The following is a 72,089-nucleotide window of genomic DNA, read 5'->3' as shown; positions in this document are numbered from 1 at the left end:
TTGCAACAAACTTCTTGAAAGCTAGAGTCATTGTCCAATTGCCACGATTGACAAATTACAAGGGACTTTAATGATTCCTTGGCACCACACACCAATGGTTTGTGCTAAAGTACGCATTCATTGTTCGACCTCTATATACGTGATTGATTATTTTTGAATGGACTGAAGAATGTTAACACACCAATGAAATAGTAAAAAGGCTCTAACTGCATTTGGAAGGTAATGTTTGCCATGGGAGCAGTGTTGTACTAACCTAGAGAACATAAGCTTGACTACCTTGTAAGCTTTGCCAGTCGCTAGCTCATGGGACACTAAAATGAACTATTGCACAATTGAAATAGAAGAATTGGAAATGGTGTTTTCCATAAAAAAATTCAATGTTATTTACTAGTGAAACCCTTCCCTTTCTTTGTGGACCACTAAGCTCTACTATATCTTGTTAATAAGCCTTGTGTTATCGATCGCATAGCCCAACAATTGCTACTTCTTCTTGAACTCAACTTCTTAGTCATAGTAGGAAAGGGGAAGAAACATTACATGGCTGACCATTTATACCGAATACCCAATGGAGAGCCAGTAGAAAAATACATTGCACAAGTGACTTGCTAGATGTACATTTGTTCAAAATGTTTGAAGTAGAAGATCTCTTTGAAGCCAACCTCATGCCACATTGGACTAATGACATTGTTGAGTATTGGAAAATGGAATAGTTGACTAGCCAATTGAAAAAGATTGACTTTTTAGACTCATAATCAAAATGCAACTCTATCATCTCATCATTGCCAGATAGTCATATCCATTAGGACAAGATGGCTTCTTGAGGCATTGTATATGTGAGCATGAGATGCATTAAGTTTTGGTGGCTGAAGTGCATGTAGGAATTATAGGGTATCATTTTGATGGAGACTCCACAACTCAAAAAATGATACAGTCTCAATTGTGGTGGCTGACTCTATTCCCATGATAATGCAAGGTTTTTGAAGCACTATGGCAAATGCCAATGCATGAAAGTTCCAATTAGAAAGGACAAGATGGAGCTAACACTAGTTATCACATGACAACCATTTGAAAAGTGGAGGATAGGCTTTGTAAGGCCTATAAGTCCCATAGCTCAGTTTTCTTAGGCTAGATATATTATCTTGATATTGATCACATGACCAAGTGGGATGTGGCTAGGGCCATGAGGAAAAATGATACATTATCATTGCTACTGCTTACATGACCAAGTGGACTAAGGCTAGGGCCATGTGAAAAAATGATGTGAGAACAATATCAAAGTTCTTACGGGAGTAGGTGATCGCGTGATTTGGCTATCCCATTGAGATTGTGAGCAATCAAAGCATTGAATCCATTAACCAAAACCATCTCCCCATCTCAAAGTAATTGGGACAAGTTGATGGTAGTGCTTTAGGCTTATCACAAAACCCACAAGACCACAACTGGCTAAATACCCTTTAAATTGACTTATGATGTCAATGTAGTTATACTAGTCAAATTCTTTATCCTTAGCTTGAGAGTGGCTATGTAAGAGCGATGGGAAGGTAGGAAAGCTTGGACCAATTGCTTAATAGAATTAGAACAATTGTTAGAAACCTGATTATTGGTGATATACATCTTATCTACGAAAAAGCATGATGGAAGGCCTCATTTAACAAACACATCAAGCAATAGGATTTTGAGAAAGGCGACCTTGTGTTGCTCTACTCCATCAGAGGGCATAGGTAGAAAATCAAATTCCAAGGTCTAGGCCCTTTTTGAGTGTGTGTGATTAGTAGAACTAGTAATGTCAAGCTTGAAACATTGAACAGTGATGAAGACATAGACTTTTTTTATGAAAGTTAAACAAAACAATATTATCATCCAATGTATGAATCCATAATGGAATTACCAACTATTGCCATATGGGTGGTTAGAATCACCTAACTCAACCCTAAAGGTGAAAGCTCCATACTTGCAGCTTACCCACATATCACACTAATTGTAAGGAAATCTCACAAAGTCACTACCTTGATCAATGTAGGCATTGATTGCAATGTTCTAACATAAAATGAAAGGACAGGAATTAGGCAACTATCACTTATGCCAACGACTCCAAAATTAAATCCATAGAAAGGATATGCTTATGCATTATTAGGAAAATGTCAAGTCATCTTGATTATTGAGACTAAAAGTCTACACACTATCTTATACATGTTTCCTAACACTCATTATTACGAGTAATGAGGTGTTGTTGGGATGCCCATTTAAATGACTAACCAAGTGTATAGTCAACCTTGAACTACAACGTATTCATCTAGAGTTACCCAACATCAAGATCATCACAACTTTTAGCAAGATTACTAACATCTCGTGGAGAAGGCAGTACCACTAACACTCCCCACACGTCTCAATTTACCCCTAAAAAATATCAATGATACTCTCCTCAAAGAATTTCTCAAAGCTTACATAGACCATAGTAAACCAATTAGTCATATATATCAGTCCAATATGAACCATCAAGAGTGGGTGCCCACACTAAATGAAAAAAGAAAACATGCTCACTCATATGCGCATCTCCAACAAAAACAAACCCTTAACCAAGTATGGTGGTGGTGGTGCAACCATTATGTCCCAAATCCAACTCGATGAGTTCCTGATTTTCTAGTTAGAGCACAAGGCTACTATGCTTGCAATAAACAGATCTGATTTGCTTAAGCTCACACACAAGGCTATCCCAAAATCCCCCCAACCAAAATCCTAGGATGCCAAGCTTCCACAACCAAGGAGACAAGCACGATAACCACCATCACCACCTAGTGTGATGTACCTCAATAAGCCTACAAAACAAAAGAGCCACAAGCACCACTAGTCAATCCTACAAAAAGTCTAGGCTTCTGAATGATGTCAAATGATCCACAAAGAATTGTAGTTCATTGAGCTGACAAACCCATATAGGCTATCCATCCCTAATTGCGAGGAAATGCTAAGGGTTTCCAAAATCACGTCCCATTCTCACTCTTAAGCCCAAGTCACCAATGGGTGTAAGACCCCCATATGACCCTAAGAGCATTCTCAATTCAATGCCTACAATAAGCTAGGGTCAAACAATCACATTGCTTGATCAAATCAGCCCCAAATTCCCCTATGGGCCTCTAACCTTCTTATGAGAGGTAGTCTCTCTTAGAACTAGTGGCCAGCATGGTTGTGGATACTAATGATGACATAATCACATGTATTCAATCTCTAGATAACACCTTAAATCTACTCATGCATAGATATGAATGATTTGACCTAGGTCTCTTCGATGAAAATACTGCAAATGATGTGGAGTATCTACCATGCTCAAGGGAGGAATATGAATTCATATTCATTAAGGTTTCCTCAATCACTAGGGAGCTCATTGCAACTCAGGTTTCACAAGAGTAGGCATTGAAGGGGGGAAGATTAATCATCTCATTCAAATGTAGTAGTGTTGTGAGACAACACTTGATGAACTTGTCAATATCGATCATCTTACATAAACTGAAACCTTGTTCTTGTAGCATTGGTTTACTTTATGAGCACAATGTGAAAGAATGGGATGGCAAATCATGACCAATGTAGAGCAATGACATGCCATTATGATGCTAGAGGATGATCCTTCTTGCATTGCCCCCACTTCATTTCATGTACTTGCTTTAAATTGTAAATTTCCATTAGAAGATAATGTGATGTTGCATTCATATAAGGATTGAGTCCTTAGCAAAGCAATGCTTCATATTGCTAGTTGTATAGGTTTAGGGAATCTTCTCACTGATGTTTTGACCTATATTATCCATATTGACATGTAAGTGATAGAGGTACTCATTTCCTTAACAAAATCATGGAGAAGCTGATGGAACCATATAAGATTCGACATCGCAAGTCCACTCCCTACTACCCCAGAGCCAATGGCCAAGTTGAAGTTACCAATCGCATCCTCTACTCGATCCTGACAAGAACGATTGTCGCACATCGTTGCAACTGGGATGATCGACTTACAGAGGCCCTCTGGGCATATAGAACCTCCCATAAGGCAGCTACAGGACAAACCCCTTTCCAGCTAGTGTATGGTACAGAAGCCGTCTTCCCTGTTGAACTGGAATTTCCCTCTTTGCTAGTGTTAGTTAAAGAATGCTTGGGAGATGCTGAGTCACTGCAACGCTATCTCCTGCACTTGGAATGCTTGGATGAGATATAGCGGATGGCCCTACAGTGCATGGAAACCAGTCAAGCGCGACGTAAAGTCTATCATGACAATTTCATCAAGCACAAGGAGTTCAAAGAAGGTGATCTTGTCCTGGCCTATGATTCAAGGTTTGGCAAGTTTCCTGGCAAGCTTCAACAGCAGTGGATAGGCCATACAAGGTACTTGCTGTCAATCCTAACGGCTATGTGCAGGTGCAGACCGTTGATGCCTCTGATGATCCCTTCCTGATAAATGGCTATCGCTGAAGAAGTACTTCCCTCCCTGAGGATCTTGACAATCACAGTCGACTCACCCTCCCCCTTCTGGGCATCGCACTATCCTTCTCATTGTGCTTCTGATAGCCCTTATGATTCTCCTCATGAGGCGGTCTCGTTCTGCTAGCCCCTCACAGATACATCTTAACCCGACCTTGTTCTCTTCTCGTCTGATCCAACAACGGTGGCGAGGTTGGTCCTAAGACATGGTATTTCTACCATTCTCATTCTTAACGAAAAAAAAAACAGAAAAAATAGAAAAAAAACTATTATGGGAGAAAAGGAAGAAAATCCCTGTCATAACAGGCCTCATTCCAAGAAAAGGTGGAAACACCCTTGGGCGGGAAGCTGACTGTGGAAAAGGTGGTAACGCCCCACAATTCAGGATAGCTGATTCACCAATAGAACCTTCAAAGTAGGTCATTTGAAGCCATCTCCCTGGGTGTGCTGTCTCTGCAATATCGGTCCGTCTGTCCTTCTTAACAAATGACCTTTTTTTACAAATCATTGAAGTACGAGACTTGTTGGCTGCCTCCCCGGGTACGCCTCATCTTCAATATCCTGATGACAACAACAGCTGACATGATCTTCTTCACCAACCCCTTGAGTGATATGAGCTTTCATCCTAACAGGATGGGGATGTGAGTATGGATTGCCCTCTGTATCTATCAGAGCATGAGACAGAGGGTGGGGTGAGTGACCAGTTTTTCCCTTTAAATCAAATGAGAGGTGAGATGTGTGAACGGAGTGTTGCATGCACAGGATGGGCCTCTCAATGCACAACACACGATTTGTTCATGTGCACTTTACCATAAGGCTCCTTGGCCTTCCTTCTTGCATTGTATGCCGGCACAAGGTGGAATGCACAATTGCACCATCAAGGCATACAACCTCTGCACAAGTGATGGTGAGGATTACATCAATGGGTTTCAGGAATGGGCTGCCCTCTGTATCTTTCAACAGAGTGTGAGACAGAGGGTGGGCTGAGTGTGACTGGTGTTTCTTCAATCAATTATCGAGAGGTGAGGATTGAGGGACGTTATGACCCTTGGAGTTAGGTACATTCTCATTTCCCCATGTACCCACGGTATGGGTCTCTACCATCAACACAGGACATGTCACTTTGTTCTGTATATTGCACTACAAGGCTCCCTGGCCTTTCTCCTTGCACCTATGCCAGACGGGTTGGACGAACTAATGCACCATTAATTGTACACTCTGGCATACTCCCTCTACACCACCCCCTTGTCGATTCCTAAACGGGGTGTGAGCTCTGGGTTTCATCATTATTTCCTCGAGTGATGTTAGTAATGGGGCGAGTGACTGTTCTTTCATTCCATTTGAGTGATTGTGAGTTGAGTGCAATATCCCTCGTCATCGACGAATTTCCTGCAATTCCTTCCACCAGCTACCTCCCTGGGCGCTGCCGCGTGGTCCCTGCCACGAAGGACGTTGGACATGTGCTGTGAAGACACCTTGGTACCTCCTGTAGCCGACAACGACACAAGACACAACCTCAATAGTCGACATTACTCCTCAGCAATATGGGCCAAGTTTTTCTAACCCTACACCTTCTGTTTCTCAGTGACGATCATGTCTTAAGTGTGGGGACGTTCGTGGTTGGTTTGATGTGTGGTCTTAGATCCTTGATGTTCTGTTTATCCTTCCTGTTAAGGTTTTAAGTGTGGGGACGCGTCCTTGTGCGTCTATGTTGCATATCCCCATGCATATACCCTGCTATGATCATGCATCTATGCCATGACTTCATTTACCTTGATGGGGTCCCTTCCCCACTCTTCCGTTCTATTTCACCCTGTCCTCGGATGTGTTCTTTGACCGCTTTTCTTTATCCTTTTTTTGTGATTTTTCCATGCAAACGCACCCTATGTTCACTGAGACTCACATCCAACCTTACATCCCTGTTTGTCCCTTCGAACTACCCATTTTTCATTTTTTCCAACTCCTATTCCGATAGACAGTTCTTGAGTTATTAATTTTTGAAGCAATTCCCGTAAATTGAACGGTTTTCTATGTGAATGTGTCTTTATTGCTTCGGAACCCTGATCTGATGTGCCAACCCTGTCCAACACATTTCCCCTGACATTTTTCCTCTCTGTCATTCCGATGCACGGTTGGTCCGTTATTAATTTTTACAAGTTTTCGGGTCTTTTCCGTACCTATTTTTCATATTTTTCCATGTGAACCTGCCCTATTTTCATCGGACTTCCAGTTTAACTTGACAGTTATATCCTACCAGCCTTCCCTCCACTTTTTCCTTTTTTCTCCCCCCTCTTTCAACTGCTAGATTTTTAGTTATTAATTTTTCTGAGAGTTTTTTGGTATGTTTTTCGTGTTTTTCCCATATGAACCCCTCCCAATTCCCCCCAAACTGATTTTGATGCACCAGCCCTGTGTATCCCTTTCTTTTGAAAATTTTTCATGTTTATCGCACTTCGTTCCGGAAATTGGTTCTTCTCGTATTAATTTTCGAGTCCCTTTTCGGGTACGATTTTTGGGTTTTTCCCATGTGAACGCGTCATATCTTGGTCAAAACTGTGTGTTGACATGATACATTTGTTCCTTCTTTTTGCACTTCATTCCGATGCACGGATTTTCTGATATTAATACACGTATTTTTTTTAGGTCTGCTTTTTGTGTTTTTCCCATGAGAACACCCTGATTTTGCTCTGGAACTAGTGTCACATTTTTCTATCATCTTTCCCTTGTCTCCCGACATATTTTTTCTTTTTACAGTTTTTCAATCCGACGTGCGGTTTGGGTTTTATTAAGTTTTCTTCCTTTTCGTCGTGTGGTCGCGTTTCTTGTGTCGCGCATGAACACTCTTGTTTTTGGTTTTACGTGCCTCAAGACGCCCCGTGACCTCGGTGCCTCACCTGTCGCCATCCCCGCCCTGTCTGATCCCGCCGCTACAAATTTTTTTACCCCCACCCCGCGCATGTACGCGGGATGGGGGTGCGCTCAACTTGTCTAACCATAATAACCATCAATCCAACAAATACCCACAAAACCAAAAAAAACCCAAAAAGAGAAGAAAAAAATCATAATAATTAACAAATTAAAAAAACAAAAAACAAAAAAAACACAAAACAAAACCCCATACACATCACAATATAAATAAAACAAAAACAAAAAAACACAACACACACATACGAACCACTAATAAATACTTAAACACCCAAAAAAAACACACACACACACACAAAACAACAAAAAAACAAACACAAATTCACAAACAAACAAAATTAAAGAAAATAAAATAAAATGAAAAATGAAAAAACTAACGGCAAAAAAAAAACGAACGGCCTTACCTGCACGCCCGCGGTTGATCCATCTTCTTCGCCTGCGCTCCCTTCGTCTCCATCTTCTTCGCTCTGTGGCTGCCCTCCTCCTCGCCCTCCTTCATCGACCTCCATCTCCCTCCGCCTCGGATGCCCCTCCCCTTCCTCTCCTCCTCGCCCTCCTTCGCCGCCCCGCTACCATTTCTGCCGCCTCCAGCTCCTCTGCCACCACCTCTTCCCCCTCTCCTCCGCCAGCTCCTCCTTCCCCCCCTCCTGCCCACCTGCTCGCCCGGTTGCCCAAAATTGTCCCCCCCTCCAATTTTAGCCCCCCTTCCAATTTTAGCCCCCTCCAATTTTAGCTCCCCTTCCAATTTTAGTCCCCCCTCCAATTATAGCCCCCCCACTACTTTTACCCCCCCTCCAGATTTACCCTTCACCCAACCATAGTTAGCCTAACCCCTAACCCAACCATAGTTAGCCTAACCCCTAACCCAACTACAGTTAGCCTAACGTTTTGCCTTCCTTAGGAGATTGATGGGCGTGGGATGAGATGGTGTCTTTCCTCATTCTATTGTCCATGTGTACATGTTGTACTATCTTTTCTTTTTCTTTTTCACTCCTCACTGGGGAAAATTCTCCTTTAAGTGGGAGGTTGTTGGGGGTAAAGGCGCCTCCGCCTAGCCGCCCGCGTATTACTACACTAACAGTACCCGTGCTTGCATACTCTATGCGGCAAGCGTATCCTATAGTTGAAAAAAGATGAGTGCACCGAGCTTGGTTGGAAAGAGCTCGTAGGGTGCTACACTGGTTATCTTTATGTATCTCAGATGCTATGGAAATGCAGATCATGAACTGCAAGTCGCCAATAGATGCATGGAACATATTGATCAGGTATGTTGGCACAACTACCAGTGCTAGGAAGATACAGTTAAAGCAGAAATTCAACAATATGGAAAGAAAAGGCAGATCTATACAAGATTATGTCATAGAGATTAAGACTATTGTGGATCATCTGGCATCCGTTAGTACACAGGTTGAGGATGAAGACATGCAGTTACATTAAATGGTTTGGGATCTGAATATAAGTCATTTGATACTTCCATCTATGTGTGGGCTAAAATGCTAGATTTCAATGAGTTGGTTGCATTGCTTATTCATGAGGCAATTAAACTTCGCTTGGCTACAAGCTTCAGTAGCTCCAAGGGCAAGGATGCTGTCTTTTATTCGCATCAACGCAAATGTGGAAGCCATGGTAGAGGTTATGGTTCTAGCAGAGAAGACCACCAAGGTTCAAATGCAAGAGGAGGAGGAAATTTCAGAGATAGGGGGAGACCTAGCCCTAAAGGGAGAGGCTTCTGGCAACAGCAGCATCCATCTGACAATCCTAATAAGGATAAGGATTGTCACTACTGTGGAAAATTTGGTCATATTGCCAAGGACTATTGGAAGAAGTAGGGCAATCAAAAGGGCAAGTAGCATGGACATTATGCATCATTCAGTCAGACAAATGATGCTTCTAGGGGATAGAATGTTTGCCATGATATATGTGAAAGATAGGGCTGCTGAGAAGTCTACTGAGGATGTAGTTTGGTATATTGATTCAAGGGCATCGAATCATATGACACCTCATGGTGATTGGTTTATTGACATGGTTCCTGAGAGTAATGGCTATGTATGCACAGGGGATGACACGTAGCATAGATTGAACATAAACACAAAGTGCCTTTGGTAATCCATGATGGCAAGAAGAAAAACTTACATGATGTATTGCATGTTCCTGTCAATTACTAAAAATCTATTGTCTGTGGGCCAGATGACTGAGCAGAATTTGCGAGTTAGGTTTAATAAGCATGGTTGCTTCATTGAGGAGTTTGCTAATGGCTACAAATTGATTGCTCGTGGAATGAAAGGATGTTTACACTTGATGACACTTTGCCACAACTGAAATCACCATGTTTGCCCATGGCTCTGGCACAATTAGAGATTTAGAAATATGTCATAAGAGAGTGGGGCATGTTAATCTTCATCGATTGCAAATGATGTAGAAAAAATATCTTGTTACATGTCTACCCAAGTTTGCTTACACGGATATTGGTCATGTCTGCGATGCTTGTCAGTTTGCTAAACAGTCAAGGTTGCCGTTTGTCAAACATGTAAGAAATAGTAAGTGAACGTTGCAGTTGGTTCACTCTGATGTGTGGGGGCCAACCCATAATGCATCTATGGGAGGCTCTAGGTATTATGTGACATTCATTTATGACTTCAATCGCTATACTTGGGTTTATATACTGAAAACAAAGGATGAGGTGTTTGTTGTTTTTCAACAATTTAAGCAAGAGGTTGAAAAGGAATTTGATTGCTATATCTCTTGTTTGAGATCTGACAGTAGTGGAGAGTATGTCTCAAATGAATTTGATAGTTTTTTGGCTAAAAATGGTATACATAGGCAGCTTACATGCAGCTACACTCCACAGCCAAATGGGGTAGTTGAACGCAAGAACAAGGTATTAATGGAAGATGATCGTGCCATGATGAATGAGAAGAAGATGCTACTCTGTTATTGGGCTGAGGCTATTATGACAATTATGTATATCTTGAACAAGACTCCCACTATAAGTATTCATGATATAACACCATTTGAGAAGTTGTATGGCTACAAGCCTGATATCAGTCACATGAAAGTATTTGGTTGTCTTGCTCATGTGCACATCCCTGATGAGAAGAGAAAGAAGCTAGATCCGAAAGCACATAAGCGTCTTTATTGGTTAGTCGCAGGAGAAGAAGGTATATAAATGCTATGATCCCTCTACTCTAGAGACACTAGTCACAGCAGAGATGTTATCTTTGATGAGATGGCATCTTGGTATGCATCGCCGACTGCAATGCCATCAGATATGCCTTCTACACATGTTCTTATAGTTGATTCGCATCAAAGTATTGCATTGACAAGCCCTAGTGGTACAACGATATCTCCATGGACAGGGAGATTACAGAGCTCTGACTCACTGTCCACTGACACCATTATGTCAGTGGGGGGAGATATGATGTGGTGAAAATCTAATCGTGAGGATGAGATTATCTTAGTTAAGACACTAACAAGGATTTTGTTAGTTACCTCTACTTGGTTATTCACTCGAGGGTAGTAAGGGCTAGACTTTTGATGTAGGATGAGAAATGTGGATAGGATATGTTTAATAACCTCATTTTAGAAATGAGTTCCTTTATTGCTAGCAATCATGATAGAGAAATCAAAGTGTGAGATGGCCTAATCCCATAAGACCTTTGTCATGGTTTTGGCATTATTCTTCCTAGTGGCCCTAGCATGTGCCTACTTAGTCATCTATTTTTTAGCTATAATAATGTAGCAGGCATGAGAATACTGGGCAACAAGGCTAATTGGTCCCATAAAGTGTATCTCCCACTTCTCAAAGGATTGGGGGGTGATTCTAGGTGAGAGTTCCATTTTTTCCTTCCTAATGGGGAGTTTAGTAGTTGGTACTCATCATAGTGTTTGATGAAAGGAGCCATGTCTTTGAAGAGAGTTAGCTGTAATCGGGAATAAATATACTTAAGAAATACTAGAGTCCATCATATCCAACCCTATCACATAGAATTACACACTTTACTTTCATCACTTCATTTCATAAAGAAATGAAATAATATAGAGTACACAAGAAGATCTAAGAATAGTTTGCTCAAGATATTTCATTACATTTGGCATCATGCATATTACATTGTATTGATTACATCATTTAGTTATATTCTCTCAATTGATAGATTGTTATGAGCATGATTCAAAATACATGACTCTTGAATCTTTGTCATTTGGTCCACCCATTGTCCGAGCACCCAACACATGGCACTCATCGGTGGACTCAAACCCACTACAATAGTCAGTCTTTGATGTCACCGTGCTTGTCTAGAGCTAGCTCATCTTGGGCAGTGATGAAGGGAGACTTAGGAGGAGCATTTGGAACTAGACTTGTAGCACAAAATAGACCTTGCATTTGAACTAGAGGTGGAATAGGAATAGGAACCAAGCAACATTGTCCAAGGAGAGGCATTAGAACTAAAGGAAGTGGTAGACCATGTTGACCAACTAATCACAAATGAGGTAATGGCAGAAATGGATGATAATTTAAATGATATTGCCGATCCACTAGTCCATTCAATTCTAGGACAAAGGTTGCAAAACATTGTAGAAGAGGAGCTTTGAAGCTAGTACCTCAATGTACTAGGCCACTTGTCATAGCTCTTGCTACAAGCAATCCCACTTAACACAAGCCAGTCCTAAGTGATACCCTAGATGATCCATATGCTACATCTAGTGGGTGTGATTATCCTTGAGAGTATAAATTTGCATTAGGTGCTTAGACACCAATGCCTCCAGTGTTGTGAGTTGCTCCTACAACTAGACTAGTTAAGAACACTTCCTAATGTTTAGAGTTGATTTTGAGTCTGCACCCTGTGTCTAAACCTCCTATTTTCTCTTAGAGGAGCACCATTACTATTCACTAGACTAGTCCTTTTGGTTGGACTAGCCAAATACTTTTTGTTGTAAGTCTAAATTGATCGCACCATCATCATTGCCAATAGCATGAGGGGTTCTCAAACCCCACCATTTTCATTAGTCTAGTTTCAAGTCTAAAGCACCCACCACATTTGGCTACAACATGGTTGGCCACCATGGTTGTAGAGAAGAGCTCACAAAGAAGAGGTATACCTACCACATAGGCCGTACAATCCACCCATTGGAGCCATCTTGACTTGGATACCCATGACCATTGAGACTGTGATGTCAAATGATCCATTTGTGGCCTAAAGAGTAGAAGAAACCTAAGACATTTCAAAATCATTCGAATAAGGGAAATGGGCACTCAAAATCCATTAATTATTTTTGAAATAAAATTTCCTTGAGGCTTTGTGAGATAAAAGGCATTCAATCTAGTATCGTGGAAACCCAAAATGGGCCACTCCATTTGAATTTGAATTTCTTTGGAAGCTTGCCTAATTGGGTGTTGAATACCTAAACTACTTGGCCATGTTTGAATATACACTTTCTTAAAAAGACAATCATCTTGATACTTCTATTGCAGTTTGACCTCAAATAGAAGTTAAGAAATCTTGATCTAGTCCTCGTCATATTGGGCCACAAAATCTTGTGAGAAAGGTAGGGACTCCTCTAGAAGGATCCAATTCAAGTTCACAGTTTGCATGCAAGGTACCAAAAATTCAAGGGGAGTGACAACTTCTAGCCTGAAGGCCGATTTGTATGGGGAAAGACTAGTAACCACTTTATAAGAAGTCTGAGAGGCCCACAATGCGACCCAAAGTTTGTTATCCCAATCTTTTTGATAATGTTTCACCAACTTGGTCAAGATTTTGCACAAAATTTTATTATTAGATTTATCCAATCCATTTTCTTGAGGGTGGTCCTACAGGGGGGGATTTCTTATGGATCACCATGAAAAAGATGATTAGATCACCTTATCAATGAAGTGACCTCCGTGATCACTCACCGACTCAATTCGATAGCAATACTAGGTTAGAATATCCTGAAAAAGATAACAGGCTCCAAAGTTCACAGAATTATCCTTTAAGATCCATGCCTCTACCCACTTCATACAATAATTGGTGGCTATCAGAATGTACCTATTCTTAGTGCTAGATGCCATTTGCTTGATTGGGCAGACAAAATCAAGGCCCCACTTTTGAAATGGCTCCAACAAAATAATGGAGTGGAGTGGTACCCTATTTTCGTCCAAAGGCTACTCCAACTAATTGACAAGAATAACATTTATGGACCCATTTTTGCACATCACCATGCATTATAGGCCACCACAATCTAGGTTGTTGGATCTTTTAAATGGTTACCTCCTTTGCCAAAAAATTGACCACCAGTGACAACTTGCTAAGTTTCATCCATGTGAACTTTATGTTCCATTAGCAACACCACCCTTTATAGAACATTGGACAAAGTTTGGTGATAAAGTTGACCCAACATGTATTCAAACCACTAGGTTTGGAGTGCCAACTACTTCCATTGATCCATTGAAAGGTGATGTTGGACTTTGGCCATAGTTAGAAATGTAAGCATTTCCTCATACCAAGTCCACGGAGGATTTACAGGCCCACTTGTCAAAGTCTCAATCATTGATATCACAATGAGCTAAGAGTTGGGAAAATAATCATCTACACCTATTGGGACCTCACCCATATCTAGTCGAGAAAGTAAATTTGTCACCACATATTAGACATGGGACAATGCACAACCTGAAACTTAAACTCCCAAAGCAAAAGGATCTAGTGAACCAAGTGACTAGTAACATTCTACTGCTTCACCACATAAGCAAGGGCCGAATGATCCTCATGAAAGACAAAGGGATGGCCCAATAGATAATTCTAGAATTTCTTACTAGAATAAATCATCCCTAAGAATTCACATTCTATGACATAGTAATTCTTTTCTATCATTTGCAATCACAAACAAGCATAGTAAATAGGTTGGAACCATCCTTTGGAATCCTCCTCCATTAGCACACTAACAATGGTAGTATTTGAAGCATCCACTTTTTTGACCTTTCATGCATTCACTTTTTGAGAGAGTACTAGTTTCTATTGTGTACACTAGAAATATGATATTGCTGGTTTGGGAGATGGAGCAATCTGTAAGCAAGCATGAATTGTTGTCTCACACTTGAGAACCGAAAACCACATATAGGTTATTGTGCAAATACTAAGTGAGTTCACATGCTTGTATAGGCTAATACTTAGTTTAAAGAAGTGCTCCATGGGTTCTTCTATTTTAATGATGGGTAATGAAGCAAAGTAGCTTGAATTGTTGAAGATGGACAGAATTATCATTGTTGGGGTAAAGGAGAAGAGCATGCAAAAAACGTAAAAGATAGGATGGAAATTAGTTGGAGTCCAATCCCGAGTTAAAGAGAGCATAGTTCCCCATTAGATCATTGACATGTGGTAGTTGAGGTAATTGCTATTTTTTATTGAAGTACCTTTTCAGTTGAGTCTCAAACTTTATTTACTAGCATTGGGATGAATGAAGTAAAAAAGGAAAAAGTGCAAATGACTTAGGGAGACATGTAATCAAGGCAAGTCAAGACTCCCTAGGTATATCTTACCTTTGATATACCCTAAGTAAATGTGAAAATTTTTGAGAAAAGGGCTAGCAGTTAGAGGTAGAGAGGGCTAACAAAGGTCATTAAATGCATCTAACTTAAGGGCTGCTAGGTGCAAGGTGTAGTGCTTGTGAGTGCATATGTAGTTTTTCTCTTTTTCTCTTCTTCTTTTTGGAATAATAATAGTGCCATGCAACATGGCTCATAGCCTATCATAGTTGAAGTTCAAAGAATGAGATATCAAAAGGATGATTGAAAATAAGAAATTGGACTCATTGAATGCTTGGTATACTCAAATATTTTATCCTAGACATTTGAAGCACAATGCCTCATTGGTACTAATGAAGTTGTTGAAGAAGAAGAACTATATTGCTGCTAAAAACTATGTGCATGTTGACGAAGCAATTTGCAAGTTCATCTAAGGAATTAGATTACTAGGATCTTATTGTGAATGGTTTTTTCTTATCTTTGAATCTTTTATGAGGCTCTATGGTGAACTTGATGGCTTGATGTTACCATAGCTATGAATCTTCACATGCGGACAACAAATTATTATCAATATTACCTTCAACTCTTGAGTTTGGCATTGCTCTTGTTTGTCATTTTTTGTCACCTTTGTTATCTTACATTCACTTGGTAAAACTTTGAGAGTACATGAAGTAAATTATAATTTAAAGGATTGAATAATTGATGAGAGCGTTAACCTTTTACCACTATATATGTAACATTTGATTGAGCTTATATCTCTTACCTTTCTCTCGCACAAGATGTAGCATTCTTCCAAAAGTTGGAGGAGTTTCAACTCTTGTGGTTGTTACACTTTGAGTAAAAGAATAAAATATGAACACTAGGATTAGTTATATACAAGATTTAGTGTTTTACATATCTAAGAATCAGACAATTGTTGAAATGAGGGTTGAATTTATTCTAGCAAAAGTATCTAAAATTAGTCAATTTTCTAGTCATCCCACAAAGGTAAGTAGTCAGATTATAAAGGAAGGAAGGTTCTGCAAAGCAACTAGCTATACGTAATTTCCTTCAATAAAATCTTATCAATCAATTGGTGATGTTACAAATCTGGTGGTGAATTCAAATTATGAGCAAGAATAATGAAGCGAAGAGAGGTGGAGGCATGATAAGTAGGATCTACATGTAAGGTACTAACTACATTGCTATTTAGCGGTCATCATGAGGCGATTGCCAATGAAAGCAAGCTCAAGTTGATGGTCATACCACCATCATAAAAAGAGACTAAAAGTGTTGCATTTCACCTAAAGATCCTCAAATTTTGACCATTCATTGCTCTTAGTTATTATAGAAGCATAAGAGGGAATAAGTCGAGATGACTGCAATTCTTTTGAAAAAAGATTTTTGAGAACTTTGACTACATAAAAATGCTTTTGAGAACTCTTCTTGGATAAGAAGAATGTGTTGTGTTACCTAAAAAGCAAGAGTTAGATCTATATCATTTGCCCTTTTATTTCAAAAATGCAAAGATTGAATTCTATCTCTATCTTATCAAATAGGAAGTAACATCCCTTTTTTCCCATGCTTCCTTTATTGCTTGAAGAAGATTTGTAATTGGACGTTTGTACACTTTTGGATACTTGAATAATATCTTTCACTTTTAGAAACATTTTACAGTGTCTCTAAAACTCCATTTGTAGAAGTGCAACTCACAGTGTGCTAGCCACATTTGTCATGAGCTCACACATCTTTCTCCACTACTTCCCACATATGTTTACTTGTTTTCCATCATGATTTTGTTGAGACTTCAAGCTCTTGTGTGCAACCGACAGTGTCTTAGCTATGTCTAGCTATATCAGCATGTGTGGATATTTAATAAGTCGGGTTAGTCGGTGTGACCTAATTAGAGTTAGTCATGGCTCTCTGCCAGCTGAACAAATTGAAGAAGACCTTAATATTGAAGAGATAGGATCTCTATGAAGAGGAGTAGGCTGTCATTGCTCATGTTGAGTAAGTATTAGGTCATTTGTGTTTCTCTTTGCTATTGGAGTGTGCATGGGTCCTATCTAGAGCATTTGGAGGCTTCATTGACCACATTAGAGAGAGCACTAATCATCAGTGTGCTGAAGACTTGCTGGAATACACCCCAAGTTACATCGCGTTATTGCGCTTGCTACTGCAAGAGATCTCCATGGCTACCAGTCAATAAAATAATCACTACTCGAGTGATCTATAGCTTGGATACACACTCTAGAAGGTACTTGAAGTCCTGACATGGCAATGCATTGATGGAAGCTCAATTTGAAGGTTATGCATAGGTACACAGACCTGGAACATAGAATGACCTGTTGTAAATAGTGAATATACAGCATACATTGGATCTTGGTTGAAGTATTGAAGCTATCTGACATGCATTCTTGGCTCCATTGCAATGTAGATACATCCTAGAAGACATATGTATTATGGCTTATGCATTTGAGTTGCAATTTCCTGAAGAAAATACTCAGATATGGAAGTATATGATAGGCTGAAAACTATCATAAAACTGTGGATAGCAAGTACTCATTGGTCTTGAAGCATTACATAACATCGGTTAGCTTTTGACAAATGTATGACATGGCATATGCGTGTTGAATGTCTGGAGGACTAAGATGAGCATTGAATGCTCATGAAAGCTAAAGTTTGAAGCTTGAAAAAAATGCATTGACATTGTTTTGGCTAGTTACAAACATGGAATGCATTCTATGATATTGTCTATTGAAGACAAAGTATCTATGGTTGTTTGTATGGTCATGTATTGAACCCTACATTGGATAGCGCATGTATGAAGTAATTCGAGGATCCTTTGAGGTGGAATAAACCTTGGTTAATCTATGTATTGACTGACTGCAATTTGTAAGCATGACATTTGAACACTTGTACTTGATGTACATGAATTGAACTATGCCCGCATGATCATGTATGGACTCCTACATGTACTAGCAGATGTCTGAGAGTTTTTGGAGCATGTATGACATGTATACAGCTCAATTTTGGCCTTGAAAGAGCTACTGGTCATTGACAGTCTACAGATTTTAGACTGCATGTTTGGTTGATTGCAGTAAGGTTGCATGATACAGAGTTTCAGAAACTACATGGTCTATGTGTTTTTTACTTCAGCCCTCCCTTAGCACTGATTGGCAGCTTGAAAACACTTCATTTGGCACTTGGGAACACCCCCTTGATGCTCATCATTGGTGGTTTATCATTGGCATTGATTTGTGGACTTATTTATCTCAGTCTAGGACTATTTTCCATAGTCCATAGGCAGCCATAAACAATGTTACATCAACACTTTATGTTTATGCTTGGACAGCATTGACATTTGATGCTTGATTGGTCCCGAATGGTCCCCGAATGTTAGGGGAATGTATGCCTATTATTTGGCCATCATTTGGAGATGATTTAGTGGCCTGAAGTAATCAGTTTTATACAGTAAATTATTGTTGTACACTCCAGGGCTGAAGCTTATTTAGTCACTTTATGTTTTGCCTATTGGTCACACGGGTGCTTCTCGGGTGTTTCATATGACTATTGGGATGCAAATGAATGTTGGAAAATGCTTTGGATGGTTCGAGAATGTATTTTGAGCCTTGTTTGAGCTCCACATTGGTTGGAATTTACTTGACATTGGTCTACACTGGCATGCTTTATGACAGAGGTTATACCTATGGTCTATGTATGACCCGTTGGTACATGCTTGATGCTTATGTTATCTACACATGCTAGTTACATTATTTGGACTTGAATGCTACTAGAGATTCATTTGGGCTGACTTTTGATATTCTGGAGCTTATTTTAATTTTACTCTGGCTCGTCAGAGATTGACTGGGATTGTCTTCATGACATTGGATGCTATCATTAGATACTTAACCGTTCATATGGTCTGGATGTCTTACTAATGTATGATCTTGGATACTCCATCATTGGTGCTCTTACATGCTTTTTTTGAGGTTATTTTATTGACACTTACAAATTTTGTGCTAGTGAGAGCATCTTTGTATGCTTATCAGACATTGAGCAGTGCGCGGTTTTGTGCCATTGAGAGCGTCTTTGTACGCTTATTAGACATTGAGCAGTGCAGGTTATGCATATTGAGATTTTGGATCTTTGAGATCGGGATCTCCTTGTGAATTATGTATGATTGATATATCTAGGTCCGTATAGATGTACTTGGGCTGATTTGGCTTTGTATTCATTGAGCAAACACTGACTTGTGCCAGGTCTTGGCAGTGGTATGCACATTTTTTCTTGTTGATTGGGGGATGTACCGACTTTTTTGATAGACATTTCTCACATGTTTGGATGTTGGCTCATATTAGTTTGATTGTTACATGCTTATTTATGCCTGCTTGATGCTGGTTTTGCATTTATAATCAGTGATTGACTTTGAATATTGGGTTTTGCCTACTGTTAGCTCTCATTATACACTACTGTCATAAATTACAACAAGCATATATCTTCGAACTGTCATGTATTTTTCATCTTGAATTATCCTCTTTTGATGGTACTTGGTGGGAAGTATCATTAAATACTAGTTTCTCACCATTTTGCCTTGGTTTTGGTGGTTTTTTTGTCATTTTTTCCAATTTACAGCGAGCAGTTTTGAGCTGTCTGCACTATTTTAGCTTGCAATATGGCATCTTCTTCCACTAATAGTGTTATCTTCAACATCACTAAGCTTGATGGTATGAATTATACCTATTAGAGAACCAAGTTTGGCAGGTATTGGTGTAGAAATCACAGATAAAGTCACTAAGGTTGAGTGAAGAGCAGCCTGAAACTATGGCTATGACAAATGGATGGAGCTCAATGAGTTATGCAAGTCCACCCTCATCTTGTCTCTCACTGAACATGTGCATTACAATGTGTTTGAGGAAGCACAAAGTGCTTGGAAAATTTGGGACAAGATCAAGAACCTCTATGACAAGAAAAATCTTGCAAGTCAAATATATTGGCTGAAACAGCTTATGGATCTCTGCATGAAAGAGGATGTGACTATGTCATCTCATCTGAGCCAATTTCATGCTATTCTTAAGAACTTGGTTTCTTAGGGTATTGATTTCAAAGAGGATGTCACTTTGTTGTTCTTTCTTGGAACTCTGAATGAGTCTTGGGATGTATGCTCCACTGCCTTATGTGCTTCTGCCACTACTCTAAAGCTATCTGATGTTGAGAAATCTCTTCTGCAAAAAGAGATAAACTGTAAGAATTTGGATGCCTCTCGTACGTCTCATGCTTTGATAGTTAGAGGTTGGCATGATGGAAATGCAAAGAATGACCGTGGTAATGGCCATGTAGATAGGATTAGCAAAAATTTGGGTCCAAGTCGTGTGGCAAGTTGCATAATAAGTCTCATGGGAGAAATGCAAATCTGACTTGTCATCATTGTGGGAAGAAAGGCCACATAAGGCCACAATGTCATGAATTGTGCAATGAAAGGCGCAAAGACAAGGGGAAAGAGAAAGTTCAAGAAAAATCTTCTGAACGTGGCATAGTACCTACTAAGTCAAGTGTTAGAATTGAAGGGATCAATGTCATGTAGCTCAAGGATAGTGATGGGGATTATATCCTTGCAGTAGCTTCATCTAGTGCTTCGCGGATGACAAAGATACACTTTATGTATGCACAGTGTTGGCTGTTGGACTCAAGTACGTCCTTTCATGTGACACCTTGCCGAGAGTGGTTCCATTTTCTATTTTGAGTTCTATACTCTTGGGTGATGATAAGTCTCTTGATATTGTTAGCATTGGTGATGTTAGGCTACAATTTCCTTTTGGCATTTGTTTTATTATGCACGATGTATGTCATATACCTGCATTGACATGTAGTCTCATGCCCATTGAACAACTTGATGACGTAGGATATCATGTATCTTTTGGAGACTTTGCATGGAAGTTTAATTGTGGTAGGCTTGTGCTTGCAAGAGGTGCCAAGGCTAGCAGCCTCTACCCCCCTTAGTTGTTTTTGGATCTATAGTTGATCATGTTTTGTTTGTGGGGTTCTTACCTCATGTATCTCTTTGGCATGCTCATTTGGGGCACATGTCCATTAAGGGAATGAAAATTCTTTCTAGTTTGCAATACTTACCGCCCCTTGACTATTCACATTTTGATTCTTATGATCATTGTCTTTATGGCAGGCAGACTAGATCTATACATATAAGAAGTCTAGTATGTCACACATGAGTGAGCCCTTGGCTTTGGTACATTCTGATGTTTGTGGGCCCATGTCATTCTTTGGGTGGTGCAAAGTATTTTGTTACCTTCATAGATGATTTTTCACCTAAGGTATGGGCTTATCCCATGAAGCAGAAGTCCAATGTCTTTGCAATTTTTTAGAGATGGCTTGCTTTGGTAGAAAACCAGTTTGGGCATAGGCTAAAATGCCTAAGGACAGATAATGGAGGTGAGTATGTCTCACGTACTTTTGAGCACTTATGTGATGGGAGGGGTATTAAGCATTAGTTGACCACCCCCTACACCCCTCCCCAAAATGGTAGGGCTAAGCGGATGAATATGACCATCTAGGAGAGAGTTCGCAGTATGCTTAACCATGCAGGCCTACCCAAGCACTTTTGGGCTGATGCAGTTACAACTGTCATGCATATCATTAATAGATCCCCCTGTAGTGCCATTGATTTTGTTGAGAGTGGAAAAAGAGTGATTTTTTTTGTTGTTTTTGAGGACTGCATGATTGATTTTTGATGGATTTAGAGTGATGTATGGTTGTTAATGGAAGTGTTTGAGAGTGTTTTGTATAATATTGATTATGTTTTGGAAGTTCATGATGATTCTTAGTAGAGATATGAATCTCTGTGATGTTTTGATAGGCTCTGATTGATTCTGTATAGCTTCTGTTTTATTCTGATTTTCTTCTGTATGAAGCATGGATTGATGATTGATGAAGGTTGAAATCTTTTGAGAGCTTATTGAATAGTTTTTGATAGTTTGGAATGGTTTTAGTATGAATTATGAGGATCTACTATTCTCTGATGACCTTCTGTAAGCCTCTATAAACCTTCTGTAGAGCCTCTGTCTCTGCTCTATATCTGTTTTATATCTGCTCTAGTCCTATACTGTATTGTTCCGTAGATTTTCTGTAAGTGTTATGTAGAATGTATGTGTGACTTTGGGAAAGTTTTCTAGCTTTTGGAAAGAATGAATCTAAGTTCAAAAGAGCTAAAAAAAATGGAAGAAGCAACTACTGAAGACTGGAGTGACAGTGACAGTAGTGAGTTGTGAAGAGACACTGTAGTGGCTCTGGTGCCTCTTCACATTAGATATACCTCTTGGGAGGTATCCACGATCTAAGAAGGATTATTGAGAGTCATTATTAGAGTATTGTAGTGAGGAGATGATGTACTATTTATATATATATATATATATATATATATATATATATATATATATATATATATATATATATATATATATAGAGAGAGAGAGAGAGAGAGAGCCAGAGATAGCCAAATTCTATCAAAACAATGTAACTGTATATGAGAGATTGAGAGAAAACTATGAAGACATTGAAGATGAATAATATGTGATTGATTTCCATTCAAAATGGTGTATTCCTTTGTGTTCATTGTTCTATTGAAGGATTTTATGAAGAGGTTGAAGATTATGGTTGATTCTATCAAATCTGTGGGAGATATCTACTATGATGCTGTGTGAAGATTTGTTATTTTCTTTGTTGTGGTTATCAAAAGAATGAAATAAAATATTGTTGATGTTACAAGATAGATTTTCTTGTAGTAGAATCCCCTTTTCCTTGGTGTTCCTCTTGGGGCTCCATGTTTTTGGTGCACAACCAGGGAAACTTGCCATCAACAAGCATCAGAAGAGGCTGAAAATGAAGGAAATGGCATTGCCAAGAAGAGGAGAATTCAATGGATGTTTGCAAAGTTCCTTCTTCCACTAAATAGTTGGAGCTTCTCATCATCAAAGCCACTTTCCACAAGAAGTTCATCCCACAATGGCGGAAACATATTACCCTCTTGATGCTAGCTCTATGCGGTGAACTGTTTCCTCTTCCTGTTGAAGCAGCAGAAACTTGCATCTTGGAGGCAAATTGTTTGGGAACAAAACTAAAGAGCAGAAACAGAGAGAATGACCATCCATGGAAGATTTGGCATTCATTGAGAAGTTTTCAGACATCATTAAGTGGGAGATAGTGAAGAAGCTTCAGGAGTCGTGGTCTGTGGAGGTTCACGAAAACAAGAAGGAAAAGAGTTGGAATTTGTTCGTGGATGCTCAACAGCAAGATACATGGGATGCTTGGTGCACTAACAATCTTCTGTTTGTCCAATTAGCAACCCACTGAAAGTTGGTAGACAGAGTGTTTTTCACAACATACACTGTTGAAACCCTCAGAAGCTGACATTATTATAATGACACAACAACGATCCTAAGAAGAATGAGTTTTGATACTTTCAGAACGGAATATCTTCCCCTCTATAGTGGCTTGAAAGCTGAATTCAGAGATGTTGAAAAGAAGGAAGTAGAGGAGATGTTGGCTAGAGAATCCCCTAGAGACTGAAGCCCTCTCTGATTCTATTCTGTTGAGTATAGACCAAATAGTTGGAGCCAACCCCCTGATGAATGACGCAATCAAGAGGCAAGCGTTAGAACGAGTCTAGAGGTACGTGAGAAGAGAGAAGGCAAAAATCAAAGCTGAGAACGAGCTCGGAGCAGAAGCCTCCTTTGACACCCTAAAAGCACTCTTTACAGAAGTCCCCATGGAAACTCAAGGTCCCCTTCCTAGTCAAATTCGTCCTAGAAATATTGATGACAGGCCAGCAAATGTAGTCCCATTGCCAGTTTTTAAGGGAGAGTACAATGAAGACCTTGATCTTCATGTAGCAGAATTCATGGAAGCATGTGTGGCTAACAATGCCTGAACCCCTGAGCATTGGTTAGCAATATTCCCCGCCACTTTCAAGGGCGCAGTGTTTCAGTCGTATGAGAGACAAGCAGCAGGAACTTTTGGCACATGGGACGACCTGAAGTTGGCCTTCCTCACTAAATTCAGACGTGAAAGTTTTGAAGAGCGGATGTGAGAGGAGTTCATGAACCTAAGTCAGTCCTCTGGAGAAAGAGTAGAAGCTTATGTCTCGCGAATGGAATCCATCCTGAAGAAATGGACTAACCATCATTTGGACGAAGGCATTCAGAAACGAGTGTTTCTCAGAGGCCTACAACCAAAAGTTTGCAAGTTCGTGGAATTGAGAAGACCATTCAATCTGCAAGCTGCAATGGAAGGTGCAAGATTGTATGATGAAGTTGAAGCAAGGCTGTCAATGACTCCAGGAAGAGGAGTCTTACCTTCTCCCATGCCAATAATTGTATACCCACCAAATGCAATCCCAGGGACAGTTCCCTACCCCTATCCCTAGATGCAAACAGTGCCGTAGTATAATGCACCTAATCCACTGTGGTCACCACAGACGACATTGCCTCAAATGATGGTTCAACCACAACAACAATGGCCTCAAACAGTTCCTCCAATGGCGACTCAACAACAGTGGAATCCTACCAAGTGGCATCAACAATCCCAAGTCTCAACAATAGTGGAATCCTACCAACTAGCATCAACAATCCTACCAGCAATGGAGTCCTACCAGAACAAAGGACCTTCTGGATCGACCCAACTAGTGTATGCAGTAATTATAGAAGCTTCCCAAAATCCCACTACAAGTACTTCAGGAGGTGAAAATCTGAAGGACTACTTATCCAACTCAGTTGCAAGTATCAAGAAAGAGCTTATGGATGTGATTACAGAGTAGCTACATACGCTGAAGGTGAATACTGCCAATATGTCCACTCCTACAGGAGCTGGAAGAGATGTGATGCGCTCTAATACATGGTGCAAAAAGTGCCATCAAGTGGGACATTTAGCCATTGAATGTACCCAAAAACCAACCATTCCTAGAGCCTTTTGTTCCTACTGTTTGCGAAAGAATCATACAGAGGATATCTGCTCTCTGAAAGAGATGCATGAATGAAGACAGAAGGATGAAAATGCAAGATTCAACTTGCTGGAATCCAAAATGACATAGGACGACAGTCTGGTGGTGGTCAGAGATCAAAGGTGAAATGTTACAGGTGCGGAGAAAAGATATCTCCCTGAATTATCCAAACCCTAGACAATATGTGGATTACAAGCCCTTATGTAGCCGATGCAAAGGAGAAGGCCACACTGCAAAGAACTGTCTAAGTCCAGCCCCTATAAAGGTACAATGCCACTGATAGCCAACAGAAGGCACAAGAGCCTGCCTCCAATTTGGTAGATTTGGAAGTTGCCATTGTTACGCACACCAAGAAGAAGGGACCAATTGTGCAAGAAGAGAATAATTCTCCTGCCAAGACTGTGAAGTTCCACCTACCAACAAAGGGACAGAGTAGTACAGGATAGAACAGTACAGTACAGAGCACTGCAGTGCTACAGAGAGTTACAGAGACAGTCCCAGAAACAAGACCAGAGGTCCAGGAGATAGATGATACAGAAGCACTTCCAGAAATGGAGGAAGTGCCGATGCTGCCATTGCTAGAAGAAAAAGAAAATATGAAAATGGGTATAGCCCCATTCCCCAACAGGCTGGAGAAGCCTGTGGATCCTATCAAAGATTATGACTTGGTCAAAGACCTAGACACTTTTAAACCAAACTTAACATTCCAACAGTTATTGATGCTATCTCCCAGTTGCCAAAAGAAATTCAAAAGCATCTTGACAAGAAGACATGGACTAAGGATCGCTCCTTCAATAGCGACCAAGACCAATAAGGCCCTGGAGCCTGTAAAGGAAGCAGATGTGGCTAACACCTTCCTAGATCTTGGAACCCCAAAGATTAGTGTATGGATAGAAGGATGCTTCGTCTCATATACATTGATTGTTGATGAAGGCTCATTAGTAAACATAATGATAGATGTGACAATGAAAGAATTAGGGTTGCAAGGAATTCAACCTACATAGTGGCTTACGTATAAGCAATGGATTAAAAGCATAAAAATTAAGTTCACCAGTGGCTCCTATCGCTCTGACTGTTCAGTCCAGAGAAAAGATGATGATGATGCCCCCTGCCAACAAAAGCCAGAGCTATCAAAGCCTCGGCTTCTAGAAGGTCCAGAGAAAATTAAGTTCACCAGTGGCTCCTATCGCCCTGATTGTTCAGTCCAGAGAAAAGATGATGATGATGCCCCCTGCCAACAAAAGCCAGAGCTATAAAAGCCTCGGCTTCTAGAAGGTCCGTGCTATGTGACATTCCTAGACACACTCTCTGAAGATGAATCCCTAAGTCCAGAAGAAATAACCCCTCACACAAAAGTAAACAAAGTTCTGATACCCTTCCAGCAACCTCAATAGACAAATGAGTCATCTATTCAGAAGGAGGACATTGGTTCTAGTGGAACATCAAACGAGGACACTACTCTCTTGAAAGAGTCAGACCATTATCCAGAAGCCATCCGTGGGACATTTATCCGCGAAGTGGAAGGTGAAAAATAAGTGACGTTCCTGAATACTGACGGTACTGAACGTCACTTAAAAGTAGGTCTCAATCTTCCAGAAGGAGAACTAGTGGTCCTGCGAGACCTACTCAAAGAGAACTTGGACGTGTTTGCATGGTCATATAAAGATCTAAAGGGGATTGATCCCACAGTATGTCAACATCACATTGACCTAGATCCTGATGCCAAACCTGTAAGGCAAAGACAAAGACATATGAATCCTAATTATTCTACACTGGTGAAGGCTGAATTATTGAAACTTCTTGAAGCTGAGTTCATTTATCCTGTGGCTAACAGTGAATGGGTTTCGCCCATTGTGGTAGTACCCAAGAAGAATGGGAAACTTTGAATATGTGTAGATTTTCAAAAGCTGAACTCAAAGACGAAGAAGGATAATTTCTCTATCCCTTTTACAAACCAACTGTTGGACATAGTGGCATGCCATGAGCTGTATTCCCTCTTAGATGGATTCAACGGATATAACCAAGTCCAAATCGCAGAAGAGGACCAATCCAAAACAATCTTCACCACAGAATGGGGGACCTATGCCTATAGAGTGATGCCATTTGGGCTTTGTAATGCTCATGCCACCTTCCAACGAGTAATGATGGCTGCCTTCCAGAATCATCTTCATGATTTCATTGAGGTGTATCTTGATGACTTTTGTGTCTATAGCTTAATCCATGAGCACTAGGGACACCTGGAGCAATGTTTTGACAAATGCAGAGAGTATGGGATTTCTCTCAACCCCGAAAAATGTGTCTTTCGTGTCTCCTCAAGAGTTCTTTTGGGCCATATTGTCTCTTCACAAGGGATTGCAATAGACCCGGCGAAGATTGTCGCCTTAATAGCACCAACAAACCTCAAGCAATTGAGAGGATTTCTTGGCCATGTGGATTACTACAGAAGATTTATTGCACATTTTGCAACCAAGCCAGCCCCTCTGCACAAGCTCCTAAGGGGAGATGTGGATTTTCTTTGGACTGATGAGACTATGAAGAAGCCTTTAATACCCTTAAACAGTGTCTTATCCAAGCACCTATTTTACAACCTCTTGATTGGATGAAGGAGTTCCATGTGCACACAGATGCATCAATTGAAGGGCTAGGTGCTGTCCTATGTCAAAGGGCCCCTCTAAATTAGATCAACCCATTTATTATGCAAGTCGAAAGTTCACTGATAGGGAACAGAACTATACAGTGACAGAGCTTGAATGCTTAGCAATGGTGTTTGCACTGGAGAAGTTTCGATACTATCTACTATCAACACATTTTAAGTTCTACGTGGATCATGAAGCCCTGTCCTTCCTGATGAACAAAGTAGATGCTAAAGGACGACTGATGAGATGGTTACTCCTATTAGAGGAGTTTGATTTTGAAGTGGTCACTAAGCCTGGCCGTTCCCATGTCCTAGCTGATCATCTATCACGGATCCCTCAAATAGAAGAAGAAGAAGAATAGGATGATCCTGACCTTCCTGATGCTTCTTTGTTTCTAGTTGAAACAGTTACTCCCTAGTATGCAGACATAGTCAACCTCCTAGCAACTCAACAGTATCCTCGTGGCATCTCAAGCAGTGAGAAGAAGAAGCTTCTGTTAGAATCAGCCCCCTACACCTTGCTAGGCGGTGCATTGTACAAGAGAGGCAAAGATGAAGTATTGTGAAGATGTATTGCAGGGGATGAAATCGGCATAGTATTAAAAGCATGCCATGACAAACCATGTGGTGGACACTTCGCAAGGGAAGCAACAGCTAGGAAGGCTCTATTAGCAGGATACTGGTGCCCGACCCTCGACAAGAATGCATATGACTACTGCAAGAGATGTGATGCTTGTCAGTGAATGGGGAAACCCACCAAAACAAGTGCCATGCCACTGCAACCTATTCTTCCCCTAAAGCCGTTCGAGAAGTGGGGGATTGATTTTGTGGGTCCCATTGATCCACCTACCAGACAGAAGCAGAACAGATACGTCTTAGTGTGTGCGGATTATGTCACAAAGTGGTGTGAAGCTAAAGCCCTGAAGCGGGACGATGGTAACAACGTAGCCCTGTTCATGTACGAGAATATTATCACCCGTTTTGGCAGTCCCCTAGCACACCCAAGGAATCGTGGCAAGAGCCCCCCTTAGCCCCTTAGCATCTCCTAGCCTACAATGAGTCCCTACAAAGAGACCTGTTATGTTCGGTGCTAGTCGTAGCAAGCCAAAGTGGTAAACCAACTCCCTTGGTCTAAAGCTAGAACAACTATCCTTGGGGAAGACCTAGTATGCTTAACCATAAGTTCAATATGTATTTTAGTATTCTTTTTAGAAATCATAAGCATTTCAAACATTCTTTTTTACGCAACCAAGTAATATGATAAATACTTTCATGTGTAAGTACCCATTTTAGGTTTTAAGTTTATAAAAACAAGTTGCATAGTTTCAATCATGATTTTTAGGTTTATTGCCATGTTAACTTGTTTTTAGGCAAAAATGATGCATCTATTCAAGCATTGATGTTTATTCTTATATGATCAATCCTTACGTTTTTAACCTTAGCAAAATACTTGTTACCATCTATCCTTGTGAAGTTAGGCTTATATATTCCTTAATTCATTAGGTTTAGTTTTAAATATCTCACAATGAATTATTGAAACCCATTGATCATCATTAGCATGAAAGCATCCAATTTATTTAAGAATTTTCTATATGAGGACTATGCCAGCATGGGAGGGTAATTCTATTTGAATTTCCCCCTAAGCATCTCTAATATTTTTTTCTCCTACTCAACATCTAGAGTATTCATAAGGATCCCAAACTATCTAGTAGTTCAATTTTAGGCTTTAAGGAATATGACCACATATATCACTAAGCAATAGTCAAGCAACTCACTAATTTTCTTGTTTGAATTTTTCATATAGGCTAAACATGTATGCTTTTGTATATACAATGCTCTCAAAAGAAAGATCGGAAGAATTAGGCATAAAAAAGTAATTGAAATGAGATATCATTTCCATTCTTTTTCTAAACATATGTCCCAATTCGGTGATGCCACAAAGATACATTTGGCTACTTGATTATTGTAGTGATATGATTTTTTATAGAAAATATATAAAAGGGATACAAAGTGCCACATTTGGCTCCTTTAGCAACAACAATCCCTTATGGACTTTTTATGACTGACTTACAAAAGTAGTAGAGTATCCCAAGTTGTCCAACTAACTAGCAAATATCAAATTCTTAATAAGCTTAGGTGCATAAGAGTAAAGGTAGACCTGTTTTGAAAAGCAAAGTGTGAATCACCTAAATCAAACTGTATCACATATATAGTCATTACCAAGATTGATTGATCGATGCTACCAGTGTTGTATGGACAAAACCACTTCTTATGAAGAGTGACATGAAGAGATGCACCAAACTTAAGAATCCAATCTTAATCTAGTTATCTATGTGCTATAACTAGTATATATGTAGGAAGAGTAAAAGTAAATAACACTTCACTTTCATCATTAACACTTTCTTTATCTTATCTTCTATCAACATCGTTAACATCATTCTTCTTATAATTTTATACTTGCTTCCATCTGTAATAGTCCTTGATATGACCTATATTACCACAATGGAAGCATTCAATATCTTTCTTGAACCTAGATTTGTTGAATTACCATAGCTTTATACTATTTTCTATGTTTTTCTTCTTGAGTTGCCAATGTTTAACCATCTCTATCTTAGTCCATGGATTTATTACACTTCTCTTTAGCCAACAAACTACCTACAATATCATTAAACGTCAACTAACCATTTAGAGCTAAATTACTAAAAGGGCTATTCTAAAGGTATCCCACGATGTAGGTAAGGAGCATAGCAAAAAGATTATCTTAACCTCATCTTTGAACTTTTACCTTTGAGTTTTCATCTAACTAAATATGATGTTGAATTCATTAATGTGGGAGGCGATAGAAGATCCCTTCTTCATTTGCAACTTAAACAACTTTTTTATGAGATACACCTTGTTAGAAGTAATTTCTTTCTCATAAGCATCACATAGCTTCTTCTATAAGTCATATATAGTAATCTCATTCACAATTGTAAAATACATAGATTTAGCAAAGTGTAGCTCAATAGTGGATTTACCCAATGCATCAAGCTCTTGCTAATCATCTTCAAACATGCCGACTGGTTTTCCATCTATGTCTCTTATACACCTTAGCTACTACTTCTGAATAAGGACATATTGGATCTACTCCTTTCACAAATGAAGTTAAATTTATTGATGTTAAGAAATTTCCTATACATTGCAGATGATAAAGGCATTTGTATAGAACAATAACTATTAAGTGAGATCAACCAAAAAATCAATAAATTGCACACAAAATTGGCATACTTTCTGCAATACGTGCTCACTATAATCAAAATTGAGAGAAGCTAGAAAATGAACCATTGCTTAGTAATGATGCATATATAGCTATCTAAACACTGTGAAAATCATTGGATATATTTCAAATACAATATTACAACATCTATGCTTCCTCATAGATATAGTAGAATAATATCATCCAAATGTTTAGAAGTATATGGAAATACTTATCTCCTTGAAGACGTTCTAATACATCAAGGAATAGTGCTCTTGCTCAGTATTTTAGCAAAAAATTCCAACTTCAAGGCACAAGAACAAGTGCATATGTCATTCTTGCATGTATCTAAGGCAATCACACCTAGTGTAGCCTCTTTGTATGGAGCAGTTTGGGTAAAGGGATATGCAGGGTATCCAGAATCCCATAAGCACAAAGCAAAAAAGTGGACCTATCCTGAAGCTATAAAGCATTGTACTTTCATTTCATTTTAAATGCAATGCCATAGTACTTTTGTCCTTCCACTTAAGTGTATGTGTCATTGTCTACACACATGAGATTGCATTTATGAGTCCAAGTCTCATTCTTGGAACCTAATTCACTTGTGTGACATTATATCTTCATCTCTATGTCTTCATGAGTTCCCTCTATGTGTTCAACCCACCATAGCCATGCTCAGATCCATGCATTTCAACATGGTATCAAAGCCATGATGAGAATGGCTCATCTCCCTTCTCTTTTCTCTTAGCTCCTCTTCACTTTTGGTCAGCTCATTGCCAGCTCATTAACTCAGTTTCCACCTTCATCTCTACTCTTCTCTTCATGTCTGCCATAGAAAAGCATGTACCCTGTCACATTGAAGCTCTTGGATCTCTCTGTATACAAGGCATATCTTCATGAGCTTCCTTCTAAGGAGTTGATCCCTGACTCTACATGCTTCTACCGGTTACATCATAGCCAAACATTGTTGATCAGAGAAGCTGACATTACACAAATTCTAGCTTGCTGCTTGAAATGCACCTGCCTCTGGTTGTACAACCCATGCTACCTCTACTTGATGTGATTCCTCCTGCATGTATAGGGAATTTAAAGCCCTTGGTCTAGGCTATCTTCTCATCAAATATCTAGTCGAATCGTGCATGCTTTGATCTGCTGGAAGTTTTTTTTTTTAATCCACCTCCAAGAAACCCTACTGTGGCAACCATAGCCACCAGCACCAAAGCTCATATTTGTTATTAATTCTTTATTCCTTTTAGTCCAAGAAACTCACTGTCACTATGATCTACTATCGCACTAAATACCTAGCAAGATTCACCATTCAAATCATCAAGGAGGGGATGTTTTATTGGAAGATTTGAAGACCCCAAGGATCATCAAGCTCCTCTAAGGGTCTACCACTCTCTTTAAGCTAAATCCTAGCTCAGTTTCCAGCAAGCATTCAATTGATTTACTAGCAAGGAGGGGACTCAAGTTACAAGACAAGCATCAAAGAATCATCATGAAGCTTGACATCTAGTTCTTCATAGCTAGTATCTCTTAATACTAACCTAGTGCCTTTTCGCACTTGTGCTTGTTATAGCACAATCAAGATCTACTCTTTTCTACTCAAATCTAATAATTTGGTGCTGATTTTCTACTACTCTAGCCATCCAATATGGGCAAAGACTCACCGACATGTCGCTTCAAAGGAGTCGGGTTTCACATGTGGCAAACCTGCAACAAGCTCATCCTGATGAAGAAGGGCCTATGGGCCATCACAAATGGATAAGAAAAGGATCCCTAGGATGCAACTCTTGCAATTTCTTGGCAAAAAGACTCGAGCCATTACAAATCTTTAGTTGGATGGCAACTACATCCATCATGTGGATAACTGTGACTCAAGCCATTACAAATCTTTAGTTGGATGGCAACTACATCCATCATGTGGATAACTGTGACACATCCTATGATAGATGGAAAAGATTGGATACTCTGTTCGGTGCATAGTCAAAGTCCCCAAAGTATGGTATGTTAATTGAATTTTTTAGACTAGACATGAAGCCTCATACATCCCTGGCATCCCATCTAAACTACATGGAAAGTCTTCTAGCCCAACTTGTAGGAATAAATTTGAAAATGGATGAAGATATTTGTATTGGTGTCTTACTAAAAATCTTGTCTCCATATTATGATAATGTTTCAACCAATTTAATCAACATGCCAAACCCTAAATTGGTATACATTAAAGCCTCATTGTTAGAAGAAGAAAAGACTATTAAAGGCAAAGAAGAAATTACAAAACATAAACAAGTATTGTATGTTAGTAACATGAACAAAGGAAAAAATGACCATTTATTTTGTGATTTTTGCAAAAGAACCAGACACACTGAGAAGTTTTTCCATGCCAAAAAGAGTTCTCAAAAGGCCTATCTTGTAGCTGTAAAAGAAGAACAAGACCATGGAGCAAAAGAAGAAGAATAATAATAATAATACCATCAGGAGGAGCAGAAGGACAAGCCACACCAATCATTCTATTCTTGCTACTCTGATAGACTTTTTTGAAGCCATGTATAACCTTGCCCTAATGCTTCTATCATAAGCTTTGTACATGCCTCATGTAACCTAGCATTACAGCCTTTGTACACTTTGTAAGGCTCCTATTACAGCCTCTAGAAGTCCACCATGTCTTTGATACCCACACTTAGCCCTTTCTACGATAGCCTCTAGTGTTTACCATATTTGTATTGTGCCCACACTTTGCAGGTGGTGACTCACTAAAGCCTCTACACACTTTGTGCCTTTCTAGTTGTGATTTGAGGAGGGGTGTTGAGATTTAGGTGATCACACCTAGTGTAGCCTCTTTGTATGGAGCAATTTGGGTAAAGGATATGCAGGCTATCCAGAATCCCATAAGCACAAAGCAAAAAAGTGGGCCTATCCTGTAGCTATAAAGCATTGTACTTTCCTTTCATTTTAAATGCAATATCATAGTACTTTTTTCCTTCCACTCAATTGTCTGTGTCATTGTCTACACACACAAGATTGTGTTTATGAGCCCAAGTCTCAATCTTGGAACCTAATTCACTTGTGTGACATTCTATCTTCATCTCTATGTCATCACGAGTTCAGTCTATGTGTTCAAGCCACCATAGGCATGCTCAAATCCATGCATTTCAACAACATGAACCCCAAATTTGTGAAATCTATAATCTCCAACCTATTTATCTACAATCTAAAATTTCTTGTTTCTAGTAGACTATCACAGTTACCAATGATTGCTAGCTTGTATACATCATCTTTACCATGGATACTATAATCCTTGATATGTTTTGTAATTTTTGAATAACTTATACAAAATTATAGACAAATTTGAAACAATCTGTACAACACTTACAAGTCAAAAATGAAGCCTAAAACAATCTCAAATTCAAAAATGGAGTAGCCTAACCCTTATTAGGCTCTCTTTGAGACTTTATCAATCTATTCACACAAGCAGAATCTTGTCTAAAATAGAGATTATGAAGATTTTCATAGCACTCGCTAGAGACTCCTCCCTGCTTTGATACCATTTGTTGGAGTAACAAGGAGAATGGAGATTGCACACGCACGCGCACGCGCACACACACACACACACACAGACTCACAGAGAGAGAGAGAGAGAGAGAGAGAGAGAGAGAGAGAGAGAGAGAGAGAGAGAGAGAGAGAGAGAGAGAGAGAGAGAGGTCATTATGTTTGTAGTGCTTCCAATAGCTCTTTGTTGAGTAACACCTTATTGTCTTATCACTCAAAGAATAATGAGTGAGTATGTATATATATAGTTAGGGTTAGTGAGTAAAATAGCTAGCTAGCTACATTGGTTTGTACCCCAATAGAACTTGTACATAGTGATATTTGTGTTCCTAAAAGATATATCATGAGTAGAAACATAAGTGAAAATAAGAAAAAAGCAAGAGCTATGGAGATTCAAGAAAGAGAGAGTAAGTTAGTGTGCAGGAACTTCGATAGTCATAATGTAAGGCCTACCTTCTCTTATTTTATTATCATAGTAAGAATAAAGAATAAAGTAAGAGTGAGGTGGGCGGCTGCTATATACAATGTACAAGTATGTGGATGGTAGGTACAAGTAAATGTAGGTGGCTAAGCACACAGGTGGCCTTTAACCCCCAATAACGTCTCACTTAAGGGAAAATGTGCCCAATTGTAGCAAGACAAGAAAAAATAATGTGACAAAGTACAAAGTGTACATAAAAGTACAATAGGATGAGGAATAGACATCATCTCATCTTATGCCTATCGTTGAGATCTTGACAAGCTCTATTAACTTGTCCTCAATCACCTCTTTGATGAAGTGATAATGGACCTCAATGTGCTTAGTATTTATATGAAAAATGAGATTATGTGCCAACTAGATTGCACTCATAAAGTCTGAATCAATGTAGGAGTCATACTGGTGGTGCCAAGATTTGCAACCTAACCATAGGGCCTTCTTGCAAGCTTTAATGATTGCAATGTACTCAACCTTGGTAGTAAACAAGTCCATGCGTTTTTGCACTTTGGATATCCACAAAAAAACAACTCTAGCAAAGGTGGATATTTCCAAAGGTGGACTTCCTACTATATGTATGTTCTGCACAATCTGAGTCTGTGTATCCTACACCTCTAATATCCCAATCACCATAACAAATGCATATATTTGTAGTGTCCTTAAGATATCTCATGATATCCTTCACGGCATCCCAATGTCATTGAGGTTTCTATATATAATGAGCCACAAATCCCACTACAAATGCCATGTCTGGTTTAGTGGCTATCCTGAAATACTTAAGCTTCCCACTAGATGTGTATATGATCTTGGCCATCTCATACTTCTCACCATTTGACTAGGGACAATATGTGCCTAGCTCACCTTCACATGATAAGTTAATGGGTAGCTAATAGGCTTACCATCTTGTATATTAAACCGTTCAAGGACTTTATGAATGTACTCTTTCTATGATAAGTAGAGGAGTCCCTTAGAATGACTGTATATAATGCACATACCAAGTATATAAGAGGCATGCTCCATATTCTTCATCTAAAATCTCTTCTTGAGATGAGTGTTCAAAGCATTCAACTCATCATGATCACTCCTAAAAATTAGGATGTCATCAACATATAGCACCAAAATGAGAAGGCTACCATCATATACCTTTTTAATGTAAAGATATGGATCTATAATAATATGGGAGTAACCATATGAATGCATAAAGATATTAAACTTATGATACCATTACCTAGATACATGCTTAAATCCATAAAGACTCTTCCTCAACTTCCATACCAGGTGTTCCCTGCCCTTTTTCTCAAATCCCTTAGGCTACTACATATAAATGTCCTCATGTAAGTTCCCATGTAGAAAAGCCATTTTTATATCCATCTAGTACAAGTCCACATCCATCTACACAACCAAGGTCAATACCAAGCATAGGTAAGTCACTTTGACTATAAGAGAAAATATCTCATCAAAATTAACTCCCTTCTCCTACTTAGAAACCTTAGTAACCAATCTGGCCTTATATGTTGGCTTAGGGCAACCAGTGCTACTCTTCAACGTATATATCTACTCGCATGACAATGCACATTTTCCCTTGGGTAAAGAAACCAAATCCCATGTCTGGATTTTCTATAGTGAATTATACTTAGAGTGCATGGCTCTCTCCCAAGAGTGACTATTATCTCTACACATAGCTTCCTCATAGATAAGTGGCTTAGCAAAATCTATCACCATGACATAGTCCATAAAGGGCACTCATAACTATTAGGACACAAAGCTCTAGTGGAGAATCTCAAAATTGTCTGTTGAACCTATACAACTTTTCCTCTCTATACAATATCATGGTCCTACACAATAGGTGGATCCTACATCATTATATCATCATCAACTATAATAGGTTGTTTAACTGAGGCTGATTAGAAGGCTCCTCTTGAAAGATCACCCTACACATACCCCTCAACTACCTGCTTGGGTTGCTTATGCATATTATCCTCATGAAATACAACATTATGACTATATATAATCTTTTGAGCATGTTGATCTTAAAGGTGATCAGCCATCCCACCCAAGTAACCATATCCAACAAAATGTATTTGATAGACTTGTGATCCAATTTGTTGTGCTTGTCTTTGGGAATGTGGAAAAAAGCCTCACATCCAAAGACTACCAAATGTGTATATTAGGGAGGTTTACTAGATCACACCTCCTCTACAACTCTACCACCAGGAGTAGTGCATGGGAATCTATTAATAAGATACATGGTAGTAGTAATTTCCTCAACCCAAGAGTACTATGGTAAGTCTACTTGACTAAGTGTACTATGGACTCTTTCTTGAATAGCCCTATTTATGCACTTTGCAACACCATTCTGGGGTGGGTGGGAGGTCAACTAATTCTTAATACCCCTCTCATCACACAAAGACACTCAAATCCTTTAGATATTAGATTGTAGATATTTTAGCCTATGCCTGGATAGATTTTCAAGCATATCAAGAAAGCACTAAAATTTAGGCAAAATATCTGATTTTTGGTTGATATGATAATCCCAAACCTTATGCAAATAATCATCTATAAACATAACAAATTATTTTATGCCATCCAATGATTGGCATGGCATGGGACCACAAACATCTAAATGAACAAGAGTCAATGGCTCACCCATGCATGTAGAATCAAACTTTTTATGAGAGTTACATGTATACTTACCATAAAGACAATGATCACATGAATCAAAACATGAGCAATCAAGAGGCAGAATATATTGCAAATGAGTAAGTTCTTTCATTACTTTCAAAGAAATATACCCAAGACGATGATGCTAGAGAGATACATGTGGAAAATCAATCATGGCCAAAATATGGTCAATAGACCTAGAGACAAGAAAGAGATAGACACTACCAAACTTGACACCTCTAACAAAAACAAGACTAACATGAGTGATCTTTCATATAGATTTACTAAAAGATACATGGTACCTATCATCATCTAACTGTCCAGTTGATATAACACTTTTATTCAAAGTTGGCATATGATGTCCATCATGAAGTACATAAGGAGCATCTATATCAAACTATATTCTAACATCACCTATACTAATAATATCCAATGTAGCGTCATCTCCCAATCTAACAGAGCCCATAATAGTATGGTAGCTATGAAACAAATGATGATGCAGGGTAACATAGAATGAAGTCCCTAAATCAAGATGTTAACATTGAGAGTAAGAAGATAGAGTATCTATCCACTAAGTAGCATCAAGTGCTAAAGAAACAAGTATTTAATCATTAAAAATATACTCCAATGTATTTATCTCCTCTATCTTTACTATTAACCATCAAACGAACAAGGTGGAAAATCTAGAAAAGCTAAAGCAAAAGACAAAGGCCAAGGAAAAGTGAAACGGAAGACAAAGGTGCACAAGGAAAATCTAGAAACACAAGAAGCATAGAAAAGACCCAAATAAGGAAGAAAGACGCACAAGGAAAAGCGCAAGTCAATACTTTTGTAAAAGAGTGCAAGCACATCATGATTTAATTTAAGGAGCACCGGGGCTCTCACCCGTGCAATTTGTAAAGGTAGATGGGCGGTAGGAAGGAAGCTAGGAAGATAGGAGGACAATGGGAAAAAGGGCCTACGCCACAGCCGGCCATGTAAAAAAGGGGATAAGGGGATGACCGCCCAAAAGGGATTTAGGGTTTTGTGTATAAAGTTGAAAAGTGAATGAGAAGCTCATTCTTGTGTGTGGCCAAAGCTTCTTCTTCTTATTCTCTTGTTTCTTGCCTTCTTGCTTGTGCTTGAGTGAGGGATTGAGGGAGTGTGAGGGAGTGATATGATTTTTTATAGAAAATATATAAAAGGGATACAAAGTGCCACATTTGGCTCCTTTAGCAACAACAATCCCTTATGGACTTTTTATGACTGACTTACAAAAGTAGTAGAGTATCCCAAGTTGTCCAACTAACTAGCAAATATCAAACTCTTAATAAGCTTAGGTGCATAAGAGTAAAGGTAGACCTGTTTTGAAAAGCAAAGTGTGAATCACCTAAATCAAACTGTATCACATATATAGTCATTACCAAGATTGATTGATCGATGCTACCAGTGTTGTATGGACAAAACCACTTCTTATGAAGAGTGACATGAAGAGATGCACCAAACTTAAGAATCCAATCTTAATCTAGTTATCTATGTGCTATAACTAGTATATATATAGGAAGAGTAAAAGTAAATAACACTTCACTTTCATCATTAACACTTTCTTTATCTTATCTTCTATCAACATCGTTAACATCATTCTTCTTATAATTTTATACTTGCTTCCATCTGTAATAGTCCTTGATATGACCTATATTACCACAATGGAAGCATTCAATATCTTTCTTGAACCTAGATTTGTTGAATTACCATAGCTTTATACTATTTTCTATGTTTTTCTTCTTGAGTTGCCAATGTTTAACCATCTCTATCTTAGTCCATGGATTTATTACACTTCTCTTTAGCCAACAAACTACCTACAATATCATTAAACGTCAACTAACCATTTAGAGCTAAATTACTAAAAGGGCTATTCTAAAGGTATCCCACGATGTAGGTAAGGAGCATAGCAAAAAGATTATCTTAACCTCATCTTTGAAATTTTACCTTTGAGTTTTCATCTAACTAAATATGATGTTGAATTCATTAATGTGGGAGGCGATAGAAGATCCCTTCTTCATTTGCAACTTAAACAACTTTTTTATGAGATACACCTTGTTAGAAGTAATTTCTTTCTCATAAGCATCACATAGCTTCTTCTATAAGTCATATATAGTAATCTCATTCACAATTGTAAAATACATAGATTTAGCAAAGTGTAGCTCAATAGTGGATTTACCCAATGCATCAAGCTCTTGCTAATCATCTTCAAACATGCCGACTGGTTTTCCATCTATGTCTCTTATACACCTTAGCTACTACTTCTGAATAAGGACATATTGGATCTACTCCTTTCACAAATGAAGTTAAATTTATTGATGTTAAGAAATTTCCTATACATTGCAGATGATAAAGGCATTTGTATAGAACAATAACTATTAAGTGAGATCAACCAAAAAATCAATAAATTGCACACAAAATTGGCATAGTTTCTGCCACATTTGGCTATGGAGGGATCATGGAGAAGAAGCTCCCCATCTTCTCTCTTCATCTTCTCTTCTTCTCTTCTCTTCTCTTTTCTCGCGTGGCTATGGAGGATGGAGCTTGACGGAGAGGGCTTGAGCTTGGTTGAGCTTGCTGCAAGGATCGTGGAGCTACCAAAGTGCAAGAGAGAGGAGGGAACTCGATCGAGCATCAAGGTAAGCTCACTACACCCGTAAGGTAGGCATTGCACATTGGCTATGTAGATGTAGCCATGGCCGCTCGGCTTGAAACGCTTGATCAATAAGCGGTCCGTAGGTCTTAGGGTAGCGCTCCATAGCTCCCCTCCATTTTGGTTCTATTTTCGGGAACAACGGAATCGAGCCTTGAGCACTGCGCGCATCGAATCAAGCATAGAAGTAGGGTTTGCAGCCGGAACCGATGCTCGAGATAGTTAGGAGATTTAGGAGGTTTTAATCCTTGGAGAAAGTAAGTATTTTGATCTTTTGTTGAATATTAGAGTAGGACCATCCATCTCCATCTCTGTTTTTTATTTTTGTTGCATTAGGTTAAGACTAGGATAGGAAAAAGAAAGTAAATAGAAGGGTTTTACTGCTGCTGGAAACAGGGAAATAGGGGCACAAATTCATATTTCTGGTTGGAAGAGTGTGAGGGATCAACTTTTGAGGTTGCAGCAGGTTGGGATGGGGCAATAAGAGGCCCAGGGAACCAAGAAAGACCACATTTGACATTTTTCCTTCTAAGAAGAGAGTGAGCTTGAGAGCCACAGAGAGAGAGAGAGAGCTCCGGGGAGATCGTTGAAGTGCCAATCGATTTGAGTGCCACATTGATTCCAAGTATGCCTGGCAGTTCCTTGTAATGTTTTGCACCTATTTGGAAGGCATGAGATTCCAAGTATGCCTGGCAATTCCTTGTAATGTTTTGCACCTATTTGGAAGGCATGAGATTCCAAGTATGCCTGGCAGTTCCTTGTAATGTTTTGCACCTATTTGGAAGGCATGAGATGATTCTAGGGAGTAGGTGTTGACCTTGAAGCATCGTGCCATTGATAGGAAAGACTGTGTGCATTTCTATGCCTTCCCAAAAGGCATTTATGTGCAAAGACTTAGGCATTGAGTTCAAGGTTAAGCTTGGTATGTGCATTATTGCATCATGGTCATCAAGCAAGTCAGTGATTCCAAGCTTGTCATATCATTCTACCCACTTCTTCAACCCTTGCCATAGTGCCGGGTTTTGCTTGAGTAGCTCTCCGAAGCACATGGTCACATGGATCGATATCAACGTTGTGAGCAAGTTGCTTGTTACCTGCTTTTCATTAGGCTCTACACTCTTTTGCCAATGTTCTTGGGCACTTTTCCCACCTGTGGCATCTAGGCTCTGTCTATATGGTGCTACATGGGGTGAAAATGCGTCTTTTGATTTGAATTGAGTAGGCAAGACTGGTGTGCTCATGCTAGAGAGCTCATTGATCTCGTATTCCATGATGGGTTTTGCATCCTTTACGTGTACATGGGATTCTCTCACCCACTCCTTGACCTTATCAACCACTTCTAATTGGTATTTCAAATTGGGATATTCTCCAATATTGGCACTTTCCTTTTTTGCTATCTTAGGAGTAGATGTCTTTGCTTTTGTGTCCATGACTTGCTTCCCCTTTGGTAACATGGTAGTACTATCTCTCTCAAGCATAATCCTCATCTTAGCCTACTTTTTTCTTCTTTTTACACCTTCTCTTCCCTATTGAAGATGCATCGAGGTTACTAGGTCTAGGTAATAAAAAACCGGCCTGCTTTGCCTATGCTCATGTCATGACATTTAGCAGAATTGGCATGGATTTGCCATCAAGTGTTTCAACTTCAAAACAATCCCAATGGTACGGATGGCATGATAGCCAAACAAGTGGAAGGTTTCCACCTAAGGCACTCGACGTACAAGTGCGTGATCCCACACTCATAGCATCTTAGGTCACCCTTCTCTCGATTATCTTGCTCCCTTTTGGGGCATCGTGATGAGATGTGTCTTGGGTGACCACAAGTCCAACATGCGATGGGTTCCTAGTTCTTTCCTCCTAAACCTCTACATGTTCCCCTACCCAACACCATCATTGGCACTGGTCTGAAATCCATCAAGATGGGATTTCCCTCTTTGTCATACGAGAAGTAAGGGTTTACATATGCTTTGTCCTCATTTGGTCCCTCTACGTAATGTATTGGAGGATTTCTTGGTGGATGGGTCACAATGGGTCTAGTTGGTCTAGGTATCCCTATGGGGTTGATCTCCATCCTAGGGACAACTGGCTTTGGATAGTTAGGTGCTAGGAGAGCTAGTGGAGCCTTCTTCTGTAATGTGGTGGTCTATTCCCTAGTTTTTAGTAAGGTTGATTGTATAGCTGTGGGTATGAAAATCATCTCGGTAATCAACAATGCATTGCATCATGGCCAAACCTACCGCAATTGGCATAGGGTCAGGATCTAGGATCCATGCTTTTAGTCATCGAAAGGTAATTTCCTCTGTAATGCATGCATTGCGCATGAGGTTGTGCGGGTCTTCTCATGATCTCTCGAAGCCTAGCCAACTCTAGCTTCATGTTTGCCAACTCGTGGCTTTGGTCGACACTCTTTCCCTTCTCTTGGGTGCTCTGGTTAGCAAGCATTGCCTTCTACTGAAGCATTACATGAGAAGGCTATGTCGTTTTGTATAACCTGGCATATGACTGTTGAATGTCTGGTGGATTAAGAAGAGTATTGGAGGCTATTGATTACTGAAGGTTGAAGTTGGAAACAAATGTATTGACATGGCTTTGGTTGTTTATGAACAGTAAATGCATTGTATGACATTAGCTCTTGAAGACAGAACCTTTTTGGATGATGAAATGTACATGATCTCAAGTTTTGGTGGCATATGTATATGACACTTTGAGAGTTTTTGGGCTGAGATACATCTTGTTTTGACTATGCTTGAGCTAGCTACAACTTGCAGGAAGGTGATTTAACTCTTGTACTTGTTGTACATGAATTACTTGTGCCCAAATTGACATATATGAACTCCCATATGTAGAGGTAACTGTCTGAATTGTAGTAGGGGTGTTTTGAGGCATATATACTCAATTTTTGACTTAAAAAAAGGCTGCTGGTCACTGAACATTTCTGCTCATAGACTAGTCGATTGTTTACTCTTAGTTAGCTTGAATGCATGTTGAATATGCAGAGAATGTAGTTCAAGTAGACGTGTTGTAATACCTAGGTGGTTTTGTCACTTGAAACGGATGTATGTGACAGGTATTTTGGATTGAAATATCACTGATCTGAGTAGAGCTTGATGGTAAAAACTGTCATTGCATCGGAAGGCTAAAACTGATCAATCAAAAAGCCTTGGTTTGGAGGTAATCAGGAAGTGTTTGCAATATGGCAAATGCAGACAGAACGGACAACATAACACAGATAGTGGAGGAAAAGCTTGATAGCAATAATTATGCCATATGGAAGTTTTGCATGGAGAATTTCTTGATAGGAAAAGGATATTGGGACTTGGTGACAGGTGTTAAAGCTGAACCTAAAATTCTAGAGAGAAATCCTACAACTGATCAAAGACGAGCCCACTAAGCTTGGTTGGAAAGAGCTCACAGGGTACTACACTGGTTATCTCTATGTATCTCAGATGCTATGGTAATGCAAATCATGAACTGCAAGTCACAATCAGATACATGGAACATATTGATCAAGTATTATGGCAGAACTACTAGTGCTAGGAAGATACAGTTAAAGCAGAAATTCAACAACATGAAAAGAAAAGGTAGGTTTATACAAGACTATGTCACAGAGATTAAGACTATTGCCGATCAGCTGGCATCCATTGGCACACAGGTTGAGGATAAAGACATGGTTGCAGTGACATTAAATGGTTTGGGATCTAAATATAAGTCATTTGATACTTCCATCTCTGTGTGGGCTAAAATGTCAGATTTCAATGAGTTGGTTGCATTGCTTATTCATGAAGAGGTTAAACTTGGATTGGCTATAGGTTCTAGCAGCTCCAAGAACAAGGATATTGTATTTAATTCGAATCAATGTGGCCATGGCAGCCATGGTAGAGGTTATGGTTCTGGTAAAGAAGGCTAGCAAAATGTATCTTATGGTCATAATAACCAGTAGGGTTCAAATGCAAGAGGAGGTTGAAATTTCAGAGGTAGGGGGAGATCTAGCCCTAGAGATAGAGGCTCCTAGTAGCAGTAGAGTTCATCTAACAATCCTAATAAGGATAAGGATTGTCACTACTATGGAAAGTATGGCCATATTTCCAAGGACTGCTAGAAGAAGTAAGGCAATCAAAGAGGCAAACATCATGGACATTATGCATCGTCTAGTTAGGCAGAAGATGCATTTGGGGATAGATTGTTTGCCATGATATATGTGAAAGGGCTGTTGAGAAGTCTCATGTGAATGCAATTTGGTACATTTATTTGGGGGCATTGAATAATATGACCCCTCATGACTGGTTTATTGATGTGGTGCTTGAGAAGAATGGCTATGTATGCACAGAGGATGATATGCAACCATAGCATAGAACATAAAGGTAAATTACCTTTGGTAATCCATGATGGCAAGAAGAAGAAATTACATGATGTATTGCATGTCCCATCAATGAATAAAAATCTATTGTTTGTTGGATGACTGAGTAAAATTTGCAAGTCCGATTTAACAAGCATGGATGCTTCATTTAGGAGTTTGGTAGTGGTTGCAAATTGATTGCTTGCGGTCATAGGAATGGCAGGATGTTTATTCTTGATGCCACTTTGCCATAGCTGAAATCAACAATGTTTGCCCATAGCCCTCGCACATTTAAAGACTTGGAAATATGGCACAAGAGAGTGGGACATGTAAATCTTTAGCGGCTGCAAATGATGCAGAAGAAACAGCTTATGATTGCTTTACCCACGTTTTAGTATATAGATATTGGTCATGTATGTGATGCTTGCCAGTTTGGTAAACAGTCGAGGTTGCCATTTGTCAAGCATGTAAGAAATAGTACACGACCATTGCAATTCGTTCACTCTGGTGTGTGGGGGCTAGTGTTGAGATATTTGCAATCACACCTACTATGGCCTCTTTGTATGAGGTAGTTCTGGGCTTAGGACATGCAGGCAAAGTGAATCCCATATGCACAAAAAGGGAAACTGCTACCCATCCAACAACTATAAAGCATTGTACTTGACTACCACTCTTTAATATATATGATGAATGCAATATCATGATGCTTTCCCATTTCAATTAGTGTCTTGGTCATTGTCAGTCTCATACTCAAGATTGTTTTTATGAGTCCAAGCTTCCATCTTGGAACCTAATTCACTTGAGTAACAATTGGTCTCTTCAGTCTATGTCATCATGAACATTCTCTTTGTGTTCCATCCACCATAGCCATACTCTAGATTCTGCATCTTCTCACATGGTATCAGAGTGCAATTGAGCATGGCTTAGCATGTCTCAAGTCTCCTCTCTGCTCTTTCAGCTCCTCTTCATCTCTCGAGACTTAGGATCAGTGTATGACTCCATTTCCAACTTCATCCTCACTTTGCCCTCTTGTCTACCATAGCCAGACAGTACCCAGCTCACTTGGAGCTTCTTGATCTACTCCTACATCCCATATTTCTCCATGCTTCCTTCTAGATAAATGTTCCTCTACTCATGGCATAGCTCTCTGTCACATCAGAGCTTGACATTGGTAAATCCTAGCTCTAGCATTGCACAAATTGGAAGTCACTACCCATTCTGCGCCATATTCTGGTCATACAGTTCACATTGCCTCTGCGTGCTGTGATTTGGTCCGTGTCCATAGGGCAACTAAAGCTCATTACCTAAGCTTCCTTCCAATCAAGTCTTGTGCAAAATGGTTACGTCCATGAATTGCACGAGCTGAAAAACCAGGGCTGCCCATAAACCCTAGAGTTGGAAGCCATAGCCAACTTCTCAAAAGCTTCAATTTTCTTCAATTTCTCTCTCTTGCCACTAAGTCCTATGCCTACCACTCTAATCTGAGTCCTACTTAGTGCCAACAAAGATTTAAGCATTTAATCAAGAAGGTTTGGAAGACCTTGAAGCTTTGAAGCACTCATATGAAGAACAAGCATCAAGAATAGTGATATTTCCTGTTATCCCTGCCTGTGTTTTTTTTAAACACACTGCAAGTCAACTTGGTTGCTGGTCATCTCCAATCAGTTGAAGAATTTTTTAAGACATTCAAGATCAACTCCTTGCTAGCCATTTGGAGCTGATACCCTATCATGGGAATGCCAAATAAGAAGATTTTTATATGGCTACTTCCAATGAAGATTAACATTACTCTTGTTGCTCATTTCAATTACATAGAAGATGTTTTTACTCTATCTGTAGAAGGAAATGGAGCTACTCACACTCAAGTGCAATCAATGATTCCATCTAAAGATTTTGAAGACACTCTAGCTACCTTGGTCATCATGCAAACCTCAAAGATGATACCTTTGCTTGAGGGGGACATGAACATGAAGATTGATGCAATTGTTGCAAGCAAAGTCAATGAAAAAGAAGACCAAGAGGACTAAGAAAAATAGGACCATGAAGAAAATGACCAAAAGAACAATGCAAGCAAAGAGGTGGAGAAGAAGAAGAAGATCAACCATGAGGACCCTGAAGCTGCAAGAAAAGTGAAGAACAAGTACAAGATCAAAAATATCAAGCTGGACTACACCGACAAAAAGACCTACAATGAATTGAAGATCTATGTCAAAAGAAATGCTAAAAATTGCAAGGGCCTACTGGTCGTTGACCTAATTTTTTTACTAGATTTTTTTAGCGTTGTAATGCCTAGCCCTAACACTTCTGACATAAGCTTGTAAAATCCTCATGTAGCCTTGTACTACAGCCTCTGTACACTTTTTAAGGCCCCTATTATAGCCTCTAGATGTCCATCATGTTTGTGGTACCCATACTTAGCCTTTTTTGTGACAGCCTTTGGTGTTTTTTTCCATGTTTATGGTGTGCCCACACTTTGTAGGTGTTGCTCTCACTAAAGCCTCTACACACTTTGCACTTTTTTTGGTTGTGATTGAGGAGGGGTTTTGAGATATTTGCAATCATTCCTACTGTGGCCTCTTTGTATGAGGTAGTTTTGGGCTTAGGACATGCACTGAATCCCATATGCGCAGAAAGGGAAACTGCTACCCATCCAACAACTATAAAGCATTGTACTTGACTACCACTTTTTAATATATATGATGAATGCAATATCATGATGCTTTCCCATTTCAGTCAATGTCTTGGTCATTGTCAGTCTATACTCAAGATTGTGTTTATGAGTCCAAGCTTCCATCTTGGAACCTAATTCATTTGAGTAACTGTTGGTCTCTTCAATCTATGTCATAATGAACATTCTCTTTGTGTTCCATTTTCCATAGCCATTCTCTAGATCCCATGTCTTCTCACAATTGGCTTATAATGCATCTATGGGAGGCTCCAGGTACTATGTGACATTCATTGATGACTTCAATCGCTATACTTGGATTTATATCTTGAAAACAAAGGACGAAGTGTTTGGTATTTTTTAGCAGTTTAAAAAGCGGGTTGAAAAGGAATTTGATTGCTATATCTCTTTGGTTGCAAATGGGCCTACAAGATTAAATGCAAGTTGGATGGCAGTGTAGAGAGGTACAAAGCCACGCTAGTTTTGCTGAAGGATATGCTCAGCACTAAGGGTTAGATTATGAGGTAATATTTAGTCTTATTGCCAAGATGGAAACCATACAAACAACGATCTCATTGGCTGCTGCTAAAGGTTGGAAATTGCAGCAGATGGATGTGAAAAATTCTTTCCTCAATGGTAACTTGAAAGAGGATTTTGATATGGATTAGCCTGAAGGGTATATACACCCTGATTTTCAGCATTATGTATGCAAACTGAAAAAAATATTGTATGGGCTGAAGCAGGCTCTGAGAGCCTGGCATGCAAGGATTAGTAGTTACTTGTAGAGTTTGGGATTTACTGTTGGCATGGTTGATCACAGTCTGTTTATGAAAAAGACAAGTAGTGTTGGTCATCTATGTTGATGACTTGATAATCATAGGTGATGATGAAATGGGGATACATCATGTTATGCAAGTACTGAACTCTGAATTTGACATGAAATACTTAGGTGAACGGAAGTATTTCTTGGGTATTGAGGTGATCAAGGTTAAAAATGGTTTATGGCTGATGAAGAAACACTATGCCATGGAAATGCTGAAGAAATATGGCATGGCTGAATGTAAACCATTGGATACACCTCTTGATCAGAATGCCAAGTTAGACATTAGCACTAGAGCAGAAATTGATGATGTGACTATGTACAGGCAGATGGTTGGAAGCTTGATCTACTTAACCATCACAAGGCTTGATTTGAGTTATGCAGTTGGGCTCATAAGTCAGTTCATACAAAAGCCCAAAAAGCCATATTTGGATGCTGTTAGACGGATTATGTGGTATGTAAAGTCTATTATAGATCATGGGTTGTTCTATGAGAAGGATAAGGTCATGAAACTCATTGCTTACACAAATGCACATTGGGCAAGATGCTCATATAATAAAATCCTACATGCGCCTTGCTGCTAATTAGAACTAGGGTCCTGACATTGATCAACCAGCATCAAATAGCATTCAAAACATACATGGAGGGACAAAACACATTGCGATGAAGATCACCAAGCAAAATCTCCCCTCTTGCCTATAGCTCTCTCTCTTTCTGTGTGTGTGTGTGTGTGTGTGTCTCTCTCTCTCTCTCTCTCAAATGAGAAAATGAGATCCCCCACTTGTTCCTGGCTTATAAAGCCCTTTTGTACTTAGTTTTGATCTTCCCTCTAACATTGTGACTGTTGGAGTTTTCACATACTGTCTTACTTTCTCTCACTTGAATCTCCATAGCTCTTTCTTCTTTCTTTCTTCTGCTTGCAGTTTCATTCATGCTTCACCTTTCAACTAGTATTAGAGTTGATATTTGAGGAGCTTCACTAACATTGCATTTAGCTTGATAAGAGAACTTGACTTAAACTTTTCATGGTAACTCCATTTCAATCCATTTGATGTATGCATTGTCATTCCTATCTTCAACACTTATTTCGGGTTAGTTGAGGGGCTTCCTAGGCTTAACTGAGTCTTTTTGAGTGCTTATTAAGCTTAGAAGTAGCCATTCTATCCATTATGAGTGGATACAAAGCATGCTATAGAAGTTGTGGACATCTATAGTAGCTTCATAGCACTTTTGTATTTGGGCATAACTTTTGCATACAATATTGGACTGAGGTGTTCTATAGCTAGAAACGAAGATATAGATTTGAGCACTTATAGAATCAATTGAATGTAATTTTAAATTCTCTATTTCACATAGAAAAAAATATTTTTTAAAGCCAACATTATTATATGTTACAAAGCTTTATGTATTACATGCCTATATGTTATTCGAATCTTCCATATGCTTATGTTGATGCTCGATGTCAATGTTTATGTCTAGATATGTTTATGGTGACCTTTGAAGGTTGGATTTGAGCTCCATTGGATATACTTGGATATTAAGGATTTGCTTCAATGATTCTTCACTTATGGGTTGAAGATATATTGGATGTATATGCTCCTAGATGTGTCCTCTTAGGCATTCTGCATTCACTTTCAATGGTGGGATCCGCTTGTATTTATATTGCAAAGCTTGGTTCTTTGAGTCAGTGGGAGACTCTTTATTCTCTTTTGGTATATGCTACACTATTCATTATAGAGATTCTTGATTGCATGTTGATTTGATTTTGAGCTTGGATAACCTGTACCTATAATTGTCAATGGATTGTTAGTGGTTGATACATGCTTGATATGCATTGTTGTATGAATTTATGTATCTAACATCTTCATATTTTGATAGCTCTTGGTACTTGGTTGCTACATTGTTGGTTGCATTTTACATCCCAGTTGCTACTCTAATCTCCTTAGCAATGGGAGCTTATTCTATTAGTCATTTACCTATAAGTATGTGGTCATTTACTATAGTTTTATGGATATCAATGTTGAAATTTTTTTTTGAGTAGTTTCTTTAAGAGCAGAGGCTTTGTTTGAGTACTCTAGTGCCTACTATTTGAGTATTCTAGTGCCTACTATTTGTGGATACCTATATATTCTCTAGTTCTCCATGTCTTTCCCCTGGTTTTGGCTTAGTTTTGGGGTTGTTTTGTTGTAATTACATCAATCCATACTCTTATACTTTATAGTCTTTTGTAGACATCATGGCAGGTACTTCAAATGCATCCAATGACATTGCTATTTTCAACATCAAAAAATTGGATGTAAACAAATTCTAATATTGGAGGACACAAATATGCAGGGGTATTAGCACAAAAGAAGTGGATTAGACCATTGAAAGCCAAGAGTGTAAAGCAAGAAATTTGGGATAAAGATGATTGGGATGAGCTTGATGAGTTATGTAAGTCCACTATCATACTCTCTTAGTTTAAGTAGGTATACTTCAATGTTATTTTAACTAATAGTGGCGCATATGATTTATGGCAAAAAATATGTGATCTTTATGACAAGCAAAATCATGCATCTTAGTTTGTATTGGTTGAATAAGCTTGTGGACCTTCGGATGAAGGAGAGCACTCTTATGTCTACTCATTTGAATGAGTTCCACTCTATTTTTTGCCATCTTATCTTGCAGGGCATTTAGATTGAGGATAATATAAAGTCTTCCTTCTTGCTTGCCACACTACCAGAGTCATGGACTATATTTCATACTACTATGAGTACTAATTCTCCTAAATATGACTTTAAATGTAGTGATGTAGAGAGTGATTTACTTACAAAATAAGTAAATAAACACAATATTAGTGAGTTTTGGAATCTACCAATTTCCATTTTTTGAATACTAAAAAGGTGGCACCCAGATAACATGCCCATAAATTTCTCAAAACCATATGATGTGACCTATCATTGGAAAGAGCTTGAAAAATGGAATCTATTGAGCTATAGAGTGCTCGATTTGAAGTTATAGTGTTCAAGTTATGACAAATCCAAAGATTTGACCATGTGTCCCAAACTTATAGGAAATTCCCATATTCCCCAATATGGTGTTAATTATAGGAGGAATATTGATGTAGCTCGTACTTCTCATACACTTACAATTAGAGGCATAAATGGTGAAAATGGGAATAATAGTAACTATGGTAGAAACTCACAACCCAACAGGAGCAAGTCTCAACCTCATGGGCAATCACATAGTAAGCCTCATGGTCATAAGTCCTCTTTGACATGTCATCATTGTGGGTAGTAGGGTCACATTAGGCCGCAATACCATAAAATGCACAATGAAAAAGGAAAAGGAAAAGCACATGATAATACCAAATCTTATGATGATCTCAATATTGTTCCTAAGTCTTGTGTAAATGGAGGGGAGCTACGGAGCTCTACCCCGAGACCTACGGACCGCTTATTGACCAAGCGTTTCAAGCTGAGCGGTCATGGCTACCTCTCACATAGCCGACGTGCAATGCCTACCTTACGGGTGCAGTGAGCTTACCTTGATGCTCGATTGAGTTCCATCCTCTCTCTTCCACTTCGGTAGCTCCACAATCCTTGTGGAAAGCTCAAGCAAGCTCAAGCCCTCTCCGTCAAGCTCCATCCTCCATAGGCAAGCGAGAAAAGAGAAGAGAATAGAAGAAGAGAATATGAAGAGAGAAGATGGGGAGCTTCTTCTCCACGATCCCTCGCTCTCACACACTCACTCCCTGACTCCCTCACACTCCCTCAATTGCTCACTCAAGCACAAGTAAGAATGCAAGAAGCAAGAGAAGAAGAAGAAGAAGCTTTGGCTACACACAAGAATGAGCTTCTCATTCACTTTTCAACTTTATATACAAAACCCTAAATCCCTTTCAGGCGGTCATCCCCTTATTCCCTTTTTTACATGGACGGCTGTGGCCTAGGCCCTTTTTCCCATTGTCCTATCTTCCTAGCTTTCTTCCTACCGCCTATCTACCTTTACAAATTGCACGGGTGAGAGCCCGGCGCTCCTTAAATTAAATCATGATGCGCTTGTGCTCTTTTACAAAAGTATTGACTTGCACTTTTCCTTGTCCGTATTTCTTCCTTATTTGGGACTTTTCTGCGCTTCTTGTGTTTCTAGATTTTCCTTGTGCGCCTTTGTCTTCCGTTTCACTTTTCCTTGGCCTTTGTCTTTTGCTTTAGCTTTTCCAGATTTTCCACCTTTTTCGTCTGATGGTTAACATTACCCCCTCCTAGATGAGTGCCAGTCCCATGGCACTCACTGTCGTAGGTAGCAAGCTTTGGCCTGCATTGAAGACGTGGGTGGAAGGGACATTGATGGTTGCCGTGGAGGAGTGTTGGTGGCGGTGTGGAGGAAGGTCATTGGGGGCATGTTGGTGGCCTAGGAGTCTGGTGATAGGGTTTTTGGAGTTGGTGGTAGGGCTATTCTTTGTTGGGGATTGCATTGATGGCTAGCACAAGTGTTGGTTTGTTGGGGATTGTGCACATGATGATTCTTGGCGGGCTTGCAGGATGATAAAAGATAAGAATTCAGAATTGGGTGTCAATGAAGAGCGAGCGACACTTTTGTTGGAGTCTTCAATACCTACAATTGAAAACCTCTCATAGGTGGTCTCTCCCTAGGGGTAGTGCTAGTCTTCTCTATCATGCACAAGACATAGTTCACTTAGTTTGGGAGACAAGTCAAACTCTAAGCAAGCTGAGAGTATTGTCCTGCACTTGAGGACCCAAACTATGTATATATTTCGGTGCAGATATTATGTGAGTACTCGTGCATACTTAGATATTACATAGTTAGAAGACCGCGGACCGGTTTCTTGTAACAATGTGTGGATAAAGAAAAGTTTTCCATGTTGAGCAGTACATGTGAAGGGGTATGAGACATCCTTTGCATTGTGACTGCACAATGTAGCATAATTAAACACAGGGACACCGCACTTTCGGTAGCTCGGAGTTATTGGACTGGCTTGATGAGGACGGCGTACTTTTCATGGCCATTCGTGCGGTGCTTACCACAATTGATTGCAATGGTATTAAGGCAGAGTGCAAGAGGGAATCGTGCGAATGGGTCAGGGTGACAGGTCTAACCATAGGCGAGACAAGCTCCCTAGGTATGTCCTTCCCTTAATGTGCCCTGAACAATTGTGGGTAATGCTAAGGGGCTAAGGGACTAGGGACGAAGCCAGCCGACCAAGGTCACTGGACATACCTAATTTGAGGACCCCTAGGTGTTGTGCTGTGATCGTGGGTGCTTCTTATTTTTCATTCTTTTCTTTTCTTTTTTCCTTTTTTTATTGTTCTTATTTATTTATTTATTTATTTATTCTCTTTTTTTTGTGGACTTGCCTGAGTACAACCATTGCAATATATTGAGGCTATCACCCTTTCAGTGGGTTGGGAAATGTCAAGGTTCGAAGGCTCAGGAAATGGATATTACAGTGATGAGTGTATCCTAGCCTCGTTGTTAGAGAAGTAGTTGTTGAGATGGGGAGATACACATGAGATATTGCGACCCTCTTTGGAACGTGTGATATTGGTACAACTAGGATAACAACTGCCGTGAGTGCTCGGCGTAGAGTGTAACCCAGAAAGAGAAAGTGGTTAAGCTCATGCTTTGGGCCATGCGACTTGGGCACTCGCAAGGGTGATTTTTGCTTTCGGCAATGTGGCTTTGTCACGGCTCTTCGTGGGGTTGGTGGTCTTGTGGTGTCTTGGGTATTGAACACTTTCGCACAAAGACCTGCGTCATCCTGCATCCACTTGTCACTTCATGAGAGTACATGCACGGCTAATGCCACAACTATAATAAACTAGTGCAACGCAAGGAGACATCGCTTATTTGAATTCCATGGTGTTGGCTTAGATACTTATCACCTGCGCTTGATTAGCTTTTTTCTTTTGCTAAAAACGTGAAATATATTAAATGCAAATATGAAAAGTTTGTACAATCGGGGAACATGTCAACACTTAACCATTTAAAGACAAAAAGTCATGGCCAGGTAGCCTTTGATAATCCCTTTATACAACATGGGGCTACTCTATTTGTACGAGGCGGGGCGAGTTTGGGTGATCGGGCGACTGAGGTTGTGCTGGTGAGGGGCTCCTGTGAGGCTAGGTGGGGAAAATGTCGGCTGGGACTTGAATGGTATAGTCTCTGGCCGCAACTCTTTCTAGAATGCTTTTAAACAATGCGTCAAATTCCTGCTTGTCTCGAGCTGCCTGTTGAGATGGCAAGCTGAACACATGCGGACATTGATGATGGACCGCCTGGTTAGATGGGTACACACGTCTACACTTAGCACGTTGGTGGTCATTATAACTCACACATGGCCACTGACTCATTACTTATTATATTTAGGTTGTTACACCTATTTACAGCTGGCATAGTTATAGCGCCAGTCGACTAGTGTAGTCGGTTATGCATTGTTTGACTTAGTAGGCCACTTTCCTTTATGTTGTATCTTATCTATACTTTGTGTACATTGTAAAGTGTGTGGAAGAAGAATAAGAAATCAGCAAGAAAACGTTTTGGCCTCCATCTCTCTTCTTGTCTCTTGAGTGAGCTTCTCCTTGTACATTCTGTGTGTGTTCGGGGCAGCATCTTGAGCAAGTCCCCCCACCACGCGATTCTTGACATGGTATCAGAGCCACGCCACTGAGAGAGGCTGATTTTGAAGGCTGAAGTGAAGCATGAAGAAGCAAGATTCGAGCAAGCAAGCCACAGGTAAGAAGCTCTCCCATTCTTCCACTCTCTCTCTTGGATAGTGCCTGTGGAGGCACTGGAAGCAAGGTCGAGCAAAAACCTCAGATTGTAGTGAGATTTTGTGTGCGCGAAGAGCGCTGTGTATTCTGCAGATTGACCCTTTAGGGCTTCTCACAATTATTTTGGGCATCTGAGGCCATTTCAGGCCCCATTTTAGAGCCGCAAGGTTGCGGACAATAGTTTCAGGGTACACCATGACTTCGACTATATTGACCAAAAGTGGGTGCGCAGGTTATAGATTTCAGATCTGTAAGTTCAAAGGTGTTTACCAGCGAGTAAACACAAGGTTTATCTGCAAACTGGTTGTGCAGATTGCATGTATAGTTGAGCAGATAGTAAAAAAGTCTATCTAGTGTATTACTGTGCACTACAGGTTGAGGGTTGTAGAAGATTTGCTTGCTGTTTGGTATTAATTTTGTGATAATGGCAGAGAACAGTGGAAGCCCATCATTGAGAAGCTCGACAAGAACAACTACCCTTCATGGAAGTTCCGTGTCACGAACTTCCTTATTGGAAAATGCCTCTACGAATTTGTTTCAGATGAAGAAAAGGAGCCGGAGGTGAGTGATCCTCCAACTGCAGAAGAGACAAAGGCATGGAAGGAATGGAATGCAAAAGATAAAAAGATCATGTATTGGTTGTCTGCAGTAATTGACAATAATATGCTGGGACACATTAGAAATGCAGAGAATTCATATGCAGCTTGGACCATACTTGAAAGTATGTTTTCTGTAAATATAAAGGCACGAAAGATTCAACTCAAGCAAGAGTTGAATACATTGAAGAAAGGCAAGATGTCTATCAATGAGTATGCACTGAAGGTAAGGAGCATTGCAGATGCCTTGGCAGCGATTGATGCAATGCCCGATGATGATGATTTGGTGTTGTCTACCTTGGGTGGACTTAACAATGAAAAGGCTTGGAAGTCTTTTGTAACTTCCGTATATGTTAGAAAGCCATTTCCAGATTTCGATGAGTTGGTCTCCCTTATGATCACTGAAGAGATCAACATGCAGAGTGAGACATCTGAAAAAAGTGGTGAACAAGTCCAAGCTTTCTACTCCAGTTTAGGAAGGGGACATGGCAGGTTCTCTTCAAGAGGCCATGGTACAGGATGTGGTAGTGACAACCAGCAAAACAGATTGAATCAATAATTTGGTGATATGCAGGTTTCAGGAGGTCGTGGTAACTTTAGAGGCAGGGGGAGCTTTAGAGGAAGAGGTGGATGGCAGAATAGAGGTTCTAACAACTCTGGTATTGTGTGTCACTATTGTGGCAAAATAGGTCATATTGTAGCCCAATGTTATGCTAAGAAAGATGATATCCGCAGTGGTAAGTTGCAGCAAGGAAACTATGCATCATCTTCACGACAGAATGAAGACAAAAATGAACGTCTGTTTGTTATGCAGCATATGCTGAATGCTGTTACAGGAAAGGGAACACATGATGATGTTTGGTATGTTGATTCAGGTGCATCCAATCATATGACCAGCCATGCAGAATGGTTTGGAGAGATGCAGAATTTGCAAAATGGAGGTTATGTGCAGATGGGTGATGATTCATGCCATCCAATTTCACACATTGGAAAAGTTTCATTGTCCTTGCATGATGGTAAGACAAAGAGTCTTTCAGATGTATTACATGTGCCATCTATTACAAAGAACTTGGTGTCAGTCGGTCAAATGGTAGAGCAAGGGCTGCAAGTGAGATTTAATGCAAAGGGCTGCTTTGTAGAAGACTTCAATGACAAGTGCAGGTTAGTTGCAAAGGGAAGTAGAGTTGGACGTATGTTTACTCTGGATGGTGGAATTCCTACTATGAATGCTACTATGTATGCTAAAGAAAAAGGTGTTGTTGCAGATATTGAAATTTGGCACAAACGCATTGGACATGCAAATGTACAAAGGCTGAAATTAATGCAGTCTAAAGGGTTGGTTACAGGTTTGCCTACATTTAGAGTTGCAGAATTTTATAAGGTATGCGAAGCATGTCAGTTTGGTAAGCATGCAAGACAACCCTTTTCACATGACAAAGATGTAAGCAGAAATATCCTTGATGTTGTGCATTCAGACATTTGGGGGCTTACACAAAATGTATCTCTTGGAGACAGTTCATACTTTGTCACATTCATTGATGATTGTTCTAGAAAGCTGTGGGTATATTTTATGAAGGAAAAGAGTGAAGCGTTTGAGCACTTTAGAACTTTCAAGGCTGCAGTTGAAAGAGAAACATGCTTGAAAGTAAAGTGCTTGAGGTCAGATGGAGGGGGAGAGTACCTCTCGAATGAGTTCAGTGATTTTCTGAGGTCTCATGGGATAAAGAGACAGTTCACATGCAGATATACCCCACAGCAAAATGGGGTTGCAGAAAGGAAAAACAGGCATATTGCAGAAGTTGCACGCGCCTTGATGGATGAAAAGAATATGCCTAAGCATTTTTGGTCTGAGACTTTTCATACTGCTATTTATATTATGAATAGAACTCCCACAGCTGCAGTTCATGATATGACCCCCAAAGAATGTTTTACAGGTAAAAAGACTGATATCTCACACTTGAAAGTGTTTGGCTTCATTGCGTATGTTCATGTGCCAGATGAGTTGCGGAAGAAACTGGATCCAAAGGCTGAAAAGTGTGTCTTTATTGGATACTCTTTAGAGCAGAAAGGGTATCGTTGTTATAACCCTGTCACATGTAAGTTCAGAGTGAGCAGGGATGTCATCTTTGATGAAATGAGCAGTTGGTATGCATCTAGTGGTGATGCATTGGATGATGATGATGATCATGATCATGATACTCATGTGCATGAGGCTAAAAAGCAAGAATCATGGACTCTTAGTGGACCAGAGACATCATCTGGTAGTCCTTGGTCTGGGAGACTAAGGAGTAGCTCTACATCTTTAGGTGCATCTAGTAGCACTACATGTAAAGACAAAGAAAAGAATAAAATGTCAGATGGCATTGATGCAATTCTTGATGGAGGCTCCAGTGGATCAGAGAGCATAGATGATGAGCTTGGTATTCCTTCTGTCAAGACACCAGGCGTACAGAGAGCTCATAGTAATGTAAAGGCTCCATTGAGTGATCCGGTGGCACGCAGATCTAGCAGGATCAGATACCCTGTTAAAAGATTTGGTTTTGAAGGTTATGCAGCTCACCATTATGCTTATATGGTGAGACTAGTTGAGGATGTTGAGCCCACTTGTTTTGAGGATGTTGTTGGTCATGCTCATTGGGATGCAACAATGGATGAGGAGATGGCTGCATTAGAGGCCAATAAGACTTGGGATCTAGTATCATTGCCGAAGGGAAAGAAAGCTATTGGATGTAAGTGGGTTTATAAGATTAAGCACAATGCAGATGGTTCTATTAGTAGGTACAAAGCTAGGCTGATTGCAAAAGGCTATGCCCAGACATATGGCATAGATTATGATGAAACCTTCAGTCCAGCTGCTAGGATGGCAACTGTCAGATGTGTGATTGCTTTGGCAGCAGCCAAAGGTTGGAGGTTGCAGCAAATGGATGTGAAGAATCCCTTCTTGCATGGTGATTTGCAAGAAGTAGTGTATATGGAACAGCCAGCAGGTTATGAAGATTTAGAGCATCCCACGTATGTGTGCAGGTTGAAGAAGGTGCTCTATGGGCTCAAGCAAGCACCTAGAGCATGGTCTGACAAGATCAAAGAGTATCTTGTCAATATTGGCTTTTATGTTTCTGATGCTGATCACTCACTTTATGTGAGAAAGGGAGATGCAGGTTTGGTCATCATAGTCATCTATGTGGATGACTTGATTATTATAGGTGATAGTGATAGTGGGATTGCTGAAGTCAAGGATTTTTTGAAGAAGAAGTTTGAGATGAAGGATTTAGGTGAGCTAAGGTACTTCCTTAGCATTGAGGTGATAAGATGTGATGATGGTATATGGATGTCCCAAAGACAGTATGGCTTGGATATGTTGTCCAAGTATGGTATGACAGCATGCAAACCACTTTCAGTCCCATTGAAGCAGAATGTAAAGTTGAGTGCTGATGTTGGGGATGAGATAGAAGACCCTACTATGTTCAGGATGATAGTGGGGAGTTTGATCTACATGACCATTACAAGGCCAAACTTGAGCTATTCTGTTGGTCTTGTGAGTCAGTTTATGCAAGTACCTAGAAAGCCACATTTGGATGTAGTTAGATGCATATTGAGATATGTGAAGTCCACATTACATTATGGACTTTTCTATGAGGCAAGTACAAATGTACAAGTGTTTGGATACACAGATGCAGATTGGGCTGGTAGTATGTCTGATAGAAGATCTACCAATGGATATATGTTCTCTCTTGGTAGTGCAGCAGTCGCTTGGAGCAGCAAAAAGCAATCTATAGTTGCTTTGTCAGGAACAGAGGCTGAGTATAGAGGTGCTGCTGTTGCAGCATGTGAGGTAATATGGCTAAAAAAGTTAATGGCTGATTTGGATGTGTAGATGGAAGGTCTGGTTGTCATTTATTGTGACAACATGAGCAGTATACAGTTGGCTAGGAACCCTGTGTTCCATGCCAGGACAAAACATATTGAGGTACACTATCACTTTGTGAGAGAGAAGGTACTAGCAGGTGAGATTGACTTGGTGTATGTCAGCACTCAGGATCAGATAGCTGACATATTCATGAAGGAATTGGGTACAAAGAAGCTTCAAAAGTTTCAAAGCTTACTTGGAGTCGCAGAGATGCAGTTGAGCTTGAGGGGGAGTGTTGAGATGGCAAGCTCAACACATGCGGACATTGATGATGGACCGCCTGGTTAGATGGGTCCACACGTCTACACTTAGCACGTTGGTGGTCATTATGACTCACACATGGCCACTGACTCATTACTTATTATATTCAGGTTGTTACACCTCTTTACAACTGGCATAGTTATAGCGCCAGTTGACTAGTGTAGTCGGTTATGCATTGTTTGACTTAGTAGGCCACTTTCCTTTATGTTGTATCTTATCTATACTTTGTGTACATTGAAAAGCGTGTGGAAGAAGAAGAAAAAATCAGCAAGAAAATGTTTTGGCCTCCATCTCTCTTCTTGTCTCTTGAGTGAGCTTCTCCTTGTGCATTCTGTGTGTGTTCGGCACAACATCTTGAGCAAGTCCACCCACCACGCGATTCTTGACACTGCCCTCTCCTCTTTTGAGCACCTGGTGCCCGAGTGTCTGGTGGGAGCCTACACGATCGGTGTTTCCATGCCCCCTGTGCTCCCTTGAGATTCCATTACCCTAGCCTGGGGATTTTTTGGCCTACGTCCGGGGCGGTGTTGCTTGGGGTCTCGTTTCTTTGCATACCTTTTAAGGGTAGGTACGTAGCATTCTGACGGAGGAGCTTGTGCTACATGCTCCCTTCGACGGCGAATAGCGTCCTTGCAAGCCAGCTCCATTGGGTGCTCCATGTCAGCTACCATAGGGAGACCTGCAATATGCAAACCAAGGATTAGGCCTTGAGGCAGGATAAAACTGTTCGCATGGAAGGGATTATACAGTGGGTTATCAAGTGCACATGACGAGAAGGGGAGAGGTGAAGCATGTAGAGGGCTGGCCCCCATGATGATGTTCATTTGGCCTCTAGCTATTAGCAGATCTTGGCTCATGCTAACTTGTGTAGAATGGTTGTCATAGAGTGGGGCAGGGCTCATCCTCGGAAGGATAGACCGGAAAGGGGAAAAGGTGTATAGAAAGGGACTACCCTGTCTACACCATCAGAGATGTTGGTCAGGGCTTCGTATGGTGGTAACGAGGGTTGCATGCCCTCCACTTGGAGGTGGGAATGGTCACACAACTTCTAAATGTGTGGTGAGAGGAGGACGTGAGGAGCTTAGCCTGTTGAACCCAACTCTTCTCCCTGTGCTTGACTATCATTTCTTGTGTGTTTTGATATTGTCTATACAGGGTCACTAAAGTCATTGTTTATTTTTATACATATCTATGAATCCATGGCACTTCACGAGGATAAAAGCCAATTGTAGAACTCTGGATTGTACTAGAGTCTGGCACACGCATCTAGTACTCGTGGCAACTTACTCGATAAACATCGAGTAGCATGGAACCTTGTCTGAGCCTACTGGCAACATGTAACTCCTCCTCAGTGAGAACCGTATCAGACAAAGAGTTCTCTTGGCTAGTGTCAGCTAAGTCTATACCCCGAATGGAAATCAACACTCGAAAGGAAGTTGGTGCCACACATAGGTTGGATCTCTTTGAGACTGCCACTTAGCCAATCGGCCCTTTGAGACTGTCATGATCTGGGCTCCTAGTTCGGCCATTGCAATGCGGTTTTCACACCAACGTTGTTCAAATTGACTTCGACCCTCTGATTCTTGCTTTAGTTGCTCTATCTCTAAGAGATTTGGTTGGCAGAGCACATCATTGAATGTTACAGTTAAGCGTAGTTCGTCAACTTCCTCGTCAGAGATGAGTCGTATGCGTTCATGCAAGAGCCTGTTATAGTGCTCATCAAGATGTTCTTGCTCTTCCCAGGATAAGGGAAATGGCAAGTATTCTTCAAGCTGCTCTTTAGGGAATGCACCCATATCTTCCAGGACATAGATACGTGCAAACACTTTGAGCTTAGCATCCAACTCGGTTAAGCATTCTGTAACACTTCTATGTTCAACGCGGGCTTGCTCGATTGCTATCTCATGCAAGGTTCTAGGAGTTTGCCTAGGCTTTAGTAGCTGGGGGACTCAGGCCTAGATGAGCAAGATTAGTCAACGCTAGGATTTCTTATGCTCTTGGGGGTTTCCATGTTTCTCCTCAGGCTTTGTTATTGTGTCGTGGTTCTCCTTGGCTGTGACTGGTATAAATTTGTCACCCTGTTGTGACAATGTTGTATCCACTCTTGATTGGTCAATGCGAGTTTTGTTGTCGATGGATTGAGTGTTCCAAGCAACCGTTGATGGTAACAACTGTTTTGATTTTTCAGAGCACACGGATGTGTCTGAGGTTTAACCGATATTAGGAGAGGCATCAATGGGGTCATTGGTGGATGGACTCGATGCTTTATTCCTCAGCTCTCCAGTGCTCTTGGTGTCAATGTTCTTGCGGTCCACAACCACCTATAATTGCTATTGTTTTCGTTGTTTTTCCTCTTTTTCTTGGTCAGTGAAGGTGCATCTCTTAACGACTCAGGACCCTGGACTAGGTCAACTATTGATGTGCTTGGTTGGGCCTCAACATTCTCTTTCTCTAGTGTGTCCTTATGGGACATAGCCGTGGCTTGCTAAATAGCCTCGCTAGGTTGTGAGGATACAATTGCCTCCCTTTTCGGAGAGTCTAGCCCTTCCCTTCTATTTAACTCCTCCAGCCTAGACTTTAGGCGCTTTGGAAGTGGGAGTTGTCAATGAAGTTGGTTGCGACACCTCCTCCACAGGTGAACTACTAAGGACACGTTCCGCAAGGGGCATTGTCACAACCAAGGGCTGTGACTGTTGTGATCCCTGATTGGAAGTAGTAGCAGCTAGTTCAGTGGACTTGCTATTATTGGTGGATTGCAGTGTCAAGTCCTTAGGTCGATTGGAAGTTATCGTGTCTTTTGTTGCCCTTAGAGCATTCACTTGCGTAAATCGAGTATCACTTAAGCTAGCCCACAGTGGATTGCATAAGCATATCCTTAGGTTGAGAGCTAAGGGTGGTGTGGTGTCCTGTCTCTTGGACATTTGGAAGCTCTGATGTAGGTAGAGATTGGGATTGGGTAGCTGCACTTGACAATTGTTGTGCTTCCTGTGTCCATTTAGGGGAAGAGGCTGTAGGAGACTTGGGACTCCTAAGTGGCTTTGACACTGGCTGGGAGATTTGCTCGTGGCTATTATATGATTTTGCTATTTGCTTTGTTGAGCATTTAACTTGCCATGAGCAATGTTGTGCCTATGATGCCTGCTATCCTCTTGGGGAATCAAGGGTTCCTTGGGCACTAGTGGCTTTTGCGTATCCTCAACAATTACATATGATATCTGCTTGTCAAGCATGCTAGGCTGAGGATCTACCCTCCGATTGGTCCTGTTTGGTTTCTTGATTTCGACCATGAGGGGCTCAGTCACTCCACTGTTGTTGAATCGAGACTTGGTCTTTCATTTAGATCTCCTCCTACGCTTCTTTGCTCTTGATACGATCTGGCCTTCAGTCGATAAAGGAGGTTTAGCATGGGGTTTTGGCACCCAAATCCATTGGCTACCTACATAATACCCTTGAGCACGTAGCAACGCTTTGGGTATCCATCGTGGCGTTGTGCTGACCCTCCCTCGATGCCTTCGTCTATAAGGCTTGGGCTTCTTTTGGGGTATTTAACGATATTTGTAAGTCCAAAGACCATCCTTGGCAAGGACTTCTCGTTGTTCATCCTTGCTTGTATAAACTCTTCCAAGAAGTTCCTTGCTCTTGTTAGTAGGCTTGACTGTTATGTCAGCACCCTCTTTGCCTTTCCCTTGAGGTTCGATGAGGTTACCCTTGCTAAAGGTTGTGACTATCCTCACACTCGGTAGTGTCAGGTGTATCCTCTGTGCTATATAGTCGGCCTCACACTTGGTTTCCCTTTTGAAGGGTCTTCCTAGGAGGGTTTCCTTCCTGTAATTAGCACTATTTGGAGGAACATGAAAATAGGATAGGCAAGGTTTCAGTTTCAATTGTTGCAAGGATTTTGCACTTCCCTATGAGTGCTTGTGGGTGTCCCCCGTAAGGGCTAAGAGTTGCATTAGTCAGTGTGAGCTCTAGTTGGCCTAGTAGGGTCCATGATTCATAGGTCAAGATATTAAAATCTGCTCCTTCATCAATTAGAGCATCGATAGTATGCTCTCTTGTCGCGGTGAGTTTGACCCTAAGATAAGCAGGTGGTACTATGTCTTCGTCTTCCGAGTCTTGGCTTGTAAATTTAAGTCTTCTGACAAATGCCCTTGAGTCCCCAACTGCACGACCAATGCCCTTGACAAATGCCCTTGAGTCCCCAACTGCACGACCAAATGTGGATTCTCCACTGATGTCTTGGATCATCAGTGCAGTGCTATTCAAGGGGCATCTATCATCAGGATTGTCATATCTAGTCATTCTCACTGTTGTAGCTTGATGTTGTTGCTTTCTGCTTTGACTAGATGCAGTTTGAATGCAACACATATGTGTTTTTGCAGTGTGGCCTTTTTACCCTTGTTGGCTAGATTGGGCCATTGATGTTCTAGGGTCTCTGTTTCTCTTTGTTCGAGTCTGGGCTTTTGGTTGCTCTTTTGCAAGTGAGAATCCATGCTCGTGTAGAGCCATTACTACACTAGGGTCCAATTTGGAGAACCTCTCACGACATGTGTTTTCTCTCCAGCCTACTTGGGGGAGGTGCGGAGGGGGCAGAGCCCCCTCTGTGAGGGGGGGGCAGTCCTCTCGGCCCGTAGTTCCGTTACGGTAAATGCCGTACGTGAATTGAAAGACCATTTATAGCCAAATTTTGAACTGCTTGCTCTAAATTTCAGCCTAGTGATTGATCTATGATATGGTTTCGGCTCTATATGGTCTCTCGATCAGTTTCAGGTCTACGGGTTAAAATTTGAAAAAAATCTAAATTCGGCTCAACAAGTCTGAGTGTGGTTGTCCAAGGGCCGAGTGGCCAAGTGGGCGGCCGAGTCAGGTGGTCCAAGTGGTAGTGGGCTGAGGGCTGATTCTGGGACTCAGCCAGGGTGATCCGATTCTGAGAATTGGACGGGGACTGGTCCAATTGTGAAACTCGAACCGGCTGGTCTAATTGTGAAAATCGAACAGGGTGGTCTGATTGTGAAAATCGGATAGGGTGGTCCGATTTTGGCACTGGATCCGATTTCTACTTTGGTCCGATTTCTCTAGTCGGACAGGGTGGTCTGATTCCTGTGATAGGACACGTGGTCCGATTTTGACACTGGGTCTGATTTTAGCAGTCAAACAAGGTGGTCCGATTATAGCAGTCAGACGGGGTGGTCCGATTATAGCAGTCGGACGGTCTGACTCCAGAAATCGGGTGGTCCGATTCTGGGAATCGGACGGGTTAGTCCGACTGCACATGCAAAAGAAGATTGCATTTATATGATATTGGGCCAATTATCAAAGCTCAAAAAGTCTCCACCAATGTATGCTTGCTACATCAGTCACCTTTACCATGTGCCATGAGTGTCACATGCATTGTGAAGCATCATACTATTATTCGAAAGAATGACTACCCAAAGAAGATGCTACAAGGAAGGGAATTGTAGATATAGGAGCTAGAGTCAGTGTGGTCAACCATGCAGTCTTGTGTAGGCTTGGGATAACCCACCTGTGGAGACCACAAGGTTTAATGTCACACTGGCTAACGGAATGAAGGTCAAACCATTTGGAGTGCTAAAAGATTGGCCCTTGAAAATAATGAGAGTATAGTTCTCACTGAACTAAAAGTTATGAAGGGAGTGGACTACAACATCATGCTAGGCCAGCCCTGGATACGTCATGCACGAGTGATAGAAGACAAGGACAATGGTCTAATGTTCTTAGGAAATAGACCGGAAGCTATGAGAGTCGAGGTGGATACTTGGATGACCATGGTAATCGACCTAGATGCCATCTCCACTATTTTAAAGGAGACTCATAGGCTAGAAATTCCTATGGGGCACTAACATAGTATATCCCTTGCCAAACTCAATGCCAAACTCAACCCATTTGAGGGATAGTCAAAATAGCAGTCTCTATCAAGACTGAAAGCCTACCTATGATCTTCTATGTGATGCCTAATACCAAGGCCACTGGTAAGGAATTGTTGCTAGGACACACATTCGAGAAACAAGCACACTGCAATGTCGACTATGACTCACAGTCAATCACCTCACCATTGGCAATGTTTGGATAGTGATGGATTTAACCAAAGGGTAGCGCAGCTCCATCACAACTTGCAGTCCCATCAGTAGAGGAACCAAGTGCAAGGTCTAAGGAGGGGGGTCGTAACTTGTCCCACCCTACCAAGTTAAGCTACCCGCAACCCAAAAGAGACACATCCAAAACCACTGAGCAATAGCTCAAATGGGTGCCCAAACACCAACTGCAAAAAATTGCATGAACCCGTAACCACAAAAAATCATGCCCTAGGCCTAGGAAACAAAGATGGCACTACAAAAATAGATAAAGGGTCAAGCCATCGTGGGTGCTCAAAGCCCTATTGCACGCCCAAGGCTACTATGAAGGCAACAATTGGATTTGGTTGCCCAATACTATGAGCGGCATGCATGCCCCTCAATCCAAGCCCTCTAGCCCATCTCAACAAAATGCTAAGCCAGTGAGGAATGAGAAATCAATTGACTCCAAAAGCACCAAATCCATAGAACATGCATGCATCTATCGACCAAAACCAAAACTAGCTACTAGACCAACTTAACCTGACACCCCAATAACCCCACAAGTAGAAAGCAACATATTATCTGAGCCCCAAGACCAACCCATTGCACAAGTGGCCGACAGGTGTCCCATTGAACAACCCAGAAGGTAGGCATCAATAGTGGAGTTACCCAGTCCACTAGCCAAACCCCAACCTCCCGCGGGCCTCAAACCCTCCTATAAGCATAGATATATCCTTGCCTTGGCCTTGCACCTCTCCATGAACACGAGGGATGATCATATCACTTGTATCAGATACTTGAATGCCACATTCACCATGCTAGCCAGGAGCTATGAATGGTTGTGGACTTAGGCCTCCTCAATGAGACATTAGCAATGGAAGTGCACTCATTGCCATGCACTTGGGAGAAATATGAGTTCGTGTTTATCAAGATTCTCAAGGTAACCGAGGAATTGATCACTAATGAGATCTCTCAAGAGAAAGCTCACACACAATGGTTGATCACATCCTATCATAGGAGCAAAGTTTTTGCAACAAGCCATGATCTAGAAGAGCTAACAAAGATAGACAATTCTAACTCTTTTTTTCTATGCAAATGGTACGCCCTATGTCTCCAATGGGAACAAGAGAGATGTCAAATCATGACAAACACCGAGCAGAGATGTGCAATCAAAACTGTTGAGTATGACCCTACCTATGTGGCTTCTACCTCATTCAAAGTATTGGCCATCATGTACAAACGACCTTTAGAGGAATATGTCATGGCCCACCCCTATTTCAATCAAATCCTGATCGAGAAAGAACTACATATTGCTAGCAGGATGAACTCTGGTGGCTTTCTCACTAATGTCCTGACCTACATTACACATGTAGGCATTAGACCTCATGACATGGACCGTCACGCCCACTTGGAGTATAACCCAAACTTCTATGATTGGCTTATGATGAAGTAAAGCACAACATGCATGTGCTTTACACCCTTAACCCTTCATCCTCCAATCCTAGAAGGGATTTTCATCATTCCCGAGGGGAGGGGGTAAGGTGAAAAAGAAAACATGACTTGAACTTTGAAATTTCAAAATGAATTTCAAAAGCAAAAAAGGTTCAAAAGCAAAAAAGGACGAATAAAGGAAACTTGTACTTGAAGAAAATCTTTAATAGAATTCGTCCTTGGAATGTGTGGATTTCTTGAAGTATAAAAAGTTTCCATTCCTTACTGGAACATCGCACCATTTCATAATGTTTGATCTTAAACTTTTTCCTTTGGCAAAAAATACTCTCAAAGGAGCCAATTGTAAGCTATTGTGCCATAACAGGAACTCGAGATGGTAGTGCAACTCCTATTCTTAGAGGAAGAGTACAATAAGTATCGATTGGCCACTAAAATGTTAGTCTACAACTGGCTAAAGTACTGCAACGTCCGCAATTTGGGAGAGCTAGTGAACAAGGAAGGTGTGGTGAGACTAATAGTCGACCAGTGCAATCACCACAAATACATGGAGAAGATTGGCCAGAAAATCGACCATGGTAGATTCACAGAAGTCGTAAGGACTTTCAAAGTAGCAAAGGAGACCTTGGAGCCATCACCAATATGAGAGAAGCATCACTCTCTTCCACCCCAACAAGCCCAACTATTTCACTTTCAGCAGAATAGGGGAAAGACAAAGTCCACAAGGAATAGCAAGACAATATTGAGAGAGTTAGTCATGAAAAGAAGAATGACCAACCATCTCAATAGAAAAAAGCCTCAAGCAAGAGGATAGTTAGTAAGCATCAAGGCTCAAAATTATCGAGCCAAGGGGAAAGGAAAAATATTACTCTCAAAATCCCCATAAGAAGGACTCAATCCACCTCCAAGGAAAATAGAGAGCTGCAAAGCGTGGAGAAGGAATCAAAGAGACTAGAAAAAGAGCATAGGAAAAGGCAAGAAGAGGAGGAAGAACAACTAAGGCACTAGGAGGAGGAAGAGATTACTCTAGCGAAAACAAAATCAAAGATTTACCCTGCAAGCTAGCCCATTCCAAGAGTGAATGCCTCTTGGCAAAAAGCAAAGCCACAGCTGTCAAGAAAGGAATGCTAGAGCAACAATGCATATTTGTAAGCACAGCATTGAATGTCATGCAGTCGAGAGGAGAAGAGACATTGGAACAACTAAAAAGAAAACTAGAGCTAACAAGGAGGGCACTGCAACATGGAATCCATGCCATGGTACCCAAGCCTAGCATTAGCTTGGGAGTAGAGGAGCAACATGATCACCTAATCTCAACTATCTTAACCACACAGGAACTTTCCTTGCTAGAACTTGGGGAGCTAGAATAGCAAATGCAACTACCTCAAGAGGAGCCATTGGAGCTGGTCCAAGAAGAAGGGCATGATCTTGAATCAGATCAACAAGAGAAATAATGAGTGCACGAATGACGTCCCCCCTCTGTGGCCACAAGTAAAATGATAAGAGCAAAGGGCTACATGCCAAGCCATACATTCCTTGGCAAATCTCTTAGGCCCCCTCAAAATATAACTACTGATAAAAAGCATCAAGATGATGTCTAGCATGCTCCCTCCCAATGTATCTCAAAAAGGAAAAGAAAAAAGAAAACAAAGAAAAGATCCACACAAAGCAAAAGGAAAGGCACAATGAGCTTTCCCATGTAATATCAGAGTGCCACAAACACAACACCTAGGAGTTCTCAAGTTAGATGCATCCGATGGCCTTGATCGGCTAGCTCCGTGCCTACTAATCCCCTAGCCCTCCCTGTCCCCCCACTTCATGCTTAGGGCACATCAAGGGCATGACATACCTAGGAAGTTTGTGCTTACCTCTGGTTAGACCTGTCTCCCTAATTCACACCCACCACAGTACCTCCCATGTACACAAACTGGGTCCTCAAGTGTGGGACAATGCTACAAGCTTCCCGAGATTCAATCAAACTCCTAGTTTCACTAGCACAGACACCCCCCGTACTGCACAATGTGGTAAACACACCCCTGGGTAGTGCACTTTCTTTTTCTTTTTCAAGTACACTCAACAACTGTGATCAAACACTGACATCGAAGGCCCCTATTACCCACTCAAATCTATCATCGACCTTCACAATCTCTCATCCAATTTTGTGATGCTTCTTCTCCACAGTCAATCTCCACCAAGCCCCATCATCGACTCACATGATAACCCTTTAACCATTCAAGCCCTCATCAACATGCGCCAGCAATAAGTGCCACATGCGACTGGCACTCGGTAAGGAGGGGGTAATGTTAACCCCAATGCAAAGAAACTAAAAAGAAAATTAATAAGACACATGGCAAAGTGAAAAAAGGCAATCCCCAGCTGTAGAAATGGGAGGAAAAAAGGCCAAAAGTGCAAGGACAACCTTAAAATTTTAGGGCAAGCACAAAAGAGAAAATGTGTATTTTAAATATAAATGCACACTCTAAATCCTTGTGAAAGAGCCCCAGGCTCCATCCTGTGTAATTTATAAATGTAGATGGGCATGGGTGAAGGAACAATGCAAATAGAAAGAGAATAGGAAAAGAGGACCTATGCTAAAATAGCTAGACATGTAAAAAATGGATCAGTGCCCAAAGGGGATTAGGGTTAGGGTTTTGTATAAAAGGCAAAAAGTGAATAAAGAAGCTCATTCTTATGTGTGTCCAAAACTAGCTCTCCTCTTCTTCTTCTTCTTCTTCTTCTTCTTCTTCTTCTTCTTCTTCTTCTTCTTCTTCTTCTTCTTCTTACTTGCTTGCTTGCTTGAGCTTGTGCTTGAGAGAGTGTGTGAGGGAGTGAGTGTGTGAGGATGAGGAACAGTGGTGGAGAAGATCAAGATCTTCTCCTCTCTTCTTCTCTTCTTCTCTTCTTCTCTTCTCTTCTCTTGTCTCATGTGTGGCAACATAGAGCTTGAAGCTTGAGGATCGATCTTGCACCTTGGATCGTGAAGCTACTGGAGTGCTTAAGGGAGGAGGCAACTTGATCTAACATGGAGGTAAGCTCACTACACTCGTAGGTGTGAGAGCGTGTACGGCTATGTGAGAGGTAGCCATTGCACTTGGCTTGAAACACTTGGCAGTCTGTGGGTCTTAGAGCAGTCAAGCGAGAAGCTCCCACAACCATATCTAACGAAGATGTATTTTATGGACTTTTGATCTAGATTGTTGTGTTTGTCTTTGGAAATATGGCAGAAAGTCTCAAACCCAAAGACTTGCAAGCATACATCTGAGGAAGATTTACCAAGCCATACCTCCTCTACAACTCTACCACCAAGAGCAATGCATGGGGATCTATTAATTAGATGAATTGCAATAGTAACTACCTCAGCCCAAAATTAGTGTGGTAAGCCCATGTAACTAAGAAGAATATGAAATGTTTTTTGAATAGTCCTATTCATGTACTCTAGAACACCATTCTAGGGTGGAGTGAATGGGGCAATCAACCAAAGCTTAATATCATGTTATCACAAAATTTCTCAAATTCCTTAAAGACATATTCAATCCCATTGTCAGATTCTAGGCATTTCAACCTATGCTCTAACTAGTTCTCAACCATGTGGGAAGAAAGAACTGAAAAGTGGACAACACCTCAGATGTCTCCTTAATAGGATATGCCTAAATTGAATGAAAATAATCATTGATAAAGATCACAAAATACTTAAAACCACCTAATGACTAACAAGTCATGGGGCCACAAACATCTAAGTAGCAAATGGCTCACGCATGCATATAAAATCAAACGTTTTATGCAAGTTGCAAGTTTTTGCAAAACTAAAGGAAATGAGCAAAACACAAAGCTCCCACTACCAAGAATACTTGGATAGTATCTAAGATATATAATGCAACTAGCAATGCAAGGTAGGCATAAATCACCAAGGTACCAAATATTGTTAAAGACCCAAAGATGTAAGAAACATATATGCAATCCCAAACAAGAAAGTAGCATATTGAACTTTCTTAGAGAGTGATAAAATGATTGTGGACTTGTATAGCTGTTCCAATTCAGCCCAATCCTCAACATCAATGTTTTCGGTTTTGGCGCCCTCATTGTTTAGTGGTCTAACATGCAATTTCTACACTAAACCTACCATATCTATGTCTTCCAATAGTTGTAGTTGGTCCCATCCAATTTTCTAATATTGAAAATAGCATTGTCAATGAGAACCATCAGTCATAATGAGACCGAGCAAGTGCACAAAATGGCAAACTAAGTTTATGTAATTTTATAAAAATCAGCCCCAAAACCACTTCCAAATTAAGTTGTAAACAAGAAATATTTCCAAGATAATGAGCTATCCACAAACTAAAATCAAGAAACTACCAAGTGTAGATGATTACCCTCATAAAGAATGCATAGATCACAAGTGACAAGTTTCTATAATAAATTGCAAAAATACTTCAACAATCCACTATGAACAATCAAGATGAAAAAGCTAGGAACAACTGGCACTGAAGATTGTCACAAATATAGTGTGTCAATAACCATACATGCAATAGGCATAGACATCATGCATAGAGTAAGTCTCAAGGTAAATGAAGAGAACTACCATGCATAGAGTAAGTCTCAAGGTAAATGAAGAGAACTACCATATGCATAATCCACTGAGAAAAACTCAATACATGACCCAGCAGCATATAAATACTATTGGCAATACCATGACAAATATAAGTGTCAAGTCTAAGCAAAGAGATCAAATCGGCCCATGATAGGGTAATTACATCCAATACATATCAAAAGAGTATGTACATATCACAATGAGTCCCACTGTCTCACTGTAGTACATTCAAGATCAACTGCCAATATCAAGTGTTCTATGTAACATCCAAGTGTCAAGTAGCAGCTCCCACTGGAACAAAAGTGTCAAAAGAGAGGAGAAGAGATAGACAAAGACGTGGATTTTCCAACCTGGAGAGTAGTTTACTCTCACATTCTCATTATTCAATCATACTGTATAATACACCCAAAGTCTAAGTCACACATGACTGAAGAAACTAGCTCACTAACTAACCATACTACCAAATTATTGTCAAGTCCTACAGACTCATTTATTGCCATACACATGGATGATGACAGC

Source organism: Lygodium microphyllum, chromosome 23 (genome assembly GCF_053477565.2).
Source record: "Lygodium microphyllum isolate KBCC chromosome 23, Lygodium_microphyllum_v1.1.10, whole genome shotgun sequence".
Classification (NCBI taxonomy): Eukaryota; Viridiplantae; Streptophyta; class Polypodiopsida; order Schizaeales; family Lygodiaceae; genus Lygodium; species Lygodium microphyllum.
This window is presented reverse-complemented; position numbering follows the sequence as displayed.